This window comes from Armigeres subalbatus, chromosome 3, assembly GCF_024139115.2.
Source record: "Armigeres subalbatus isolate Guangzhou_Male chromosome 3, GZ_Asu_2, whole genome shotgun sequence".
Taxonomy (NCBI): Eukaryota; Metazoa; Arthropoda; class Insecta; order Diptera; family Culicidae; genus Armigeres; species Armigeres subalbatus.
The window spans coordinates 327,398,493-327,463,478 of NC_085141.1; the positions used below are offsets into that span (position 1 = coordinate 327,398,493).

Here is a 64,986-nt window from a genome sequence, read left to right on the forward strand (position 1 = left end):
CGAGTAGAGGGATATTTTGAAATCAATCCCATAAGCAAAACTATTTTGCAGTTTCTTGGCTGTCAAACATTTCCCGCTCTTCGAATTTCTCTTTCCATGCTGCATGAAGGCGCATAAATGCGCGAGACTCTACATGACTTTACGATGGTTTACATACATTCCTGTTCCAATCAGCTGTTGAATTTCGGAAAATTTCGTAACAAGTGCTATTTAATTGCATTCCTACTAATATTCAACTTGAAATATAATGTGAAAATATTTGTTACAAAGAATACAAAACTCAACCTAATTTATTTTTTATTTTTTCACAAATAATAACAATACTTCTCAATATAGGATCTGAAACGAACATAACCACAATCTTCAATGTTTGGCTCCGGCACAAATAGAAAAGTTTGGCTTCAGTTTGACAACCAAATCGATTCTATTCGCACCACCCAGACTATAACAGTTATAGTTTATATAGTTTATTTAAAATCAAGCTCTATCTGGTAAAAGGGCGAATGTCGCAGGAGAGAATTCTCTTCGTCGACTTCCCCTCTTTTAAATAAAAGTGACAAGCAGAGACTTTCTTCGCAGTTTATCACCTCAGAATGCAAGTTTGCATTGTTTTCTATCGTTCTGAGGGGATAAACCAAAAAGAAATCTGCTGCTTGTCACTTTTATTTAAAAGAAGGGAACTCGACGAAAAGAATCCTCTCTTGCAACTTTCGCCCTTATTCCAGATAGAGCTTGAAATAATCACGAAAACCTTTTACATCATATGGTGAATCATTAAAAATAATTAATAAATCCTATGTTTTTTCTTATTCATTTGAATTTTGTGAACATTTTGGGGAAGTTTCCGATAGCTCAGTGACAATTCGTGTCAACCAAGGTGTCAACGGTCCGGTCTAGGGGACATTTTTCGGGCAATATTCTCAACCTTCCAGAGTTGTTGTTGAGAATGTTGTCCTTACCAGTTGAATGATATGCGTATCAGACCAGGTAGCGGGTCACTTTTCTTTTAGTGACTTGGTCACTTTTTTCGGGTAGGAAATTTCTTTCACTAGAAAGTCAGTCAGCAAGGTTACTTGCTGGTTCTTACAAAAACTTCTTTCAATAAACATTGATGTGCAAAACTCTAACAAATATGATATTTTTAATCATATTTAAAACCAAAAACCGATCAATGTTTCAATGGTCACTCTACTTCTTAGTGACTTGGTCACTTTTTTCGGGTAGGTCACTAAAAAGTCTCTTTTTTCGAGCTCAAGTCACTAGTCATTTTTTCTCGTAAAAAGTCACTATTTTCAACTATTTTGATCAAAATTAAAAGTCGCTCTCTTCTTGCCTTCAAATTCCTACGGCGGAGCGTGGATTCGATTCCCGCCAGCTAAGGAGGAAATTTTTCGTGATCGTAAAATTCTCCATCGGTCCACTGTGTGTTATGTGTCCTACCCGTTGTCTAGGTGTTAAGTGTTCAGTCTGTACGACCACTGTTTGAAGACGTTGCTCCTATCACCCACGATATGCGATGGGTGGGCTTAGCATTGAGATGAAAACCAAAGACATATCCTATCACGGTGGTATCACATGTTGATTATTTTTGTTTAGTTCCTCGGTGACATATCTGGCATTGGCGCACCGATTTTACGCATGTGCATGTGATCCAACGGACATCGTGTCTTGGAGTCTTCAATGGTATGGTGCAGTCAGGCAGAGGCCTTCTTCATCAGTGATAATGATGCGAGTTCTCTTCTTTTTGGCAATAATTTTCTGATGCATTCCCTGATTGTGATGAGTCGTAGTTACGCTAAATCTATCTAGTTAGACCAGTCAAAAATATGATCAAGTTTACCGACATTAATAGGGAATTGACTGTTGGATTCACTGGGTAGAAGTTTTATCAAAACTAGGAACGAGGCATCTTTTTATTTTGTTATGTTTCACCTTTAAAGAGCCATATTTTAAAATACCGCAAATTAGAAATATAAAAATATAAAAATTAAAACGGGTCTTCCATCGATTTTCCATAGTCTTTACGCTTATTTAACATTGAATGATTTCCTACCGTGGAAATCTTCCACATCATGTTAAGACTTGTTTCATTGGCACGTCAAAAAGTTGGTTTGGATTATGCAAAAGGCGAAAAATAAACAATGGCAAGTATTGCTTTTAGTATCTGCAATCTTCCGGGAATGGCAGTCAAAAGGTGCGTTTAGGGCAAGTAGTTTGTTGAAAAAAATAATCAAGGCATTCGATCATTTCCTATCTAAATTAAAGCTTCAGTTTTAACTTACCCCGCATTTCAACTTGCCCCGGTGTATCTTAGCTGGTTTTCGGCAATTTTTTTTGCTGATTTCATTAACTTTGACAGAAATTTCGGCAAAAAACATGTTTGTGGGGCACGGTCATGCGAATCTCGGTAAAAGATCCCTGTAAAACAGTTAAGTGTGTTCTCTTCTACGTTTATACTGCCGTGCTAACAAGAAGGATAGGAACAGCTTACGACGCCGCAATGCCGTGAATATTGGGTCCAAGGCACTGTTATCGTTCCGTTTTATGACGGAAATTGAGGCTCAGAGTACTATGAGCTGCTTGTCTCAGAGCTCAGAAGAAGAGTGCAAGTCATAGCCAGAGAAAGATTAGCCGAAAGCGGCGTTCCTGGGTGGTAAAACCGCATTAGAACCGGCATTCACAACTTAGCGGCTAACGAATGAGCCCGTGATGCCCAAATCGGCCAACGAAGGTCCTTCGTAGCTTAGTTGGTTTAAAGCACCAGTCTACCGTACTGAGGGTCATGGATTCGAGTCCCATTGAAGAAAAGTGCTTACCTCCTACACATTTTTCAAATCAAATTCTTCCACATAATGTTCATATTCACATCGGAATTGTTGTTTTTGGCATGCATGCTTACTGAAAAGGCACATTTTAGTTGGAAATCGTTATAAAGCCAACACTTTTATATGAAGCTCCATACAAAACAATCCTTAAATAAAAATTTAGATCATTTTAGGCTGGGGTACCTACCAAAAAAGTCATCAATTTAATCGCTCAAATCCAGATTTATATCTCAAACCTCAAACATGTCCATTTTGTATGAAAATCAGCGAATGCTTTATACATAATTATTTCCGGGGGTTTCAGGGGCAATGTAGCTTAGGAACGTCTGTTATCGTATTACATATTGTCTAAAATAGAGGCTCATATAAGCAAATTTAGTGATCGTGGAAACCAACAGGGAATAGTCCCATAGTATTGAGTTGGAGTGATGATATCAAAGTGGACTATTTAATAAAACTATTTGGATCAGGCCTAAAAATGTGACAATTTGAGAAACGTGGCTTAGGAAAGTATGTTATTGATCTAAAATAGCGGCTCAAAGAAGCAAATTTAATTACCATGGTGAATAACAAGGATGTACCCGGAGTAGAGTTTTAGTCGAGAGACTGCCAACGGTTAAGTCGGTTAAGGATAAGTGCCCTTATTTCAGTTCGTCGAGCTGAGTCAATACAACACCATGGGAACGTATATCCTTTACGTATACTCAGTAATACGAGAAAGACAAAAATATGTAATTCGTGGTAAGCTTTGTGGTATGAATAGCCCATTAGTCTGAATAACCATAAGGCTATTAAAAAATCCCAGTTATCAATCATATCAGAAGTTCAGAGTATGCCACAAATATCTGAGAAATTGTTATATCAGAGCGCATTGCTATTTGAATCAAATTTAAATTCAAAATTAAAATGTTTTTCAATCTAATTCCATTTAGAAGTTAATTCTAATGCGGTCTGTATACGGGTGTGTCACGCAGCTACCAAGAAACCATTGTTTTATTTTTTCTCAAATTCCGTAGGCATAGAATTTAAACAAAGAACAAATTGAAATTCAACACCTAAGCTAGGAAAATCCATTATTATAGACATCGATAAGTTGCAGCTGTTCTAGTCGCAAACGGCTTGGTCTAAGCCGAAAACAACATGTTTCTGAAAAGCATCTGTTGAGACTGAATAAACGTTTGCCTTCCTAGCTAGCAAGGTCTCAGGCAAACACAACACGAACCGCATGACCGTAAACATCCGTCATCAAAAAGGCCAGAAACGAGAAGGACGATGCCGAACGGTTAGCGCAATTCTCACATTACAACCGCTAAACTAAACCCGATGGCGACGACGACGACGTCCGCGCGCTGCTCCGTTTATGGTGACCGTGGTGAGTTACACACTTACACACATGACCGAAGTTCAAAGCACGCCAACAACGTTTCATGCCAACCAGCTTTCCATTCCTCCATGATGATGAAGATGGAGCTAGATAGAATATCACACCCAAGCAAAACCGACAGTGTCGAGAAATAAAAACACACATCGGATCCACATCAAAACATAACTCAAACAACGGTTCAGGAGAAGGCGAATAAAGACCTGGAACCCGCTTTCCGAACTCCACCATCACCATCAGCGTCGTCATGAACACCAACATCATATTTATGCATGCTCTTGGATCCGTGTCGTTCAGGAGATATAATACCTACGTGTCAATCTGCAATGTACAGAATCGTTTCGTCGGTTTGCAATAATTATCTCGGCGATGGAAGGTCAGAGAGGGGTTGGATAACCATTGGTGGCAGGAGGATGGATTATTAATTTTCTGCTCGAGGCTAAATTCCATCATCACTGAGCTCGGCAGCATCGGGTTGATATCTTGGGAATCAACCAACCGACGACAGAGCAGCGTCATAATCGGAGCACAACAACAACAACAAGAACAAACCGGAGCAACGCGAGCGGTGGGGACACACGGAGCGGAGGACAGGTGGAAGAGAACCTGAAAATACTGTGGAAGCAGGCTCTTATGTGTGAGTGTCGGGTAGGCAGGAGCTCCCGGAGTTTGTTGCGGGAACGAATGATATGCGGCGAAGGGAGCGAGCGGAAGCCGTATGCGACAAGTGGCAAGTAGGTAGCACGGGAGAGTAGGGCCTTGTGAAGTAGGTTGCGGCGATGATCTCGAAGAAAACCAAGAAGCACTCGATAACGGACGGGAATAGAGAAGCACGCAGCGGGCGAAATGTGTTTATTATGCAATTTTATGCTGAGTTCTTGGGTCGTTTTTTTTTTGTTGTAGCTTCGACTTATATTAAACCCACTTGAGTTTCATTCTCATGCACAACATCTACGTGCCGAATCAAGAGTGGAGATATGCTGTCGGGTTGTGGTGTCTTGAGTCAGCATACGCAGTGGGTCAAAAATCGGTTCAGTTTCAATCAACGGCGACGTAAATGGAGTTTGTTGATGGCGTCTTGCTGTGTGGAGGATTATCTTATGGTTTGTTTGTTCTCCAGCAGCAGAGAACACAAGAATATGAATGTTGATGAAATTTTCAGCTTAGGCGTTGATCGAACATAGAGAGAACGCTCCAGCACCCGGATGGGAGCGATTGAAACTATTTCAGCCAGAATAAACAATACTTAATTGGCGAGCTTGAAATTTTTTATAACTTGCTGCTAATTTTGATTGAGAATAGAACGTCATTAAGATGATGATTTAATAGTATGCCATTTGGGTCCGGTATAATAGTGAAATATTTTAATAATTTATTTCGGTATTGTTACACAATGCCGCTAAAAATATAGGTTGCATATTCAACAATAAGTTATTTATTTGACATTATATTCGTATTTCTGAAGAAATAGATATGCATAGAATTCCAGGTAATAACAAAGAACGAATTATTTATGCCAAGTTTGCTGCACAGAGAAACAGACGTTTACTTAACACATGCTCCATCATTCACTTTTGTATTGGTGGTTTCATTTTTGCCTTTCGCGTATACAAAGTATACGTAAAGGCTATAGTACGTTTTTTTTTTTTTTTTTTTTTTAAAGGGGAGAATGCATTTACACACTTACCCAGTACACGTGCATTGTAGTTGCCAAACTACCACACGGAAGTGTACTGGAGTGTCGGACTCGACCATAGGTACCGGTAATACCGACTAAACTCCCTTGGGCTCCACCATCGTTTCCCCCAGGTACTACCTCCCAGTACTACCGTGCACGCACCCAACTTTGCGCAGCTCCTAACTTTGCGCATTTTGCGGTTATTTTTGTAATAGAATGCGTTTAAATTGAATTTCGAAATATAATTATAACTTGTCAGCACAATATACATGTTATCATAACAGTGCATGCGTTTTTTCGCTGTTAAATGACACATTTTTCATTTTAGTAGTCGAAACTTGTACTGAAAACATTGAAAATGACCAAAATGGCGTGTTCTTAGCACAAATGACAAGTGACGGTCTACCCGAAAAACTGTATTTTTTGTAAATTTTTACAATCGCTGACAACTGATTACACATGGACCCAATAATTATAATATTGTTGAAGCGATCTCATGAGAATTTGGTTTGTTATTTACATTTTTTGTTAAAATATATGATGCGCAATGTTAGGAACATTTTTTCAATACAGTGTACCTAATTTTGCGCTCAACTAGTATTTCTTCGATATTTTCAACATTTATGATATACCTCGTCGGAATAGGGTTTACGTAAAAAAGAACTTTTGTTAGCTGTAGCCAATGTACATAAATAAGGCTGTATACACCAACAGACGTGAAAACATACTAAGTATGTCGAATCATAAGAAAATAATGCTGGGCATCCTCATATTCTCAAATATGCACAAATATGCCTACAAATGGAATGAACATGAATTGTAATAGTAGTATTAGCTGAAAAATAAAATTTTGATGAAAATTGTATGATAGACGCTTGCATCGTGTTGGAAATTTTCCAAGTTATGTGCGCAAAGTTAGGCATATAATAAGGGTCTGCTTTGAAGTTCAATTTACTTTTTTTTCAAATTTTTGTACCAAATTTAGTTCTCAAACAATAATATGATAATAATACTACAGTATGGAACCTATTTCAGGCAAATAACTGCTTTCTGTAAGTTTTACGAGTTGATTCAATTTTGCATTTCCTTAACTGCGCAAAGTATGGTGCGTGCACGGTACTTCTGGGGGATGCCAGTACTAAACGTACTCGCTCATTATCGCTCAAACAGGCACCCGTCCCATGCGAGACTGACTTGGGTGCTCGCACACCATTCACTCCATTTGAGTCTTTACTTGGATGCTCCCCTGGCGCTCCGCTGCCATGCCTCGAGGTGTCAATAGCGGTAACTGCCTGGGCCTACAGATATTACGCTACGACACTCCTGCCTCAGCACGAGCAGATCAATCACACCACTGCCGAAGCAGACCACACGCTACCCTGCCGAAGCAGGGACACTCCCCATTAGACTGGCCCAGGAAACAGCCCCAGGATTGTGTCTTTGGGTGAGAAAATCAATATCTCAAAATTTCAGCTCAATCGTTTGTTGCATAAGCTGGCGCATTTGATTTGAGTTTGTATGGGGATTTCAGCCAAAATGTATAGGAAAATACACCTCCGTCACTCATTCGAACTTGAAATTGGTTCTAATTGCCCGATTGAGCTCAGAATTGCAAAAAGGGCAATTTCACAGAACATTTTACGATGATTAAATGAACTTTTATATAGGTTTCGGCTGATGCGATTCGATCAAAAAACCCAAAAATACACAAATCAGCTCCTAATAAATCAGCTAAAAATTATATAGTGCCAGCGCATTGCCGGCTTTCCAGGAGGCCTTACCACGCCCTATGTCCTCGGAAGGTGGAAGGGTCGACTTCGCGCCTGCTTCCTCTGCACGACTGGTATAAAGAATGATGATGCCGCGTGCACCCCAAATTGACCTTTCTGCGATAGGGCCTATTCGCCAACACACAGAGGGACTTGCCGACGCGATGCCTACGCCTGACCCAGCCTTGACGAGGACCCCTTTCCGTCCTCGGGCTAGGAACCCGCCCGGTTGACCGACGCCGCAAAAGCGACGATACCATGTTGTTCTTCGCGCGGCCACTTGTTCGATAAAAGGATCGAGTTCGACCACAGGGCACCGGCATGTCCCATGAATCCGACTCCGAATCCTTGGACCACCTCTTATTTGCGCCTGAACTAGCCATTCCTCGAGTCCACGTGTCACCTTATATGTAGCTCCGAGACGATCTGGACGATAGCCGATAAAACGGCGTTCCAGCCAACTTCATCTTTATACATTCTCCGGACTAGGTTGTCCGGGCTAGTGTCCAGACCACATGTGGCAAGCATGTGGTCACGCATTGTGCGAAAACGTGGTCACACGAACAATACGTGTTCCGCCGTTCCCTCTAAACCTGCACACACCAGACACTCGGGCGAAGCCGAGTGCCCGAACCGGTGTAGGTACTGTCTGACGCAACCATGGCCTGTAAGGACCTGGGTCCAGGGCTGACAATAGTCATTCTCGTCGTATGAAGAAAGCGGAAAAAAATTAGTCTTCGTCATAACATTGCACGACGCAACACCTATTCGTTTTCTTCGCGCCGCATGCGTACCACGACGATAGTCGCGCAGCCAAAAGTTATGACGATTTTCGTCGTCACTTCTTCACACAATTGATTGCACGTCATTATAGACGGACTGGTTAAAAACACAATAGCGTCTCAAATAAACAAATAGTAGGAACTTTGGTAACATAAATGCATTGATAACATTTATAACGCCTTCATACGATGCTTCAAATTCATTATTACAAAGAATTAGTAAAAATCTTCGCATGGCAGCTGCTGCTTGAAGAATAACGGTATGAAGTCTTCGTTCTTCGATGTCGTCATGACGATTTGGTTACACGACGAAAGCTAACGTCGTGCGCGTCATTGACGATGTGTAGAGTAGCAATGAAGACACTGCAACTCGTCGCTACTGTGGCATTTCGTGCTATGACGATGACTATTGTCAGCCCTGCTCTGGGTCAGGTGGAAAGTGATTTCCCCATGGCGCCTCTTGAACCACGTACCTATCTCCGGTATCAACCTATGTGTCCATCTACCCTTAGTGGAACTGTCCCACGCACGCTGCCATTTGACCATTGAGGCCAACCTGACAGTCCTACGGATGACATCATCCGGGACAATGCCAATGCTGTGGAGGCACGCAGGCGTAATTGACGTGGCTACCAAAGGTGAGCTTATCGTCGATCATTACCCGCAAGAGATTGCCCGGGTAGAAGAAAACAGCTAAATAATATCAAATTTTACTATTAATATATGAATAACTGAATAGCAAAATCTGATATTAGTTTGTTTGATATAGTTGCTAAAATAGCAAAAATAATAACAGACATTGCACTAGCAAATAACTCATAAATAACTCATTTTGCTATTATAATAACAAACCAATAGCAAAATATTTGAAGAAAAGAAAATATCAAAATCAGTTATTATTGATATGTTGAAGATGCAAATGATAAATGAATAACAAACTTTGCTATGATTGCAAAATGTGTTCTTCATTTGTTGTTGTGCTTTTTCTTACAATAACATATAAATAACTAATTTTACTATTATAACAAAACTTGTTGTTAGGATGTTATTTTATGTTATTTATGAATAACATAAGAATAACTAAATCTGATATCATAGCATTTTTTTTATTATTATGTTATTTGTTTGTTATTCACCTCTAACCGGGTGATGGAGCGTTCAGAGGTGACCGCGCAGTTGCTCGCCCTTATCACCGCTTGTTGCTCCGACTTCGGTTGTTAACAACACCCACCTTCTAACTTCCTGGAACTCATCCACTCCTCCACAATTGCGATCGAGTGGGCTGCAGTCAACTCCACCTCTTCGATCGATTCGCCGTAGACCTCCAGCGTAATATCATCAGCGAAGCCGACGATTACCACGCCCACCGGGAACTTCAACCTCAAGACACCGTCGTACATGACGTTCCATAACACCGGACCCAGTATGGAACCTTGCGGAACCCATGAGGTTATGTCAAGGCACTTCCGACCCGCCTACGTGTCGTACACCATTACTCGATTCTGGAAGTAGCTTGAGAATCTTGTACAGGTACTGGAATTCCAAGACGCAGGAGCGCATCTGCAATAGCTGCCCAACTGGCACTATTGAAAGCATTCCTCACGTCGAGAGTCACTACTGCACAATAGCGAACTCCCCTCCTCTTACGCTGGATAGCTATCTTCACAGATTTGGTAACCGACAAGATAGCGTCTACGGTCGACTTACCCTTTCGGAAGCCAAACTGGTTACTCGATAGACCATCCGCACCCTCCGTGCGTATCAACAACCTATTGAGGATGATCTTCTCGAGCACCTTCCCCGCCGTATCAAGCAGGCATATTGGTCTATATGCCGACGGATCCCCCGGTGGTTTTCCCACCTTTGGCAATAGGACCAAGCTCTGCCTTTTCCATGCTTCAGGGAAAACTTCGTCGTCCAGGCATCTCTGCATGACAAATCTGAACATCTCGGGAGCCTCAGCAATGACCGCTTTAATGGCCAGGTTCGGAATACCATCCGGTCCTGGCGCCTTACCTACACTAAGGGACTGTGCAATCCCCGCAAGCTCCGCCACAGTTACTCTTCCCTCGTCGGCCATCCTGGCCCCTGGCAGCTCCACAAAGGGAGGCCAGGGACTTATATCGTGACGTGGGAAGTGCCCCGCGATGATCCTCCCCAGCATCTCTGGAGACCGCTCTGTAGGGGCCATCGCCCCACGTGTCTTGGCTATTACGACCCTATAGGCGTCACCCCATGGATTCGCGTTGGCACTTTGACACAGGCCCTCGAGGCAGGCTTTTTTGCTTGATCTAATCTCAGTTTTCAGAGCGGCTCTAGCAGTCACGAACGCCACCCGTCGTTCAACACGCTCCTCTTCTGTGCGTGCTCGCTGCATCCGCCTCCTTGCCCGTAGGCAGGCGCGGCGCAGGTTCGCAATTGCTTGAGTCCACCAGTAAGCCGGTGGCCTCCCATTCCTAGTGTGGACTTTCCTAGGCATGGTGGCATCGCATGCACGCGAGAGTACTGTTACCAGCTGCTCGCCGCTCAGACCGAGAGTATTGTGCTCGCGGCGGAGCGCTTCCTTAAACACCTCGTCGTCGAAGTATGATGTCTTCCACATACGAGGGCTAGGCCTCGCCCCTTCTTCCGTCCGCTGAATGCTGGTCGTATAGTCGATACTGTAGTGAACCGCCAGGTGGTCGCTGTGAGTGTAGCCATCATCTACCCTCCAGTTCGAACTACTCGTTTGGCCAGGGCTCCAGAACGTAACGTCGATAATCGACTCGGCCCCGTTCCAGCTGTAGGTACTTTTGGTACCGACATTAACCAAGTCCACATCCAACATGGCCAGTGATCCCAGCAAGATGTGCCCCCGTTGATTCGTGGATCGGCTTCCCCATTCCACGGCCCAAGCGTTGAAGTCCCCCGCTATCACCACCGGCCTACGCCCCATCAAGTTAGCCGTCAAACAATCTAGCATTCGACCGAACTGCTCGATCGACCATCGAGGAGGCACATAGCAGCTGCAGAAGAAGACCCTGTTGATTTTGGCAATGACGAAGCCCTCGTGTGTCGAAGACACCAACTCTTGGACTGGGTATTTCCCCGTTGTCCATATCGCCGCCATTTTAGACTTGCTGTTCGCAGCTTTGCTGGAACAGATCAAACAGTTGGGAGTGTTCGTGCAAACTGGTGTGCCTTATGTCCCTCCAATCCGCAGCGTCGACAGAGCTTGCTTCTGTCAGGGCCTTTGCAGTCCCATTGCTTGTGCCCCGGTTCCAGGCACTTGAAGCAAATATATGCCCACAGGGCATACCGACCACCCCATGTGTGTGTGTGTGTGTTTGTGTACAAAAAAATGTGAGACACACTTTTTTGTACTTAGCCTTATCCGATTTGCTTGCAACAGGTTGCATTCGACGCGGAATCCTTCCTAATTTTTCGCTATTGAAAATTAGCCCAATCGGCCATTGCGTTCCGGAGTTATTGAAAAACCCAGATCAATCCACCTAGCGGCGATGATGCCTTTCTCGTGCATCGTAAAATGTACTAAAAAAATCACATAAGAAAGGTCAAAAAATACTTTAGGGAATAGATCGCATATTTTCTATCATTTTGCATGTTTTTGCATTAATTACTATGCATTGCCACCATACCTGGATTTTTTTTCGATTTGCCTTGGGAAAAACAATAATTTTTCAATAATTCCGAAATGCAATATCCGATTGGGCCAATTTTCAATAGCAAACAATGAGATCGCATTCCCCGTCGAATGCAACTTGTTGCGAGTAAATCGGGTAATGCTAGGTTCCGAAAAATATGTCTACAACATTTGTACACATCCACACACACACATACATACGCACATACAGACATCACCTCGATTCGTCGAACTGAGTCGATCGGTATATTACACTATGGGTCTCCGGGCCTTCTATCGAAAGTTGTTTTTTGGACTAGTCCTATACTGCCGTTATACGCATATTTGTCCCATATTTGTTGGGATTTCCTATGTACATGGGGCAGTTATGCGTATAACGGCAGTATAGCCTTTCGGTACAACTTTGTTGTACGAGAAAGGCAAAACATTGTTTTTCCCCATTTTTCCCAAGGGTCCCCCTTGGATTTTTTTTCCAAATAGAAATTTTTTTTTTTTTTTTCAAAAACTGTTGTAGTGTATTCAAATGAACGCAAATAAATGTGAATTGATGGAAATAACTAAATCTATCTCCCTAAAGTCCAATTTTGAACTTCCTTATATGCTTTTTATGTTACTCTTATGTGTTTTCTTGTTTTATAATACACGTGAAAGGCATTATCACCGCTAGGTGGATTATTCTGGGTTTTTTATAGGTTGATTGACCATACCACACTACTGCCATCTGGTTGCCGCTTGTCCACTTGACACACTGAATTTACCATTGTGCGATAATGTTCCCTTGACGATGATTTTGATTGCATTTTGATCAAACTGGGTTCCAATCTACCGATTGTTTGCAGATTTCTTTTCCACCCCGACGTAAGGTGTGGCCATCTCAGCCCCACTTCCACTTCTAAATTTTTGCTATCGGCTTCTGCTGCCACCGGAATCGCAAATTTTCACTTTCCGAAAATAACTCTCTCAAAGCTGAACTCATATCAACTGGTCGATAGGTCGCGATCTGCCGAATTACTCTGTAACGGTAATTCATTATTAATAATATGGGCTAGATGTATTTAGAACTACAAATTGTCATTTTGTGATTAATTTTAGGTGTTCAAAAATATTAGATTTTTGCATCGTAATTTTACTGGGGTAAGACTGCCATCCCCCAGGGGCAAGATGAGCATGTTTTGATAATAGTATATAATACTCTACCTTGTGTTTTTTTTACTAAATCATTATGCACATTTAATTGAGATTAAAATATCTATAACTTATATGAGCATATGAAGATTGACTTCTTTCGGCGATAGCAGTCTTAATAAGTAGCACATACTTATACAAAATAATAATTTATTTAACCTTCTTCAAAGGGTTAGGAAGGAGTTTGTATTTTTGTTGGTGTGTGTAGTGCCCTACATTTGGTTGTCGTAGCTTTGTAATGGTGTCCACTTTTGTTTATGTGTAGCGATTTTTGCGTACGGCACTGTATTTAATTTTATAGCAACTTTTGAAATAAAAGCCTTTTCTTATACTTGGTTAAAGTTCAATTTTCTACGCTTAATCGCGACACCTCGACTTTCGATTTGCAAACTAATATGATATGGAAATGCTAATATCATCTTCCAAACTTGGACGTACATGTTCATGATAGCATTAGAGGCGAAAGTATAGAATTGATAGTTCCGTTAGGATACGGCAGGCATGAAGAATGTTTTTATAGAAGTCGACTTGAAAGCGAGCGGAGGGCAATATTTGTGATGGCACATATCACACGACCTTCCTTCTGCCAAGGGCCTGTTCAAATATTACGTAACGCGAAAAATGTTGTTTTTAAGAACCACCCACCCCCTCGTAACAATCCGTAACAATTGTCAGAACCACCCCCACCCCTATGCGTAACGCGTAACAAATGCGATTTTTTTAAAAAGATCCTTATTTTAGTAGAAATTGAAGGACGGTGTCATAAATTATTATCAATCTCGCGTAACATATGATTACGGCTTATAAACCAAAACCATGCTTTTTGATTTTCTAGCATAAACGATTGCTTTGTAAATGATTCTTCATCCTAGGTAAAACTCCGTACTTGATATCTCTTAAGAATCACATTTATTGCTATTTTGAGTGAACGGCTCATGAACCATTTGCACCGTAGTGGTTTTTAAGTCCTTTGTTGGCGCCCTTAACTACCATGCAGAATGTTTGCTTTGGTTTTTAGGCCGTTCACTTTATATTGTTTATTTAGAAAAACTAGCTTCAAGTTATTTTAAAACGTATATTCGTGCTAGGTTTTCAATATATCACATAGCAGAACTGCTCTGGCTAACAAATCTATACAAATCCGATGGTGTTACTAGCTTTGAGCAAACGGCTTAAAAACCAGACGTGTTGCCGGTAATGCGAGTAAACGGCGCGATTTTTGTTTTAGCTGAAATTTTGTAGATTTCAAATGGTTTTTCAATGAATCTTAATCTGCTGTTATAATATAACCATTTACGTATAGCATTGATGTGGTTTTGGCAATGAAATGAATTTCTACTTCAATAAATGAATAAAATTAGTCCCCTAAAACTTGAACCTCATTTTTCTCAGTTCAGCATTGTTGGTTTTTCGGCCCTAATCATATGTTGCTCGAGATATGTATATTTCATGCTTTTCAAAGATAAAGAATATGTTTTGAATTTTTAAAAATATTTTTCCTTTGGAAATAACTTGTTACGCGTAACAATATTTCGAAGGACCCCCACCCCCTATATTTTGCGTAACAAAGCGTAATAAAAATCAAACAACCCCCTTCCCCCCTATTGCGTTACGTGATGTTTGAACAGACCCCAAGCTCCTGTATGAAGGGGAGGAAGAATATCAGTGTGGAAGCTGATATATCTCCACTGGCAAAAGGAAGGTGGTTTGACTTGCTCATATGCCATCGCGTGCGGAAGGATTTGCTATCGACGAGTACTGTTCCAAATTTCTAATATGACATCAGCATTTAGTCGAATAGGATTTTTATTGTACAGTTCTGTTTTCTCATTGCGTCCTAATATGAATGAAAACTAATATGAATGCTACCGAGCATATGTATATAAGAATGAATTACAGTTTTTGTAAAGGAAGATCCATTAAGTATGTTGCGTCGAGGATAGACCCTTTACACAATAAGCATAAACAGAGATGACAAAATGTCAAACATCCAAATAATGATGAAACGTCAGTTACTGTGCACACGTTGAAATCTGTTTTGTATTTTTAGTAGGTTAAAACAACGAGCTTTACCGAGTTTAGTTCGAATAAATGGATCATAAACCGCGAATGAAATCGATAATTTTATAGAACTGTAAGTTTGCTTATTGTATGAAAATTTTCTTAAAATAATACCCTAATTCTAGACATTGTATAAAATCAACACAAATGTCCAAACCATTCAGGGCGCTGCTTTCGGGCCAAAAGAAGATCAATTTGTAAGGTTATATAAATTTGTAAATTTACTATTAAGTCTTATATTGAAATACATTTCAGTCGAGTTGTTTGCCATACCCAATTGCGAGAAGTTTTCACAAAGTACGTCACGCAAAAAATGCAATTTTGAAAACCCTCCCCTATTCGTCACGCTTTTTGTTTTAATTTTGTACGGATTGTCACGAAACATCCTTCCCATCTAAAAGTGTGACGTATTTTGTAGATGACCCCATAAGGCATATCATATAGAAAAGATATAAAATTGTGAGATTCGAATTCAGATTAGTTTAAATTCAAGGGAATATAAATTTCAATCAAATTATTATAATTTCATTGTTAGGCTGAGTTCGACCAAATTTCATTATTGCTTGAAATTTGACATGGTAGTCCGAAGCACCTTCTTTCCCCGCAAAAATATCCACAAGGCCACATGGAGATCACCTAACCAAGAAACGGAAAACCAAATCGACCACGTTCTAATCGACGGTAAATTCTTCTCCGACATCACGAACGTCCGCACTTACCGCAGTGCGAATATTGAATCCGACCACTACCTCGTTGCAGTATGCCTGCGCTCAAAACTCTCGACGGTGTACAACACGCGTCGAAGTCGGACGCCGCGGCTTAACATTGGGTGGCTACAAGACGGTAGACTAGCCCAAGAATACGCGCAGCAGCTGGAAGTGGCACTCCCAACGGAAAAGCAGCTAGGCGCAGCGTCTTTTGAAGATGGCTGGAGAGATATTCGTTTCGCCATTGGTAGCACCGCAACCGCTGCACTTGGCACGGTGCCCCCGGATCAGAGAAACGACTGGTATGACGGCGAATGTGAGCAGTTAGTGGAAGAGAAGAATGCAGCATGGGCGAGATTGGTGCAACACCGCACGAGGGCGAACGAGGCACGATATAAACAGGCGCGGAACAGACAAAACTCGATTTTCCGGAGGAAAAGCGCCAGCAGGAAGATCGAGACCGTGAAGAAACGGAGCAACTGTACCGCGCTAATAACACACGAAAGTTCTATGAGAAGTTAAACCGTTCACGTAAGGGCCACGTGCCACAGCCCGATATGTGTAAGGACATAAACGGGAACCTTCTTACGAACGAGCGTGAGGTGATCCAAAGGTGGCGGCAGCACTACGAAGAACACCTGAATGGCGATGTGGCAGACGAAGATGGCGGTATGGTGATGGACCTGGGAGAACGCGCGCAGGATATAATTCTACCGGCTCCGGATCTCCAGGAAATCCAGGAGGAGATCGGCCGGCTCAAGAACAACAAAGCCCCTGGGGTTGACCAACTACCAGGAGAGCTATTTAAACACGGTGGTGAGGCACTGGCTAGAGCGCTGCACTGGGTCATTACCAAGGTTTGGGAGGAGGAAGTTTCGCAGCAGGAGTGGATGGAAGGTGTCGTGTGTCCCATCTGCGAAAAGGGCAGCAGCTTTTGCACAATCACATTGCTGAACCCCGTCTACAAGGTACTCTCCCAAATGTTATGCCGTCGACTAGCACCAACTGCAAGGGAGTTCGTGGGGCAGTACCAGGCGGGTTTTATGGGCGAACGCTCCACCACGGACCAGGTGTTTGCCATTCGCCAAGTACTGCAGAAATGCCGCGAATACAACGTGCCCACACATCATCTATTCATCAACTTCAAAGCCGCATATGATACAATCGATCGGGACCAGCTATGGCAGCTAATGCACGAACACGGTTTTCCGGATAAACTGACACGGTTGATCAAAGCGACGATGGATCGGGTGATGCGCGTAGTTCGAGTTTCAGGGGCATTCTCGAGTCCCTTCGAAACCCGCAGAGGGTTACGGCAAGGTGATGGTCTTTCGTGTTTGCTATTCAACATCGCTTTGGAAGGTGTAATACGAAGAGCAGGGATTAACACGAGTGGTACAATTTCAATAAGTCCGTCCAGCTATTTGGCTTTGCTGACGACATAGATATTATGGCACGTAACTTTGAGAAGATGGAGGAAGCCTACATCAGACTGAAGAGGGAAGCTAAGCGGATCGGACTAGTCATCAACACGTCGAAGACGAAGTACATGATAGGAAGAGGTTCAAGAGAAGACAATGTGAGCCACCCACCGCGAGTTTGCATCGGTGGTGACGAAATCGAGGTGGTAGAAGAATTTGTGTACTTGGGCTCACTGGTGACTGCCGAAAATGACACCAGCAGAGAAATTCGGAGACGCATAGTGGCTGGAAATCGTACGTACTTTGACTCCGCAAGACGCTCCGATCGAATAGAGTTCGCCGCCGTACCAAACTGACAATCTACAAAACGCTAATTAGACCGGTAGTCCTCTACGGACACGAGACCTGGACGATGCTCGTGGAGGACCAACGCGCACTTGGAGTTTTCGAAAGGAAAGTGCTGCGTACCATCTATGGTGGGGTGCAGATGGCGGACGGTACGTGGAGGAGGCGAATGAACCACGAATTGCATCAGCTGTTGGGAGAACCATCCATCGTTCACACCGCGAAAATCGGACGACTGCGATGGGCCGGGCACGTAGCCAGAATGTCGGACAGTAACCTGGTGAAAATGGTTCTCGACAACGATCCGACGGGCACAAGAAGGCGAGTTACGCAGCGAGCAAGGTAGATCGATCAGGTGGAGGATGATTTGCGAACCTCCGTAGACTGCGTGGTTGGCGACGTGTAGCCATGGACCGAGCCAAATGGAGAAGACTCTTATATACCGCACAGGCCACTTCGGCCTTAGTCTGAATAAATAATAATAATTGAAATTTGACAAAACAGTTCAATTGAATATCCATTAGCACAATGGACAATCTGTGACATTCATGGAACCATGTGGCCAACATAAGGCATTTACTCCATCCATGTCCTTGATCAGATTTAGAGAAACATTCACCACAAGCATCGCATAGCGAATCATTAAGATTTTCCTTGTTTTCCTTTGACTCAGCTCGCTTTTTCTTTGGTACTTCTTTGGAGTTCTTCAAGCATATTTTTTTGAATCGCTCAACCAGTTCGTCTATTTTCGGATTCGTTGAAGCCATGGAATCCTGTATCAGTGTTACCGTCCAAGGAAGAGCGTGATACTGCTTGGGAATAAGCTAATGCAATATCTGTATCATCCGCCGGCACAAAATCTTCATCGACAAGAACGAATTTGTTGAACGGAGATATTCCCGTTTTCTTGAACCCATTTGTTGCAATGGCAATCGATGCCGTTTGACCAGCAATGAGCTCACCTCGTTAATTGTAACAACTTTACCGGGGTTTGCTTTTAAATACTTTTCAATTAGCTTAGATAGATTGGTTTTTAGTAGCAACCCTATTCACCCACCTCAGTATTACGAGTGGGCCTGGTAGTCATATGGCTACTGCTGCTGCCTCATACGCAGGAGGTCGTGGGTTCAATCCCAGGTCCGTTCCAGTATCCTACTTTGTATCTTTCTCTTTATTTCTCATGTTCTAGCAATCGCTAGAACTGGAAATGGACTTCCATACTGTTTCCATTACTATTCCTATGCCTTAAACTTGAGTATTCTAACAGTAATCTGCTAGAATTGGAAATGAACTACAGTGACCTGCATAATAAAAAGCCCACTTGCCGTTTTTCATACAAAATGGTCAACTTTGGAGATCTAGATCTCGATTGCGTGTGAACCAATTTTGCTGAAAATTTGACCAGAGCTCAGATATAACTTGAATTTTACCCAGTGGCGTCGCGTAACCTCACTTTTTAACTGTGCACTGACCCAAAAAGAGAAAATTTTGATATTTTGACGACCCAAATGGAAAAGAAAACTATCAGAGTCGTTTATACTAATCAAAATCTAGTTATTCTAGGCATTTCCGCAAACCAATTCCTTAAATTTAAACTCAGTGCACAGGTAGATTGAGGTTAGGGAAACGCCACTGATTTTACCACACCTGAGTTTCGGCCATATTGATTCATAGGGTAAAAAAATATCGCGGTAATACCAAAACGATTTCTTTGGCAAAAATTAATTTTATAATATCTTAAAAACTACAACTCTTAGTGTACAAGTATATTCCGCGAACTTTTTTGTATTGCCAAAATACGCGTTTTTGCTGAATAAGTCATCAGTTTACAACCTATAGAATTCAAGATATTTAAAAAATGAATTTTTGCCAAAAAATTCATTTTGGTATTACCGCAATATTTTTTTATCCTATGAATCAATATGGCCGAAACTCAAGTATGGTAAAATTCAAGTTATATATGAGCTCTGGTCAAATTTTCAGCAAAATTGGTTCACACGCAATCGAGATCTAGATCTCCAAAGTTGACCATTTTGTATGAAAAACGGCGATTGGGCTTTTTATTATGCCGGTCACTGTATAGAGCTCGTTTCCTTCATCCAATTAGAAATTCCATAAATTGCCTTCTCCTATCTATCACATTGGCAGCTCGTTAACCAAGACGGACCTCTGCCTCTCGAACCTAATCCAAAAATTCCAACAAATTCCGCATGAACTCGTGGCAAGTGCAGAGGTATATTCGGCTTGCAGTGGGCGAGTGATTGCATCATCATTCATCCCCTTCCTACATTGACTCTGCATTCTGACGTGGCAGCCGCCAGTATGACCTAACAAATGAGATCACCAGTACTTGTACATTGAAGATGTGTGCTAGTCCCAAGCAAACATCTGTTGGTTCCCTGTGCAAGAACAGTTGATCTGGTCATAATGGAGTAGCAACTACGAGCAGTCAATCAAGCTCAAGCTCAAGCAACCCTATTCACCCACCTCAGTGCCCTTTGACTTTCTTGAAGTATCAAAGAGCATCACAACAGAACACAATTATGCTATATTCAGTATAATTATCGTTTGCATGAAATATAAGAACAGAAAATGTGTTCTTATATCGAAAAATCCTCTTTTAAAATTATTTTTCACTTACCCCACAAGTGGGGCAAGGGAAAAATTCAAATTGGATTTCTAAATAATTTGTATCTCAAAAGTATTTTTCAAAAACCTTGTTCGCAGGCATACAAAGATTGGATAGATGATTTTTTATAAGATAAATATGATCAATATCAATATTATATTCAACTTTTATGACTTGATGAACATTAACTATTTCCTTTACCCGCTTGCCCCACTGTACCTTATCTTGTGTGACAAGTACAAGGGATACACTATGCCCAGGGAGTAAAGAATGTTTCCCACCCGATAACATCCGAGACCGGACCGAAAATCGAATTCGTTATCTCCTGGCTAACTGGAGACCCTATAGACTGATCTTCGGATAATTTTCCAAAGTTCAGAAAATTTCTTGGATTGTTGGAAAAAAAATTACCCATTTTTATAGATGGTATACATGGGCGTAGCCAGAGGGGGGCAGGGGGGCCGTCGCCCCCCCCTAAATGGTGGAAAGATTGAACGGGTACTGAAATGAATTCGCTTAAACATGTGCACTTTACGATCCAATCATATTCAGAAATAGGTTTTTGAAATTCAAAAGATTCCCAAAAAACTTATAAGGGTATCCAGGATCCATACTATATAAAATTTAAAACAATTCGAAACATTTCGGCTCAAGAATTCTCCTAGAAATCCTTCTAGAAGCTCCCCTGGGAATTCCGGAATTCTCCTGTAATTGTAATTTCTCCTTATCTAATTTTTTTCTAGGAAAATCATGTGGAAGTTTCTTGAAGATTTCTTTTCTTCTCTTCAAGTTTTACTTCTAGACATTTCTTCGGCTATTCTTCCAGGAAAATCTGCGACATTTCCTTCAGGAATGCATTCTAGAGTTCCTCCAAGAATACATACGGAATTTCCTCCCAAAATTCCACTAGAAGTTTCTTCAGTAATTTATGACGGAAATTCTCCGATTTCGCTCCATAATTTCATCTGCTAATCTATAAGAACTGCTTCGGGCATTCCTCCAGGAACTATTCCTTAAATTCCTCCGGGATAAAGGTAGCCTCACACTTCGAATTTGATCCGCGGATTTTTCCGCGATGTTTTCTGAATTTGGGCACGGAAAATCAAAATCCAGGCCCAATTTAAAAATGCACGGGGACCAAAACCTGACGGAAAATTTTCCAGAGGTGTAAGGTAGCCTTAACTTCCAGGACTTTTTCCGGGAATACCTCTATAAATTCAATAGCGAAATCCTCTAGAATTACATTTTGGAATTCTTTCTGCAATTATTTCAGAATATCCTTCAAAAATTCCTCTAGAAATTTCTTTAGGAATTTCTCCAAGAGTTCGTCCAAGTATTTCCCCGGAAATTTTTCTCTTCCTTCAGGAATTTCTCCAGATTTTTTTCCGCGGAATTGTTCTAGAATTCTTTCCGGACTTCACTCGGAATTTACTCCAGAATTTCATTCGGAAATTAATGTTAGAGTTCCTCCAAGATATCTTCCAAGAGTTCTTCCAGGAATTTCTTCAGAACAATCAAAGAACAGCAATTCATCTGGGAATACTTTCTGGATTTCATCTGGTAATTCCTCCTGGTATTTTTTCTGATATTTCTCCAGGAATTCCTTCATGAACTTCTCCAATAATTATTTCAGTACTACCTTGTGAGAATTCCTCTGGAAGTGCTTGTGGAAGTTCCTCCGGGAACTCCCCCAGGAGTTTTTCCAAAAGTTCCTCTAGTAATCTCTCCAGGAACTTTACAGGGGATTCTTTGAGGATATTTGGCAGGAATTTCAAGGGAAATGGGATTTCGGAAGTTCCTCTAGAAACTCAACTCCGGGTATTCCATCGGCTGTTCCTCTGAAAATTTCTTCGGGAGTTCCACTAGTAGTTCCTCCGGAAATTCATTCAGACTTTCTTTGGGAATTAGGTTTTCTTTGGGAATTTATCTATAAATTCCTTCAGAAGTTTCTCGGAAAATTTCTCTGGGAGCTCCTCCGGGAGGTCCTTTAAGAATTCTTCCAGGAGTTTGTCCTGGAATTCATCAAGAATTTCTTACGAGAGTTCCTCCAGGATTGCCTCCGAAAATTCTTCCTGTAGTTCTTCAATAAATTCATCTAGAAATTCCTCTGGGAGTTCCTCCGAAATTACTCCGGAAGTTCCTTCTCAAAGGAACTGCCGGTGAAACTCCCTGAGAAATGCTCATAAAAATTGCTGGTGGATCTCCCGGAGGAATTCACGTAGGAACTGCAGGAGGAGCTCCCGTAAAAACTCCCGGAGGAACTGCCAGAAAAACTATCGGAAGAACTTCGGAGGAATTTCCAGCTAATTTTCTGAAGAAAGCCTAAATGATTTCTGAAAAAGCCTGAATGATCTCCTGGAAGAGCTACTGGTGGAATACCTGGAGGAATTTCTAAAGAAATTCCTGGAGATTTTTTAAATGAACCTCCGGAGGAACTGCCAGTGAATCTACCAAAAGACTTCTCGGAAAAATCTTGGAGAATTCATCTTATAGACAAATCTCATCTAGCTGAAACCTTTGTAGGGGTATGTAGCATCATCATAGGGGGTATGTAGGGACCATCATCATCATCAGAGGACCTCCCGGAGAATTCCTTGAAGAGCTCCCAGAGAAATTCTCGGAGGAGCTTCTGTAGGGATTTCTGTATAATTCCCGGAGGAAATTCTGGAGAAATTCCCAGAAGAATTTTCATAGAGCCCCCGTAGGAACTGCCGATAGAACTACCGGAATAATTCTCGGAGGAATTCTTGGAGGATCTGCAAGTTGAACTCCTGGAAGAATTCCCGGAGGAATTTTCGAATGAACTCCTGCAGGATGTCCAGTGGAAATCTTGAAGTTTCCACCGGAATTCTTTCTGGATATCTTTGGGAATTAATCTAGGAACTCCTCCAAAAATTCCATTGTTGATTTTATTTTCGGTATAATTTCTGTATAAATTTTCGGTGGAATTCCTGGAGAAATTCTTTGAAATTTTCACAAGAAATTTTTCGAAACTTTCACGGAAAAAAATATGGAATTTACACAGGAAGTTCGAAGATTTTTCGAGGAATTCTCAGGAATGTTTACTGGCAATTCTGCGGAATTTTCACGGAATATTCTTAGGAATTCCATGGTACTATTTTTCAGATTTTTTTTTATGAGAAACAGAACGAAAGAGTTATCTGAAGAATTCCCTGCAGAACTTATGAAAGAATTCGTGGAGGATTTCTTGGAGTAAATAATGGTGGAATTTTCGGTCAATTCCCGGCGAAATTGATGGTGGAATTCCTGAAGACATTGCCGAAGAAATTGCTGGAGGCATTCCTGAAGAATCCGGGCGTGAATGCGTCACGTTTATTGGCATTACGTTTTAGTACAAAACGCTGACGCGCAACGCGCTGTTGAGATTCAGCCTTTACTGTTGGTTGTGGATTTGGTTTCAAAGTGTTTGGAGCTTAGAAGGGAAAAGTATCAAGCACTAATATTCAGGTGTTTTTATAAAACTACTATAAAACAACGATTCAGAAGATCTAAAAATATAGCCCCCCTAAATCGAAATCCTGGCTACGCCCATGATGGTATATACTGCCCATAAATGCATTACAGTACCATATAGATAGGAAATCAAGCAAACGTGAGACTGATGTGAATGTATAGGCATATACGACACCGTTCATGCTCCTCAGCCACTTCGGTATTCACCTTCCGGAACTGGCATGGTCATGGATCACTTACGCAGTCCCGCTCCTGTTAAGATCATCAAGAGTGATTTTTACAACGTTGTGAGTCCCCCAAGGGAAAGGTGCTGTAATGTAGGTATCTGTATCTGGATCAAATCAAACTCTAGATCTGGATCGCAAAGGGAAGAATGGTCAAGTCAGATATTTTGGCAAATCTATTATTCGATCACTATTCACTATTATTCGATCGGTTTTTTTCATGCGTGCTCACTGGCACACACAAAATAAGAAACAGATCAAAAGCCTTTGTATTCCTCTGTTTTTGATCGGATGCATATGGAAGTTTCATACCTAAATATAATAAAATATAATAATAAATATAATAATTATGATTTCTTGAGTACATTGATGTGCAAGAAACTAGTTGATTCCATTGCCACAAAATCCAAGACGCTCTAGTTTGTATTACGAGAACCTTCGTTACACTGTACCGTCTTTTTACCTTTCATTTTTCCATGTATCTCTCAGACTCTTAAGGAGATATCTCGAGTGTAGCGTGTAAGATACATACCTCAACTCAACAACATGCACTATTCTTCTTGTTGCACCATCCACTTCTGTGCCAACAACCGCAACCGTATTTTCCTTAGCTTAACCTGAAGTAAACTTGAGCTCAGCTAAATTATGCATTCAACGAACGATGACAAACGCTACAACAATTCCCATGCATCCGCCGCGCCGACGGGCCTAAGACAAGACCAAGAGATTCCGCACCACGTCACCTTTATCGATACCGTGAATAAACTTTATTTCGATCTGTTACTACCCGCTAAATACAATAATAAGTGTAATATGATGGAGTGCGTCATGGAAGATGTCCCAAAAGTAGATACTTGAATTTTAAATTGACGAAACATCCAGATGAGTTTTGTGCTTTCAACAGGATACAAGGTTGAAATAAGAGAACCGTTACCTATTCGAAAATTTTAAAGTCGATTCAAGTGCAAGATCCACTTTACAGTAATTGTAAATTTACAAAGTGGTGGAATTAACTCGAATAGAACCAACTCGTTTGAAGCTGGCAATTATGTAAAAAAAATGTGACTTTACGGTAGCTAGTTGGCACTGATAGTAAAACATAATGGGATGAATGTATGCGGATAGGGTAAGTTAGCAGAAGCACTTAGGGCTTATGAATGAAAGGAAAGTTCAATGGGAACCCTTTCTTGCCTTTACAATAACAACAAGACCAACAACAATGGACAACTGTAGCCCTACAAAGACCCATACGCTTAAGTTTAGTACATTTCCGTCCATATGCTTGCCTCTGCAACAACTATGTGATATAACCAGGGCTGTTAAGGTAAGTTCGTGTGTGGCGTCATATAGGCAATTAGATGCACTGGAAGTTCAATTAGTTCAATTATTTGCAATGAGTACACAGAGAAAGAAAGTTTGACAAGAGATACCGTTGGGTTGATGTCTTCCGCAAAGCCCAGGGGAATCTTCGACGATGTATATTTATTTTATATATATTTATTTATATTTCTCTGAAATGAACTATTGGCAGATAAGAAACTCTGACTGAACGATTGGAAAACCTGGCCTGAAACGATTTCAATAATTTGGATTCGTTTCAATTGATTTATCACTTGAAAAATGAACGATTGTTTGATGATATAAATAATGTTTCTAATAGGGAAACTTCCGTGGATCGCAAGTCAGTCACATCTTGATATGTCATTCATATACAGATGCAACTCATTTGTGATTCACGGCAGGAAAGTGCTTAAGTAATATAATTGTAATTGCTGATTGTGCCCTTTATAAGACTTGAAAGAAACTATAACCCACCAAAATTAGTTTTTGCTTAAATGAAGCATATAGAACGTCTGAAAGCATTCCTCAAGTTCAGCCAATGACTAGCCATAATTCTCTTCAAACGAAACAGCCCTGTATCAAGCTTTTCCAGCCCAGTCTCGCAGAGTGAAGTTTCCTTGCCTCACACGCTTCGACGTTGTGTGTGACCAACCCGTTTCCAGTTGTTGCTGTTGTATATCGGACTCTATAGTTAGCAGCAGTCTCACTCAGTCGTCGCGTCGGTCGGTTGGTTTCGACTTCGCAGGCAGTTTTAGTGCAGACGTTTCGTCGTTTTACTTTGGCGTCAGCTTATCTCAGCTTTGAATTGAAGTAAGTTGGTATACCCACTTGGCAATAAATTCGCAACTGCGACGACGACGATTACGGTGGTTGGGAGCTATTTTCCGAAAATTGTTTATCCAATTGAGTTGCATAGAGTAATAACCGCGCCATATACCACGCACGCACGAACAGAGGTGTATGTTTAGACGGTTGAACGAAAATTTGAAGAGATATCTAATTATTGTGTATTTTTCATCTCCTCGTTTTAGGTTCAGAGACGAACACTCAATCTGTTACGATCACATGAACGGTGATTTTGGATTTTGCTTGGCGTTTCATAGGTGGAATAATAAAAGTTTGCAACAAAAACTGCTGCCTTGTTCAGTCATCGTATATGTTATTAGTTAGGTAACGGCGAACGTACCTACTAAACGTATATCTTCAAGAAATTAGCAGTGAGAATCGTGTAAAGAGTTGTGTGGAAAAAAGTTTGGCTCAGCGTGGAATGTCGAAATGATTCATACCTTGGCTAACGACAGCTGCATACCTGTCTGCAGTTCAACCGGAGAGCGTGAAACAGTGTGGAATTTGTGTGGAGTGAATCATCTTCCTTTCGGATATATCGATTCAGAAGATCTCGCATGCCTATAGAGAGGGAGTCAATGAATACGATGAACGCAGATTGATAAAATCTGTTTAGTGTACGTAACCAACGCAACGCGCGAATCTAGAAGTGCCCTGAATTGTGAAAGCTCGTGAAGAAGGTTGTGTAAAGGCGTTGAGAAAAAAGGTAACAGTCAACATAAAACGTGGGAATGTGCCCGCAAGTGTGTATGTGTATGATGGTATATGTTCTGCTAGCTAGCGACAGGTGATTCGCAACAAATAAGGGCACAAACGTGAAGGGAAAAATGCCACAGAAATAAGCGGTGGTCGAAGAACCTGCTCCAGTCCCCGACTGACGGCGTGTGAAGAGCATCAAGTGCCACGACAAATAAGCCGCCAAGAAGAAATTGTACTGTGTTTTGCATGATGATGATGATGATTATAGTCAGAAGAAAATAACACGGTTTTGCGCGGGTTTTGGATTTAAAAGTGACGTATTGTTGGGTATTAGCAAATAGGCAAGTATCATTCCTAAAATATATATTATTATAAGTTTCTTTTGTTTTTTTTGTTCTTATTGATACTAGATATTATTCCTAATTTAGTAAGTATCTTTTAAATACGAAGAACAGAATGATGGTTTACAAAATGGTCTAAACCACGTTTTGAAAAAAAAAGTCCTCCGCGAATTCTTACTGGAAGAGGGATTTCTCGGAATAGTTTCTGGAGAATAGCTTGAAGAATTTTGAAACGAATTTCCGGAGGGCTTGTTGGAAGAATTTTCGATGTAATTTCTGGGAAATTCCTGAAGGATTTTTTGGGAAAATTCTTAGAGGAATTTCTGGAGAAGTTCATGGAAGCAAAAGTGTTGGTTTACGATTCCTAATTGTATGTACCGATGATAGATTTCTTCAATAGTCGGTAGGCTGGTTTTGCAAATTAGTGAGAGGTTTTCGGAAAGGCTTCGGACAAGATACTTGCTCGGTCTTTTAAGAAGTATGATGTAATTCATTCTAAAATAATGATTACAATAAAATTAAGATGCTTATATTGGAAAAGTTAAAAACTACAGAATTATTACAAAATAACAAAAACTTTTTAATGACTAGAAGGAAGAATAAAGCTCATACTTGCTTAACCGCTAACATAAACCGCAGCTAATCATTTTATTTTTCCTTTTTTATTTTCTCATTTGCAGCACAGTGTAATGAGAGGAAAATAACATGCGAAGATGATCGAAAAAGGAAGTGCGCGTAGAAGAAGCTAAATGTGTAGCTAAAAATACATCCTATCCAGCAACCAACGGTCGTTGGGTCGGTCGGGCCTGAAAGTGCATTTAAATATTGTGTTGTTTTGTTTTGATGTTTATAACTTGAAAATTCCATCTCTCTGTCCCACTCTCCATCACTGGTGATCCGAAGCGATCGGAAAGAGAATGGGAGTGTATGAGCGAGGATAGCATCAGCGTGTCATTGATACGAGAAACTACTACGGGGAACCAACACAAGAACAACGGATGATGGCGATGGTGGTCGTGTCCGAGCCTGAGAAGAACTGACCAAACAAGTTGCGATCGAGTGAGTGGAAACTGTCGTTGAAGGTAGCGACGTTTCAATGACAGAGAAAAGTGAAATTAAAAGCCCGAAGATGAATGATTCAATGATGCCGAATGGTGGTGCTGGTGGAAATGGAAGTGGATCCACTGGAGTAGCTGTTGCAGGTGGTGCCACAGTTGCAGTCTCCAGTGCGATCAGTGCGAAATCTGAAACCGGTAACGATTTGTCGAAAGTGGGCGTCAATAATATGAATGGCAGTGGAAGTGGTGCGGGGTCCGGTACCGGAAGGGCAAGTGATAACGGTTCCGATACGATGGGATCCGAGGCGTCAACGGCGTTGATGATGATGGGTCCACCTCCTGGCGCTAGCGTCGGTGGTGCGGGGTCCGGTACCGGAAGGGCAAGTGATAACGGTTCCGATACAATGGGATCCGAGGCGTCAACGGCGTTGATGATGATGGGTCCACCTCCTGGCGCTAGCGTCGGCCCTCCACACAGTGGACCCCATCATCACCATCTTCATCACATGCATCATCACCATGGACATGGCCATGGCCATCAGAACAACCATCACCAGCAACAACAAGTGGCAGCGGTTCCAATTGGAATGAATAATGGTGGTGGTGTTGGCGGCGGGTTCTACGATCAAAAGTCGGATATTTCCTCGACGGTGCAGATTGAGGAAGACGACGGGTTAGGACCATTGCCACCCAAGTGGGAGAAGGCGTACACCGATAGCGGAGAAGTGTATTTTATCGAGTGAGTACTGGTTATGATTTCTTGTTTTACTATTAGATGATTCGATTGGGTTTTATATCCTTCTTTTCTGGCCTACATGGGAAAGCTTAATTGGTTGACATGAACTTATTTCGTGACGTTGTCGCATCGGCAATCCCCTGTAGTTAAAAAACTGTAACGCCGCTGATTTCGCGCTCGCTGGTTTAAATTTATACGTGTCTACATTTTTCAATACCGCGCTATTACAACTGTATAATTTTAAATTTTCTAAATTCGTTACATTTGCGTGGATTTCAAATTTATAATAGATCTCTCAGAAACAAAATTTGATCAGCGGAGATTAAAATTGAACTGTTAGATTGAATATCAATTGTATAAACATACATTTCCCAAGTAGGAGGTTGAGATTTATGGTATCAGGCCGAAGGTCATTGGGCCGAATTGTCTTCCGGCCAAACGGTCAGAGTAAAAAGAGAAAAGTAAAATAGGTATCAAAAGTGAAATGAGAAATTAGAAGTGGGAAGTCGGTTCTTTAGAATTCCATTTATTCCTTCTTCCTTTTATTTCCTTCCATTTAAGTCTTTTTTCTTTCTTTCTTTTTCCTTATTTATTTTTCCTTTTTTCGTTTTTCTTTTTATGTCTCTTCTTCCATCTTCTTTCATTTTTTCCCCTCTCTTTCTTTTGTCTTCTCTCTTCCTTTTTCTCCTTTCTTCCTTCTTCCATCTCACTTTCTTACTTATCGCTGCTCGCATCTCCCTTCTCATTTCTCACTTTCTCCTTTTTTCACATCTCAAAAATTTTCATTTTCCATTTTCTCACTTCTCACCATTTGCTTCTCACTTTCACTTCCTACTTCACACTACTCACTTTTTAATCCTCACTTCTGACTTCTCACTTTTCATTTCTTATTTCACACTTCTCACATCTCACTTCTATGGTAAAATGTAAAATGGAATTCTTAAGAACCGAGCTCGCACACTTCTCGTCTCAAATTGCTCGTTTCTACCTTCTCGTTCCTCAATGCTAACTTCTCATTTCTCACTTCTCTCTTTTCATTTGTCACTTCTCGTTTCTAAAGTCTAGTGACCGTTTGGCCTATTGACCAAATGTTTTATTTTAATTCATACAAATGAATAGATAATGGAAACAGGAAGCCCGGATGTTGCAAAAAATCAATCATTGCTTGATAATTGCAATTCGAGGTGTGGGCAATAAAATGTTACATTACATATGCAGTTTCTCAAACAATCGGACCAATTCCACGTGCAAAAGCATTCACATCGGAAAGAATGTCACGCTGATTTGAATGTAAATTTGCAGAAGAACTCCCATTTCTCGTAAAACATCGGGAGAATCGTCCTTCGAAAAAAAAATTCTGTTGAAATTTGGGGAATTTTCCCATGGAAAGAAATAGCACGAGGAAATCAAACTTAAGACATTTTTAGTGGAAATTCAAGGGACTTTTCCGTGGTAAATCGAAAACATTTTCCGTGGAAACTCTAGGGTATTTTCCATCTATTGTCATCGCTAGATACAATACAACAAAGTTGCAGAGATGCCAGATATATAGACATTTGGTCTTGCATACAGACATCATACAGAATACAGACATTATACAGACTTTTGACTGAAGTTACAGATTTTTACAGACATTCCGTTATCTAAGACTTTGGGCTGGGAATTCTATAAATTTTCCAAACGATATCATTTTGGAATTCCGATCGGAGCGTTTTAGACTTCTGAACGGGATTCCTTTTGGGTTCCAAACAGAATCCTTTTAGAATTGCAAACGGAAAGATTGTTTGATTCCTCTTCTGAACGAAATTCTTTTGGGCTTTCGAAAGGAATCACTCTGGGCCTCTCTAGAAATCCTTTTGGACCGGAATACTTACTTTTGGTCTTCCGAACGGAATCCTTTTGGACTTTCTAAAGAAATACTTTTGACTTTCGATTGGAGCGTTCTGGGCTTCTGAACGGCAAGGATGTAAACGATCATTCAGTAATTTGCGTTCGATCATTTAGTAGTTTGTCAATAACACATTCCAGAAGCTGAATTTCAAAATATGTTGTATGGTGGACTTCTAGTGCGAAGGTTTTTCTACAACTTTGCCTAATGGTTCGTTATGAGAATTCAAGTAATAAAGGAGTTAAAGCGCTAGTTGCAGTAACTTAAACTAAATGATTGGAATTTTGTTATCATTTAGTCTAAGTTACTGAAACTTTAGCTATAACTCCATTACTAGTGGAATTCAAACAACTAACCATTAGGCAGAGTTGTATAAAAACCTTCGCACTAGAAGTCCACCATACAAATATATTTTGAAATTCAGCTTCTGGAATGTGTTATTGACAAACTACTAAATGATCGAACGCAAATTACTGAATGATCGTTTACATCCTTGCTGAACGGAATGTTTTTCTGCTTTTGCACAAGGGGTTCCCATTGGAAGGGATTTCCTACCGAAGCCCTAAAAGGATTTTGTTCGGAACTGCAAAAGGAATCGATTCGAAAACCCAGAAGAGTTCCTTCTGAAAGCCAAAAAGAGCCATGTTCAGAAAATAAAAAAAAAAAATCGGTTCGTAAATCCAAAAGAAGTCTTTTCTCTGGGTTTCTGACCAAAATTATTGGGGATTAGGGATGGAATTCTTTTATATTTCTGAACGAGATTCTTTTGGGCTTCCAAACAGAATTCTTTTGGGCTGCTAAACGAAATTATTTTGGACTTTACTTTCAAACGGATTACACTTTCGAAAGGAATACTTTGGGAATTCCGAGTGGAGTCGAGGTTTTTTTCTCTTTCTGTACAAGGGATATCCTTTTGGGATTCCGAAGTCTAAAAAGATTCCGTTCGGAAGCCAAAAGTATTTTGTTCGAAAGCGCAAAAAGATTTCCGCTCCCAAAACAAGTTTGAAAGGTTCTCCGTTTGTAAACCCGTTTGTTTGTATTTAGATGATTTATTCCTTCTGTGCCTCTCCTTCGAACCAAAATCTTTTGAACTTCCCTACGGATTTTCAGTTAGAAAATTGCGATTGCGTAAATATTATCAATTTATGCTAATGTAACAACATTAGATAAGAACATTATTCAAAGCCTTTTAGTGGAATATATTCACTTGTCAGTATTGTCCATTTAATTCCACAACTTGATAGTAACTGTACAGTGACTTCAAGAATACGTATTTCGATCTCAACAGCAAATTCTCATCGACTTTTTGATTATTGAAACCTCGATATTCTACGTTTTTAAAAGTGCATGGTTTTGAATAATTTTCTAATTCCTGTACCTTCTAAGCTCCATACAGACAAATACAGACGTTTTGCTGAGATTGATACAGACTTATAAAAATTGAATCTGGCGTCCCTTTAATATCTTCTTCTGTCACCACCCCCTCAAAATTTCGTTGCATAATTTATTTATTTGTAATTGTAATTTAATAATTTTGAACATTCATAAAAAATTCTTTAAGAAAACTGATGAGTTTTTGGATTTGATCTATTTATGCCTTTATTTATTTTTTCCTACCCTCTTCATTATTGAAAGGTCAGTACACCCGATTCTTTTTTACACGGGTGGGTTTTAGTTGATTACGACCGTTAGCGTTGATGAAACTATGAGTTAACCCCATGAAAAAAATCACAAAAAATCAAAGAAAATTCAAGTGGTATTTGAAAAGCTGTGAAAAATCAGGTTGACTGGGAAATTAAAGAATACCAACCGTGTAAAAAAATATTGGGTGTACACACTTAAAATAAATCGCAGATTTCTGTGAAATTTCACCGAAATCTCAACAGCTGAACTGTTCGGTGAATAATTTTACAGATTTTCGGTAATTTTGACAGTTGAACAAAGGAAAAATCGCCGAAAATTTGGTGAAATAATTACCGAACAGTTCTGCTGTTGAGATTTCGGTGAATTGAAACAAAATTCACAGAAATCTGTGAAATGATTTAAGTGTGTAGTACAAAAAAAGAAATAATTATTTGTTCCGGCCTAATTGCTTCGGAAATTTCTTTGCAAATAAATTCAGTCCTTCGAAAATTTCTTTGGAAATTCCTTCAAAAATTTCTTTAGGAACTCCTTAAAAAAAATCTTTTTCTCAATAAATTCGATTTTTTTTTTGGGAGATCCTTTGAGTATTTTTGAATTCCTTCGGAAATTCCCTTGAAATTTCTTTCAGATATTCCTTCAGGCATACCTTTGGAAATTATTTCAGGAAACCCTAATGGGAATTCCTCCAGGAATTCCAGAAAAAAAATCCTTTACGACGTTTATAGATTTTTTTTCGGATAAAAAATTAGTTCGTAAATACCTTTTGGAACTCCTTCGGGAATTATAAATTTCTGTGCAACTTATTGTACAGTTGACTCTCTACATCTCGATGTTCTATATCTCAATATCTCTCCCTATGTCGACGGTTTCCTCAGTCCCTTCAATCTACATACATTTGGGCTTTCTACATCACGATAACCTCTCAATCTCGATGTGTTCTGATTATATTTTGTTCTGGATTCACTCTCCTTATGTCGATATGTTCAAATTTTTAGGCTACTAGACCATCTTGGGACAATAAGAAAAACATCAACAACAGGAAACGACATTTGTTTTGTTGTCGTTTTTCATAGCAACGAGCTTTTTTTGGATCTAGTACCCATTTTAATATTCCTTCTATTCCTCGATCTCTCCCTATCTCGATGGTCCCTTCAATATCGAAATGTGGCGAGGCGACTGTATTATCATTTCTTTAAAAATGTATTTGAAAATGCTTTGGAAACTTCATCAGTAGTTCTTTGGAAATACTTTCACGAGTTCCTTCGGAAATTCCTTCAGGAATTCCATTGGAAATGTTTTCATGATTTCGGGAGAATTTCTGTAGCAATTTTAGAAAGAATTCCTTATGAAATGGCGTATGGTTTAAATAAGGAAACTTTAGAAGTAACTTTGGCGTAATTTTGGCGTATTTATTCAAATTTTAAGAAAATATTCAATTTGGTTAGTCAGCATCTTGCGGCGTGGCTCAGTTTAATTCCGCTAGGCAACAATACTTATCCAAACACGTTATATGCAAATAACGTTTCAATTATCGTAAGCTAAGTCTTTGTTTCCGATGCTTTTGACAGTGGTTCCCTTAATTATTGTTGCGAAAATTGCAGTTTATTATTAAATTTTGGTTCAAATGTCTCGTTTCTTCGTTTGCTTATGCCTACCAAGTCATTACATCAGTTGAGACTCCATGAGAAACCAATGTTGGAAACTACTCGCAACTCTCGCATACTCGCATACCGCCCCAATATTGTCCAATTTATCTTGTCCGTTGCCCCAGACCGCATCGTGCTTTCGTGCTGTGCGGTTCTTTCTCTCTTTGCGGAAGGAAGTTTTTAATACTACCCGAAGCTATTTTAATTTCAACGGTGCTTCTTAGCGCTATTTGTACCCACTGATCCCGTTACGATCTTTGCAAGGACCCGTGCCTTCGTTTTACGTTGGACCCGTTTGCGGAAGTAAAATTCCGACAAGCGGTGGTAATCCTGCAGGGACACCGTTCTGGGAAAAAACCTCTTAGAAGGTCACGTCTCCACGCTCAGCAATGAGTATTAATAAAAACAAGAGGAAGGGGGAGTCTTTGAATTCTCCACTTCCTTCTAAGAAACAAGGTTTCAAGACCGTCCTGCCAAAGCGCGGGAAAAATAGAAGGAAGCTGGAGAATTCAGATATTCCTTCGAACTCTATTATCGGAAATAATTCTTCTCCCATCGAACTGAGCAATCAGTTCGATTTGATTAATGATGATATTGAGCAAATCGAATCTACCTCTAGCCCAGGTGATTCGATTCATGCGAAAAAGCAAAGGATTCCGCCAATTGTGGTATCTGTTGCCGAGTTTTCTGGCTTTCGGAATTAAATCTTGAGTAACCTTCAGGGGATCAAGGTTTCATTTCAGATTGCTAGGAAGGGTGACTGCCGCGTTCTGCCGGTATCCTTTGACGATCGCAAACGTCTTCTTCAGTATTTAACTGAGAAGCGCCATAAATTCTTCACATACGACGACAAAACTGAGCGATTGTTCAAATTCGTCTTGAAAGGTCTCCCCAGTGATGATAAATCACTGGATGAGATAAAAAATGAAATTTCTCAATTACTTGGATTTTCACCAGTCCAAGTAATTAAGATGAAAAAGAAATCCCACCCTGGTACTTCCCAGAGAGGCATTTCTCAAGAATTTTATTTAGTTCATTTTAACAAAAGTGAACTAAATAATATGAAAACTTTGGAAAAGGCCTGTATTATGTCCCATGTCCGTGTTACATGGGAACATTTCCGCAGGCCTGGGGGAAATTTCCAAAACCCCACCCAGTGCCGTAAGTGCCAAAAGTGGGGTCATGGAACCAAACATTGTCACATGGATGCTAAATGCATGATTTGTGGTGGAACCTCTCACGCCAAGGACGCATGTCCTGTGAGAGAAGATTCCAATAAATTTAAGTGCGCAAATTGTGGGGGCAATCATAAATCCAATTTCTGGGAATACCCTTCACGCAAAAAAGTTTTGAATTCCCGTGCAAAATTGATGACGGGAAATTCCAATCGGATCCCAGATTCGACGGGTAGAAATTTTTCAAACGCTCAAATTTCGAAACCGGTTACCGGTCGAGCAATTCATACCCACCACAATTCACAAACAAATTTTGCCGCTCGTCAACGGGTAGCACTTCAGTAAATTCCAATTTTTCCAATGTACCTACGTATGCAAACATCGCTGCTGGTAGACAAAATTTCTCTTCTCAAAATGAGGTTTATACCCATGTCCCAACGGAAAATAACGGTCATGTTGCCGATTCAGGTAGCATGACTGCTTCCGATTTTGATTTTTTAACTGAACAATTGCATCACATGATTGATGCAATGTTCAAAGCAAATACCATTCCTGAAGCTGTTCAGGTTGGTATAAAGTACACACAAAAAAATTTGTTATCGGACTTCGTTTCAATGGATTCAAATAATTGTGTGAAAGTCCTAAATTGGAATGCCCGCTCTCTAAAGGGTAAGGAAGATGAATTGTTCAACTTCCTAACAGTTCATAATGTGCATATTGCCATTATAACAGAAACTTATTTAAAACCAGGACTCCCCATTAAAAGAGATCCAAATTATTTTATCTACAGAAATGATCGTCTTGACAGCGCCTGTGGTGGGGTCGCCATTGTCATCAATAGACGTATCAAACATAAATTAATTTAATTTTAACGGATTCAAGTCAGCTGTGTGGCCAATTGGTAACTCATGCTGACTTTGACTCTGATCACCTTCCTGTGACGTTTGAAATCTCACAAGAAGCCATTTATAATCCAATCAGCTCTACTTTTAATTATCTTAGAGCTGATTGGGATTTATATAAAACGTATATCGATAGGAATTTTGATGTTGATATTCCTCTCGATACCAAAAGTGATATTGATAATGCTCTCGTATCTTTGACAAATTTAATTGTCGAAGCCAGAGGCATTGCAATTCCGAAATGTGAAGTTAAATTCAACTCCATCATTATTGACGACGATCTACAGCTACTGATCCGTCTTAAAAATGTGAGAAGAAGGCAATACCAAAGAACTCGCGATCCCGCGTTGAAAGTTATTTGGCGAGATTTGCAAAATTAAATTAAAAAACGTTTCGCTATTCTGAGAAATACCACTTTTGAGAATAATGTCTCGAAGTTGGATCCCAGTTTGAAACCCTTTTGGAAATTAACAAAAATTCTTAAAAAACCTCAAAAGCCAATTCCAGCGCTTAAAGAGGGAAATAAAATTTTATTAACAAATGGCGAAAAGGCTCAAAAACTTGCTCAGCAGTTCGAGAGTGCCCATAATTTTAGTCTAGGTCTCACTAGTCCAATTGAGGATCAGGTTACACGGAGATTCGAAGACATTCTCAATCAAGAGAATGTTTTTGACCCTTCGTTGGGAACTAATTTGGATGAAGTGAGATCTATTACTAGAAAATTTAAAAATATGAAAGCCCCGGGTGATGATGGTATTTTCTACATACTTATCAAAAACTTCCTCAGAGCTCTTTATCCTTTTTGGTTAATTTATTTAACAAATGTTTTCAATTGGCATACTTCCCAGATAAATGGAAAACGCCAAAGTTGTTCCTATTTTGAAGCCGGACAAAAATCCAGCTGAGGCTTCTAGTTATCGCCCAATCAGTTTGCTTTCTTCAATAAGCAAACTGTTTGAAAAGATTATTTTAAATAGAATGATGGTTCATATTAATGACAATTCTATTTTTGCTGATGAGCAATTTGGTTTTCGCCATGGGCATTCAACCACCCATCAGTTATTAAGAGTAACGAATTTAATTCGGCTCAACAAATCTGAAGGATATTCGACTGGAGTTGCTCTTCTTGATATAGAGAAAGCATTTGACAGTGTTTGGCATGAAGGTTTGATTGTAAAATTAATGAATTTTAATTTTCCTCTGTACATCATTAAACTGATCCAAAATTATTTATCAGATCGCTCACTGCAGGTAAACTATCAGAATTCTAAATCTGATAGATTACCTGTAAGAGCTGGTGTCCCCCAAGGCAGCATACTGGGGCCCATTTTGCATAACATTTTTACTTCTGACTTACCTGATTTACCACCAGGGTGTCAAAAATCTTTGTTTGCAGATGACACGGGCCTTTCAGCCAAAGGGCGAAGCCTTCGTGTCATTTGTAGTAGATTGCAAAAAAGTTTGGATATTTTCTCCACTTACTTGCAAAAATGGAAAATTTCCTCGCATGCTTCCAAAACTCAGCTTATAATTTTTCCACATAAGCCGAGAGCTTCTTATTTGAAACCTTCTAGCAGACATATTGTCACTATGAATGGTGTTCCAATTAATTGGTCTAGCGAAGCTAAATATTTAGGACTTCTGCTAGATCAAAAATTAACTTTTAAAAATCACATTGAAGGCCTTCAAGCCAAATGTAACAAATATATTAAGTGTCTATATCCACTTATAAACAGAAAATCAAAACTTTGTCTTAAGAACAAACTTTTGATTTACAAACAAATTTTTAGACCAGCCATGTTGTATGCTGTGCCAATATGGACTAGTTGCTGCAATACCAGAAAGAAGGCACTCCAGAGGATTCAAAATAAAATTTTGAAAATGATTCTGAAGTTGCCTCCGTGGTACAGTACCAATGAACTTCATAGAATTTCTAATATTGAGACATTGCAACCAAATGTCCAACAAAATAATTTCCAATTTTAGATAAAAATCGTTGCAATCTTCTATTGCAACGATTAACTCCTTGTACCCTTAGTATAAAATAGGTTAAGTTTAGTTTAAGTTGAAAACATTGTAATTCCTACATGGTTCAATTCAACCAGAGGAAAAATTCTAACTGCCAGAGGCAATTGAAATGTATTAATAATAACTAAAAATATGGCATAGCAAATAAGGATGATAGTGTTAAGAAAACACGGAACACCTAGTCTAAGAGATGAATGCATGTATTAGATAATTAGCAAATAAAATTAGCTAAAAAAAAAAAAAAAAATCTTGTCCGTTGTGCGTTGATACATTCGTTTCTGTTCGTACCTGCATCCATTTGTCAGTGAGTTCTTCAAGCTTTGCTGGGTAGGATTTTTGAATCTCTCTGGAGAATCGCACAAGGCTTAGAAGTACTTTAAAGAATCTGCAGCTTGCACCTTTTAAAGCAAAATTCAAATTTTAGCTATTCTTTCCCGGAGTAATGCAATGACCAATCAAATTATGTTCGTTCTGACCAATCATGATTAAATTCAATAGTGATCAACTAGGGTTTGTTCCAAGTCGAATGCATACACGTAATGCTGGGTAGACATCTTTACGTGGTGGATTACGGAGTAAGATCTGCCACACTGTGCTCTAGTGCTCACTATTCTTGTTGATACTTATGAGTGATGGTCGGAAAAGTATGGAACGACTATAATTTGCTTTTGTCAATGGAGTCAATGAAGTAAATTATAAAAAACGAAACTCTATCTTAGGCTGGTTTTGAAGCCGACGACATGAATCTACAAGCTGCAGAGCGCTCATTAATTAGGAAAGAAGCGGATACGAATTTGGTGGATCTGCTAAACCCTCTGACTGATTAGAACTCTGTGTAAACGTGATATTCTGAAATGCCAAATGCAATGAAATCAGATCTCAAAAGCAGCCATGTTCAGACAACACCTGTGTTAGGTGGAAGTTGACCTTCTTCTTCTTCTTATTGGTATTACATCCCCACACTGGGACAGAGCCGCCTCGCAGCTTAGTGTTCATTAAGCACTTCCACAGTTATTAACTGCGAGGTTTCTAAGCCAGGTTACCATTTTTGCATTCGTATATCATGAGGCTAGCACGATGATACTTTTATGCCCAAGGAAGTCGAGACAATTTCCAATCCGAAAATTGCCTAGACCGGCACCGGGAATCGAACCCAGCCACCCTCAGCATGGTCTTGCTTTGTAGCCGCGCGTCTTACCGCACGGCAAAGGAGGGCCCTGTCCATGCTTTCTACTAACCCAATTTGACACAGCCGAAATTAGTCTGTGGCTTGCGACCTTTGACTGCGGTGTCCCATGCTTTTTGCCATTTGAGTCACTTTCGTTCTAACACTCCGCATCTTCTTCTAGGAGTATGTCTATCGACATCATCCCAGGTAGAACGACTCGTAGGCAGTTCAGCCGATGTACTGTGATGAGTTTCTTCACATTGTGCTTGGCCATTAGTGCTGCGGCCCATGCTTGTACAACAATTTTGACGTAGGACTTACGTCTTTCTTTACTATACTGGATGTCATTTAGATTTTTGGAAATCGAGAGCGTTACGCTGGAAGGGAAGATTTTGAGCGTTACTAGCACCTTTATCTTTCGATTGAATTTTAAGGTTTATATATCAATCGAATCGGACACTCTCCACCATTTTGCCTATTTCATTGAAACTTAAGATTATTAACGATAAGCTATTGAAAATTTCAATTTTTGTCAAAGCCAGTAAAAATTTCATATGTAACCAATCTTGTGCGTTCCTAACACGGACATCAGAATGCGATATGTCACGGGCCTTCGGGTCTATCGGAAGATTTTCTTTGTGTATAAAAGAAGCAGTATCTGCCGTGTGCGAGTCATTACAATTTGTGACAGCAGCGCGTACTGACGTGCTTTTTGCTCGCGCATTTTTTCGTTCGTTCGCTGTGTTGACATACACAGCGACATCATGCAGTCACCAGCGGTAGAACTGCCGGTGGGTCTGCGAATATGCATGAAAGAAGTGGGCGCATTTTTTTATCATTCTGTGCTTGATGATGGTCGGATGCAGTGGTGTCGATGCAGTGATGAAAATAAAAATTTGATTAAAATAATTACTTTCATTTGTTTGCAGAAGGCATTTGCAATTAAAGGTGCACAATCAGCAATAGTGTTAATATCCATTTTAGATTAGAAAATTTCGGTGTATTACTTGTAAATGTTTTGAAAAAGTTCACAAAAAATAATTTCCAATAGAAAATTTAAATAAAATTCATCTTATTCTTTGTTTTGCATTTTCTGAGAAATTGTATAAACTTGACGTAGACTTATTAAACTTGACGTAGAGTTTAGAATCAAAACATTGAATAATTTTTCGTTGACGTATTAGCAGTACCTCCTCTATTTTAGTGGGGTTACTGTTCCTTGACTTGTTTCTTATTGTTGTGAATTTTTCAGCAGTAAGCACGCATGTTAGCAAAAAGAAGCAACGAAATTGGTGCTGTATTTCTTTGTTTGGAAAACGGGACAGTTCCCCAAGTCTGATAATTTTATAAATAGAATTTTTAAACTTCAAATACTATCATTAATTATATATATATATATATATATATATATATATATATATCCCTGGGCTTTAGATTATAATTCTCCTCAAATATTGATATATTTTAGGGGAATTGTAATCTGTGCTGGTAGGAGTCTACGAACTGGGGGTTGGAATCTATTTGAATACACACGAAGAAAGTGGTATAGATTTTGGGAATTGAATTGTAAGTTCGTATACTACTATTCGGTTTCCTCAATGACCGACAGGGTGCGTGCTACATGTCGCGGATAGAAGCTAAGGGAGGTGTGGTACAATTCGACTGAATTTATTGAATAAAGAGCCTTTTAATAGTCAGTCAATTGTGCTTAGCCTCCTATTGTGTTGTAACTGAATAATGTCAAAATAGGTAATCGATACAGAAAACCTCCTTTCACAATAATCTATAATTCATTTGAATGTATTCAACATTGGCTACGTAGTTTAATGTCCTATGCAACATAGTTTTGAAGATACTATTTAGCTTATCCAAGTCTAGCATCCTGTACTAGAGAGTTACTTTAGAAGAGACTTCTCATAATTTTATCGTAGTCAACGTTTATTTAAAAATAAGTTATAAAATGGAGTGCGCCTTATTTCCTGCTAGATCAGTTACAATACAACGTGGACCACATTGAGGAAAAATTATTCTATAAATCGATATTATCGTCGAATGGCCCAGCTATGCTGTAACCAAATTAATCACTTATTATATAAATCTCTAACTGAAATTAGAAATAAAAAACAAGCTACTTACTTAAATCCGACAGATATTAAATATACACTAAACTGAGAATCCCATTTAAAAGAACCTCATAAATAATAAAATGACATTTACTAATATCCATTCTTTTCATTATTTTCCTCACTATCTAACACGATCTCAACTATAATAAATTATGATGGAGCTTCGAAATTAACAAGATTCCGAACCAACACCAAATGCAGCATGATCCTACTAATATCGTCAGGAATCGGAAGAATCTGGAACGGTAAACACTTATTAAAGCTAATAAGTGGTAAGTAAATAAAAAGAATACATACATGGTAAGTGCAAATAACTTTATCATATTTTTATAACATTGCCCAAATGTATATATCATAATTGTTTACTTTGTAAATGATAACCATACTTTGTTTACATACACGCACATTTGTGAAAAAATGTATATATGTTTCTGTGAGTGTGTGTATATTATATCAAAACAATAACGTAAAAATTGATTTAGGATATAGGTGGAAAATTATACTAAAGTGTTGGTTAGGATGGTTACTGAGAAGTGCAAAATATAGTTGATGTAACAATTGATGTAGCGGTGTTAGATGGTGTTGGCAGTCATGGGTCTAATCAAGTGAATCGACTCATCATTAAACACACGACTGCAATATATGTTCAACAAAATCGTGAGCAGTGACTTATATACTTATTAATACTATATTTGCACTACGGCCTGAATAACATGTTATTCAAATTATCGACAAAAGAAAGTTCATCAAGATAGCCGAATAATATGTTACAAGGCCCTGGTGTAAACATAGTATAAATAGTGACGTGAATTTGGAAAGGTTGAACGGAATTATGGAGTTGTGAATGTGAAGAAAGAACGATACCGTGATAGTGACCGCAATAATTTTAAATGATCATGATGACTATGTTAAAATTAACGTAATGATAGTAGGTAAATATGATGCGTGATTTCATTGCTTATACTGAGTGAAATGATTCGTAGAGGCCGAACAACTTAAAAAGTTGTGTAAAGGTAAAGAAGAAGAAAAGAGTGATGTTGATGTTAGTGATGGTAGTTTGACAATTCCAAGTGCTTATAATGATGGGGGTGGGCTGTTATACAAATCCTTGTTTTCATCAACACGGCCCATAACAGTGACCACATGAGCAACATCGCTTAGGAACGTCTGTGTGATGATGAAAAACGGGAGGCTCATAGAAGCCAATATGGGCGGGGTACAGTGTAGATTAATAGCAAGGGACAGCTGCCATTGTAACCACCACAAAAAAAAAAAAAAAATTACCTACATTTGCTTGAGTAATTAAGGGCTTAATAGTTAGAAACAAAGCAATTCTAATTATGTATTTAATTATTTAATTAATAGGTTTTGAATAAACAAATTGCTAATAAAATGCATGGAAGCTGTCGTTTCCAATATCAATACCTATAATCAAACTCCATAGATACAAAAGTAAGAAGTTAAATGTAAATACGTTACGTTTATACAAGTCCTACGTCTACTCGCGGTTATGTTGAAAACATTACCCATTGCTCGTTTTTTTTCAAAAAACTGCTGCAATGCATTGAAATGAATGCAAATAAATGTGAATTCATAGAAACAACTGAGATAGATTCATAAAGCGCAATTTTGACCTCTCTTATGTGCTTTCCTCGTTACATTTTATAACACACGAGAAGGACACCATCATTGCTAGGTGGATTATTTAGGGTTTTTAAGTAAAGTAAGTAAAAACTTAATCAGGGTGTCTACTACCTGGAAAAACCGAAGAAAACGTGGAATTATCAGGGAATTACTCCCCACCTGGAAAAACCTGGAATTATCAGGGAATTCCTGACATAATCAGGAAAATTTCAATACCCGGTGATCATGAGTGAAATTCTCGCAAAAGATGGAAAAAATCCTTAAACATATTTGAATAAATATACCAATCAAATCTATTGAAAATGTAGTGAACGTTAATAAATCGTTGTTCCGCCAAAAACGTTTTGCCATTTTCTAAAGAATTCCTGGAGAATTTCCGAAGCTATTCTTGGTGAAATCTAGGAGTTTATTCGGAAAATCAATTAGGGATTGCTTTGTAAATTCTTTTGAGTATCCCCTCGGACATTTTTTAGGAATATTTAAAAATACTAAATTAGTTAGGATTTTTTAAATTCCTGGAGGAAATTCCGAAGGAATTTCAGGATCAGTTTTCCAAGGAATTATTCAAAGAAATCACTAAAAGAGTTTTCATAAGAATGATTAGCAATTTTCCAAATTATTTCTGGAGGATAAAAGTGGAGATAAAAATCGAAAAGAATTCCCGGAGCAATCTCAAAACGAATTTCCGGACGATTTTTCGTATGGTTTCTTTAAGAAATTCCTGAAAGGAAAACTGAAGAAATTTTCAAAAAAAGTGTGTAGTCATTTGTGAAGGATTTTTGCTAAAGGAATTCTTGAAAAAATAGACGAAGGATTCCCGAATGGATTTTCCAAAGGTGTTTCTAAAGGTATTCTCGAAGTATTTCCAAAGATTTCTTAAAAGCAAAATATCCGGAAAAAACTCCTCCAAGTGTTTTCTAAAGTTTTCCTTAAGATACTTCTGAATGAGTTCCTAAAAATCCCAAGGAATTAAAAAAAAATATCCGAAGCATTTTTCGAAGGTTTTTACAGTAATAGAACGCTAGTGGCGCTGTAACCATTTAAATTATTCTGCCAAAATTTGCTTCAATAAGCTTAATAGCCTATTCAGATTATGACTAGATTATTTATCGTAATATCGAATGTATGGAGATGGCATCAGGTTGTTGTTTATCATGATATTTATGATCGTAAATGCCGTAATCTGAATAGGCTATAACTTGGCCGTTTAACACTTATAGCACAAGTACCTTGGCTGCTAAGTCCAAGCAAACTAGATGTTGGTCACGCGAACAGGTATAAGGACGTTAGGCATGAGTACGTTAGGCATATAGGATGTTAAGCATAATATACCCCGAAAACAGCCCACGACATAAGGAAAGTATTATGCCTAACGTCATGGACCCAGCAATCTCATATTTTTGCATCAACACATTTCCTGAAGGAGTTTTCGTAAGGAGTTCTGAAGGATTTCCTGAAGAAATTCCCAAACATATTTCCGGAACATTTGCTTCAAAACTTCTCTTAAGTTTCTTTAAAAGAAAAACAGCTGAAATAAAATTCAAAGAGATTTCCGATAGAAAGGAAGGAGGAATCTCCTATGTGATTCCTGAAGGAATTTTGATTGAATGGCTTAAGCAATTTCTGGGTGAACTTGCGAAGGAATTCCTGGAGGAATTTCTTAAGTAATTTTCAACATTGTTTTGTGAAGCCACCAAAATATTCTTTAAAATAATATTTTTCGCAACATTCACTTTTTTGAATTGATCTTTTGCTGCTAAAATCTATATATGCCACGTTTGTTTTTGCCTGGAAATTAATGTAAAACACCTGGAAAAATCAGGGAATTTTGTTTTTACAGATGAGTAGACACCCTGTTAATATTAAACTCTATTCTTGCCCGAAAAAACCATTAATCCCACTAGCGGTGATGATGGCTTTCTCGTGCTTTATAAAATCTATGAAGAAAAGTTCATAAGATAGGTCGAAATAGTAGGGTTAGGCGGGGCAAGATAGGTCACGGGGTAAGATGGGTCAGGGCCTTTTTTTGAGTATCGTGCACATTTTAATGTGGATATTATGATTTTGCAGGAGGAATAATTTGGTTCTACTTTATTATCACTCGATTTTATGATAAAATTTTATTTTGGTAGAGTATGGCAAGGTAAAATATTTTTCAGCATTGTTTCTTGTGCGAAACACACTTTCTATAAAAGGTGTAATCTCGTCGAGCAATGTAAAATTTAAACATTTTTAGTGACATAGTTAACGTATTATAAGTAATGTAGGTGAGTTTATACCAATTGCGTTGAAATAAATTTGATCGAAAATTAGACATTCTAACATGAACTTACAAATGGGACAAGATTGGTCAGCACATACTGAAGGGCATAGTTCGTATTCAAAACATATTTTCCTTTGCTGGTTTAATCATTTTAAGGTTACTTTTGACATAATGATGTTAATTTGTTTATTGAAAATTTCTATTTTTTGTTTTTAAGAAAGCTATACTTGGACGGCTTGTTTTCATAAAAATGTTGGGTTTTTTTTTAATGTAGAGCCATTTCAAGCATAATTTTTCATAACGACGTATGTAACAAATATGAGGATTCGAGAAATCCTTTGCTGAAAGTTGGCAAAACTTTTTCTAAAACTGTTTTAAAACTAAATCTTTTTTCAATACTTTTTTCCGCTGGCATGCATCATTACAAGACACGTAATAAGCGTGCTTCACAGTAAAGCTCAGTTCATTCAAATTAATTGGAAAAATGATAAAATTATACATACACCAGTATGCTGCACATCCTGCGACGTACGCTGTACATTGGTCGGTTTTCCATAGTGCACGATTGACGCAACTGCAATTTTGTTTTCTTTTGATTTTTTGTTACATAGGTCGCTCCTAGTTCCCATATGTTAAAGCGACGTATGTAACAGTGAGTTTTCAAAAATAAAAATTTCTACATTTGTCGTTTCGTAATATGATTGAATTAAAGAATTTTAAGATCCTAAATCAGTAAAATCGATGCGTATTATATAAAGTCGCGTGTGATTGTCATGTTGTATTAAAAACCTCGTTTTGTTTACTTTTGTTACATACGTCGTTATGAAAAATTATGCTTGATTTCTTCATCCAAGGCTTTAAAATTAATTTTTATTTAATATAATTATTGGCAATAAAGCTATACATATATATATATATATATATATATATATATATATATATATATATATGTGTAATTCAATATTGAGAATAAAAACAATATTAATTGCAGTATTTAAAGGTGACCCATCTTGCCCCGCTGTTTGACCCATTTTACCCCGCCATTTTTTGATTGACAGAGAAATAGACTTCTACTTTAATGACCCGAAATGGAATAAAAAGTAGAGTTTTTTTGTTATTTTATACCCCTGGCTTACAGATTATGAGCTATTTTTATAGATCCATGTTGAAAAGTTGAATTAAAATGTTTCTGTTTTGAGATATTCAGGATTCGCCTTAGGCGACCCATCTTGCCCCATCATACCCTATTTTAAGAAGATAAATTTCATTATTTACATCAATTCCCTATTTGGTTGTATTCTTTGCTATACATTTTTGAACCGAAGGATTTTTATTTATTTATAAAAATAAGAGAAGGGAACACCTTAGGCATTGGTCATTTCATCCCGTTGGTGCAATGACCCCCTTCTCCCCTAACTGTCCTTCCAAATGAATGGCAAACACATCAGCTTGACTTAGTTTGAACATCGAACTTCAAATTCCTGTGTCGAAGAATGCAATTGATTGTCGCACCGTTCCATATTTGGGTAAGGCGGAGGAAAAGTCTCGTCAGTGCTGTCGATGTTGTGCGTTTCAAGAGAGTCTACTATCTTATTTTGATAACTTCTACTCTACAGGTGGAGCATGTTTCGTAGTTCAACGGTGCTTCATATGCGGATCGTTTTTTCACCTTTTTTTAGCTCCTTGCCAAATGCAATCCGCAGCGATTTCCATTTTTTCTTGGTTTGTTCCGCTAGAAGAAAAAGACACTATCGAACCGAAAGTTGTCAATTTGCTTTAAACATAGGTACTTGTGTTTTCCTAATTCTGTTGAAACCTGTCTCCCGAGCTGTTTCACGATGTTAATGTTCCGTTACAGCTTCGTCGTTTGGTCCCACAGCGGCTTTTTCGCAAAAAAAGCGAAATCAATGTTTCCGCGTAAATCAAAAGCGTGAAAGCACTTTACGGAATGGTTTGACGCTGCTGTCGGCGCGTTCACTCTGGCAGGTATAATAGGCGTCTCTCTCAGGCCGAAGTGGCGTGTGCGGTATATAAGAGTCTTCTCCATTCGGCTCGGTCCATGGCTACACGTCACCAACCACGCAGTCTACGGAGGGTCCGCAAGTCATCTTCCACCTTATCGATCCAACTTTCCCGCTGCGCACCTCGCCTTCTTGTGCCCGTCGGATCGTTGTCGAGAACCATTTTCACCGGGTTACTGTCCGACATTCTGGCTACGTGCCCGGCCCATCCGATTTTCGCGGTGTGAACGATGGATGGTTCTCCCAGCAGCTCATACAACTCGTAGTTCATTCGCCTCCTCCATGTACCGTTCGCCATCTGCACCCCACCATAGATGGTACGCAGCACTTTCCTTTCGAAAACTCCAAGTGCGCGTTGGTCCTCCACGAGCATCGTACAGGTTTCGTGTCCGTAGAGGACTACCGGTCTAATGAGCGTTTTGTAGATTGTCAGATTGGTACGGCGGCGAACTCTATTCGATCGGAGCGTCTTGCGGAGTCCAAAGTACGTACGATTTCCAGCCACTATGTGTCTCCGAATTTCTCTGCTGGTATCATTTACGGCAGTCACCAGTGAGCTCAAGTACACAAATTCTTCTACCACCTCGATTTCGTCACAATCGATGCAAACTCGCGGTGGGTGGCTCATATTGTCTTCTCTTGAACCTCTTCCTATCATGTACTTCGTCTTCGACGTGTTGATGACTAGTCCGATCCGCTTGGCTTCCCTTTTCAGTCTGATGTAGGCTTCCTTCATCTTCTCAAAGTTACGTGCCATAATATCTATGTCGCCGACGAAGCCAAAAAGCTGGACGGACTTACTGAAAATTGTACCACTCGTGTTAATCCCTGCTCTTCGTATTACTCCTTCCGAAGCGATGTTGAATAACAGACACGAAAGACCATCACCTTGCCGTAACCCTCTGCGTGTTTCGATGTCCCTGAAATTCGAACTACGCACATCACTCGATCCATCGTCGCTTTGATCAACCGTGTCAGTTTATCCGGAAATCCGTGTTCGTGCATTAGCTGCCATAGCTAGTCCCGATCGATTATATCATATGCGGCTTTGAATGAATAGATGATGTGTGGGCACGTTATATTCGCGGCATTTCTGCAGTACTTGGCGAATGGCGAACACCTGGTCCGTGGTGGACCGTTCGCCCATAAAACCCGCCTGGTACTGCTCCACGAACTCCCTTGCAATTGGTGCTAGTCGACGGCATAAAATTTGGGAGAGTACCTTGTAGGCAGCGTTCAGCCATGTGATTGCGCGCTAGTTGCTACAATCCAGATTATCGCCCTTTTTGTAGATGGGACACACGACACCTTCCATCCACTCCTGCGGCAGAACCTCATCCTCCCAAACCTTAGTAATCACCCAGTGCAGCGCTCTAGCCTAGTGCCTCACCACCGTGTTCTCCTGGTAGTTGGTCAACCCCAGGGCTTTGTTGTTCTTCAGCCGACCAATCGCCTCCTGGATTTCTTGGAGATCCGGAGCCGGTAAAATTATGTTCTGCGCGCGTTCTCCCAGGTCCATCACCATACCGCCATCTTCGTCTGCCACATCGCCATTCAGGTGTTCTTCGTAGTGCTGCTGCCACCTTTGGATCACCTCACGCTCGTTCGTAAGAAGGTCCCCGTTTATGTCTCTACACATATCAGGCACGTGGCCCTAACGTGAACGGTTTAACTTCTCATAGAACTTTCGTGTGTTATTAGCGCGGTACAGTTGCTCCGTCTCTTCACGGTCGATCTTCCTGCTGGCGCTTTTTCCTCCGGAAAATCGAGTTTTGTTTGTTCCGCGCTTGTTTATATCGTGCCTCGTTTGCCCTCGTGCGGTGTTGCAGCAATCTCGCCCATGCTGCATTCTTCTCTTCCACTAACTGCTCACATTCGCCGTCATACCAGTCGTTTCTCTGATCCGGGGGCACCGTGCCAATTGCAGCGGTTGCGGTGCTACCAATGGTGGATCGAATATCTCTCCAGCCATCCTCAAGAGACGCTGCGCCTAGCTGCTCTTCCGTTGGGAGTGCCACTTCCAGCTGCTGCGCGTATTTTTAGGCTAGTCTACCGTCTTGTAGCCGCCCAATGTTAAGCCGCGGCGTCCGACTTCGACGCGTGTTGTACACCGTCGAGAGTTTTGAGCGCAGGCATATTGCAACGAGGTAGTGTTCGGATTCAATGTTCGAACTGCGGTAAGTGCGGATGTTCGTGATGTCGGAGAAGAATTTACCGTCGATTAGAACGTGGTCGATTTGGTTTTCCGTTTCTTGGTTAGGTGATCTCCATGTGGCCTTGTGGATATTTTTGCTGGGAAAAAAGGTGCTTCGGATTACCATTCCGCGGGAGGCTGCAAAGTTTGGCCGTTGTCATTCGATACGGTGTGCAGACTATCCGTTCCGATGACCGGTCTATACATTTCCTCCCTTCAAACAAGTTCCATTCGACTGAGAATCCTGTCCCATTGTTTGCTATTGAAAATTGGCCAGATTGGACTATGGGATTAGAAGTTATTACCAAAATACTATTTTCTTTACGCAAAACACGCTAAAAAGCACTCATTCATATTTTTTTAGTATTTTTTTTTGCACGAGAAAGGCACCGACACCGCTAGGTGGATTGATCAGGGTTTTTCTTCTTGGAAAGACACTATCGCACCGAAAGTTGTCAATTTGCTTTAAACTCACTTGTATTTTCTTAATTCTGTTGAAACCTGTCTCCAGAGCTGTTCCACGATGTTAATGTTCCGGTACAGCTTCGTCGTTTGGTCCCACAGCGGCTATTTCGCAAAAAAGCGAAATCAATGTTTCCGAGTAAATATAAAGCGTGAAAGCACTTGACGGAATGGTTTGACGCTGCTGTCAGCGCGTTCGCTCTGGCAGTTATACTGCCGTTCTACACATAATTGTCCCATGTACATAGGAAATCCCAGCAAACATGGGACAAATATGCGTATGACGTATAGGCGTCTCATCATGCGTCGGCGTGTCGTTGGCCTAAGCAAGGAACGTCAATAATGTATTAATATATATAATAAGAATAATTACACAATAAGTCAAATCTCGTTTAACTTTTCAAAAGGACCTAAGTAACATTTTTTTCATGAATTAATTTGAGCACTGCAATCAAAAGCTTTCATACTGGTCTGTTGATTGCGCTATTCAAATTAATTCATGAAAAAAATGTTACTTAGGACCTTTTGAAAAGTTAAGCGAGAAATGGCTGATTGGAATCATAAATAAATGTTTGATCGATGTGTCCTGCGGGATTCAACTTCCGATTAATACGAATCGACCATGAGTGTTGATACCGTTATCGGGGGTGAGAATGGTCATCGCTCTCACTGACAGTATGGGATCAGAAAATACAATTCTTCAAAGGGGTTATCTTTCCCTCAGATACATTTTATCTTCTATTCTACAAGCATTCTATCTAAGTACTTGAAACAGTGGCCCTTTCTCACCATGACCCATGATCACCTCCGGTATTTCGTGTTTTTCCCCACACTAATTTACTCATTTTGTGGGAAATCCCATTTGATTTGTGAACGAACATACCTTGAATTATAGGTCAACACTTGAAAAGGGCGTAACAGCTAAAATTTATTCCTTCTGATTCTGTCTACATATATAACTCTTTATGTGGACGAAGAATCAGAAGGAATGAATTTTGGCGGTTACGCTCTTTTCAAATGTTGGTCTAGAATTTAAATAAAGACAAATCAATGTATTATTGTTTTCTTACTTTTGCTAGTTGCTTTAAAGATTTGTACTCTATTCCCGCCTGTTGAATTGAACGCCACTTACACAAATCATCAATTTCTTTTTAAGTTTTATAAAACGTTTTCGTTGCTAACCTATTTATCTTATTCATTTTCCTGTATGTTAAAGCTTATCCCGCACAGTGGCGCTTGCTGATCCGCATTATGTCACTTTAGACTGGCCGTAAGTTTTCCGTTAATTTATAAAATATTATTGACAATCAGCCAAAAAATATCCTTTCAAGACAAGAATTTGGCTGGGTTTCTTTTGGATTTATCATAAAAAAATTAGATTCTATATCGATCGGTGCAGGTTTCAAAACGAACGTTTTCAAATAACTATTTTTGTAGTTGTCATACTGTAACGAGTGCCAAAGACGGGGAAAAATGTCTTGACTTGGCATGATCATATCTCACGTAGGATTCATCTAGTTTAATCCATGGTAAATTTTACTTCTGGTTTTATGTTTTGGTCAGGAACATTAATTTCTCATCGAGCACTATTATGGGTGTTGATTTGCACAACATTTTAGTTACTGTTGAATTCAATTAGTTTCAACTAATGATGTATTATTCTCTTTCTAATTTTAGTCACAATACCGGCACGTCACACTGGTTGGATCCGCGGTTATCCAAATTTCAGAAGAAATCTCTCGAAGACTGCCAGGACGACGAGCTACCCTATGGGTGGGAGAAGATTTGCGATCCGCATTACGGGACCTACTACATCGATCACGTGAACCGGAAAACGCAATACGAAAATCCGGTTCTGCAGGCGAAGCGTATGACCGAACGGAGCTCGACCATGTCCATTGGAGGGCACAGCTCGAACGGAATGAACGGCAGTATTGGAGGTGGTGGTGGTAGCGGCAGTGTAGGTGGTGGCCATGACGAAGTGGGGAATGGAGTTGTGGGAGGACGTGTGAATCACTTCACGAAAAATCCCGCCAATTTGAGAGGTGATCGATTGATGACGACGCTGGTCAAGTCGACGCGAGGGCTCGGATTCACGATTGTGGGTGGGGATGATAACGTAGAGGAGTTTCTGCAGATCAAATCGATAGTGCCGAATGGACCAGCGTGGATGGACGGCAAGTTGAAAACTGGTGATGTGTTGGTGTACGTGAATGATATTTGTGTACTCGGATTTACTCATCACGAGATGGTGAACATTTTCCAGTCCATCATGCCTGGGGAGGAGGTTCATTTGGACATTTGCCGTGGGTATCCATTGCCGTTCGATCCAAACGATCCGAACACGGAAGTGGTGACTACGATCGCCGTTGATGGTTTGAATAATGGAGCCATGACAGAATCAGATTTAAAGTTTTTGGAAACCGGAGGATTCATGGACTCGGGTGACGTGCAGCATAAGAATCCACTGGCGAAGATCCAGTCCGGGGGTGCCACTGCTAATGGGGGCGATGTGTACTTTAGTGATACGCATCCATATCAGCAACACTACAAAAGCAAAGAAAACGCATTTGAGATCCCAGAAATTTTGCATATAAACATAGTAAAAAGTGATAATGGGTTCGGGTTCACGATAACTGATAGTTCGTACGGACAAAAAGTGAAGAAAATACTCGACCGGCAATGTTGTAAAAACTTGCAGGAGGGTGATGTTTTATTGAGTATTAATTCCATACCGGTGAAAGATATGTCTCATAATGAAGTAGTGCAAGTGTTGAAAGATTGTCCGAAGAATATAGAAACGACGCTGAAAGTGCAGAGAGGACCATCGGCTTTGCTGGTTGGAAGCAGTAAAATGACCAACAAACTGAGGAAGAGCATTGAGATGGCCAAATTTGGCGGAGGTTTACTTAAAAAGGACGGTTACAGTATTGGGGGCAATAGTTTGTTCAGGAGTAAAACTCCAACGGCGGATCTCTACAGCACGCAGGCAAAGGAAATTCTTCCAACGAGACCAAAAACTCCATTGGTGGACACCCGAGCCAGAGCCAAAACACCTTCCTTGCCATTGTCCGACCTAAATACCGATGAAATTGAGTTGGACGTAAATAAGAACACTGGGGATCATAAGATGGATCTCAACCTGAATCTCAAATCTAATAGCAGTTCCCATGACAACGATTCCATAGCGAACGATATAGGTTCGTTCCATAATGACGATCAGTTTAACCCTGGGAAACACTCGAATCTTGCTGATAGGCTTGGTGAACTAACGATAAGCAGTTCCAACAACAGTACCACTGATACTATCTACCACAATCACCAGCCGCAATACGGCTCTGGGGGTCATCTCCAACATCAACCAAATTACAATGGCCATGGGTACAACCACATGTACTCGCCTCCTGTTGTGCCTCCTCCCCCAGTGCCTCCACTATCCGCAAATCATGCAGGTTATGCGCCAAACCCTTTGCCATTGCAACCCACGTATCATCATGAGAGTTGTTTCTGCTACGATTGCCAGGACTACCAGCGACAGCAGCAGCTTCTTCTCCAACAGCAGCAACAACAACATCAACAGATGTACCAGCAGCAAACGCTGAACCGTTCCTACGGGAATAACCCCAGCCATCTTCAACAGCAGCAGCAGCATCCTTATCAATTGCCGCCTCAAATGAGTGACAACATTGGTAAGCGATTGAATGAGTATTTGATGGATCGGAAGCGATCCATGCACCAACAGCAACAACAGCCACAATACGACAACTTGTACCATCATCACAAGGCACCGGTGCCTCTCCCACCCCAGCATCAGCAGCCTCAGCAGGGTCAAGCGCAATTCGATCAGCATTTCTATCCTACCCAACAACCGGTTGGAAGCTGGCGATCGGCTGCCGGTCAGCACTCGCCCCAACTGTACGGAGGCGGTGGAGGAGGTGTCCCCTTTATGGCACCGGTTCCGATGGAAGATTACTCCCTGACGGAAGTGACCCTGGAACGGCAGGCGCTCGGATTTGGGTTTCGGATCGTAGGCGGCACGGAAGAAGGCTCGCAGGTGACGGTAGGGCATATAGTGCCGGGAGGAGCGGCGGATAAGGATTCGCGGATCGCTTCTGGAGACGAGATCCTCAACATCAATGGAGTCAATGTGGTGAGTGTTGGTTGGTGAGAAAGCGAAAAGACTAAAGAAATATAAATATTTTTCCTAAGAATGAAAGCAATTGGGAGCTTTTTAAATAATTTAATGCTGCTCAGATTTATGCTTTTTTGATTATTATAAAATAGAATTATCATGAATCATGATTTCAATCATTTCATACAACTGATTTCCACTGGGAAATATGTTTGGTTCGTTTTTATCGTATACTTCAATCTTTGAATTCGTACTTTACCGACTGTAACGGGTAGGAAATGTAGTCATCAGTAAATTGCTGATTAGAGATTCTATTTTACCAAATATGTTAACGTTTATGCGCTTATTTCGTTGAATTGATTTAATTAAGGTAATATTTAACGAATTTTCAGCTAATATATTTTTTCGGGCTCCAATAAACAAAGTTCCCATATCAATTAGTAATACTTATCTCAACAACAAAGTACTAATTAACACTGCTCTACCATCCCTAACAGGAGAACGCCTCACACCACCGGGTGGTTCAACTGATGGGCGAAGCTGGCCTTCGCGGTCAGGTGACGATGATCCTCCGGAGGCGAAAGCTATCTAAACCACCACCACCTCCGCCCAATCCACGGTACCCGTATAATGTGCTGGTATCCCGTAACGAGAACGAAGGCTTCGGGTTCGTGATAATTTCCTCCTCCGGCCAGTACCACGGATCCTCGATAGGGGATCTAATCCCCGGCAGTCCGGCCGAACGGTGTGGAGAACTGAAAATCGGTGACCGCATTGTAGCGGTCAATGGCATCGACATCACCGGCATGAGCCACGGCGATGTGGTGAATCTGATCAAGGAATCCGGACTCCAAGTGCAACTCACGATCGGTTGCCCTCGACCGGACGGGGCGGGGCCACCGCTGATTCAGACGGCAGCAGCGGCCGTATCCATAGCGGCGTCCAACGCATCCAACAACAGTGGGAACGAAATGTATGTTAGCAGTAGCAATGGGAGTAATCAGGGCGGCGTTGGTGGTCCCATGGCCAACCGATATCCGACGATTATGTCCTGATTGAGAACGAAGCAAGTTCTCCTCAGACGGTCATCCCAATCGATCGAGGAGGAACTGGAGGAAGAATGAAACCAAAGTATTTGTTATAAGTTATTTTTCTAATTCTAAGGAAAGTTTGGGTAAGTACCGAATTATATTTTATAAACGGATGTGGGGGAACGTATGAAAGAATGGTAGCCGGTGGTCTACTGCGCAAGAGAAGGTGTTTAATAAGCAGTTGCAGGTTATACAAGTATTTACATAAATCAAACTATGTATGTGCATTGAGAGAACGGTGTTTACACGTGGTAGTAGCTATATTTTATTTGATTTAGTACTAGGAAACTCGATATGAGGGAACATAGTTTACAAAACGATACTGCCGAGTGGAAGCGTGTGAATGAAGAAACGCAGCAGAACTGAAACAAAGTGGCAATAGAGAGAATCGTACTAAGCGTGAAGTTTGTTAGGGAGGGTGCCTTGCCTATACACATGTGGTTTGCAGTTTGTTTGGTGGTCCAGCTATCAACTTGTATTCCCCGCTCGTCGTGCGCTTGCTATTAATAGAGTCGTTGCACCATGCTGTTTACATTATACCTTCAACCGCGACTATATGGCCAACATCATTGTTATCCAACAGATAAAATCAGTTGCATTCGAGACATCCATGATCCATCTGCGACTGAATACAAGTTTAGTATTTGTTGACTATGTTATAGAGTAAGTGCAAGGTTTTGTGTTACGTAAAAAAATATTTGTGTCGTCGCTTTTTCACTTTTTAGGCGTTCGCTGTAAACACGTGTTGCTAATTGGGAAGTTGCACGATGGGTTTATGCAGCATGTTGTTGATCGAGAAAGCTGGTTTTTTTTTACTTTTCTGTATTACAAATTTGTACTAAAAGGCTAAACATTTGCTAAAAAAATCAAAAATTTAAAGAGGGTTCAATTTGTTAAAATTTTACCAATCGACTTAGGTCTGTGTAAATTTTTTTTTTCCTTTTTTTATTAAGTTACGTTGCAAACAACAAAACCGTTCTTTTTGATTTAGCTCATTTTTCTTAATTGATTTGCAATTGATTATAATGATATTTGAAACGAAATGGTCTTACAATAGAAATAAATTGGTTTTCTTATTATGATAGACACAGTAAAGATGTTATACCAAAAACCATTGAAATTGTTTTTATTGGAATGTTGATAATCGAATGTAACATGAGTAAGGTTACTGTTCCGGTTACATATCCCATAGCTTCCATATTCATTCTATCCGAAACAGAGGAATGGATACTTACTTGATACTTGATGGGCTACAGCTCTTCGATGAACCTACGCCGAATGGAGTATCCTTCTCCACTGGACTCGATCCTGGGCCAATCGCTTCCAGTCGCCCTGAACATTGAGCGCCCTCAGGTCCTCTTCAACTGCAAAAAGCCATCGTGTACGCGGCCTTCCACGAAGCCTGCGGCCTCTTCCAAGTTCTCTACTAAATATTATCACCGTAGTCTGCCGTGTTGAATAAGCTTAATAATATCCAGCCCTTTATACACCGGGTACAATTCGTGATTCATGTGGCGCCGCCAGATACCGTTCTCCTGTTTACTGCCGAGTATTGCCCGCAGCACATTACGCTCAAACACTCCGAAAGCTCTCCGATCAGCCTCCTTTAACGTCCACGTTTCATGGCCGTATAAAGTCACCGGAAGCATCAGAGTAGTATACAGCGCGAGTTCGTTTGCAGACAAAGGGACTTAAGCTGGTTACGAAGTCCGTAATAAGTCCTATTTGCAGCTGCAATACGCCTTTTCACCTCGCGGGTAACATCATTATCGCACGTCACTAATGTTCCAAGATACACAAATTCTTCTACCACTTCAAACTTTTCACCATCCAGCACCATTTCGCTACCACCACCACTAATGAACCCACGTTGATTGTCAGCGACCATATACTTCGTTTTGCTGGAATTGATCGTGAGTCCAATCCTCGCTGTCTCCCTCTTAAAAGGCACAAAAGCCTCTTCCACGGCACGGCGATCAATCCCTATAATATCGATATCGTCCGCAAATCCCAGGAGCTTATGCAATTTTGTGATAATGGTACCGCTTCTTTGCACACCAGCTCTCCTAATCGCTCCCTCGATCGCTATATTGAACAGTAGATTCAATAGTGCATCACCCTGCTTTAGTCCATCTAAGGTAACAAATGACGTCGATATTTCATCCGCAACCCTTACACTTGATTTCGATCCGTCCAGCGTTATACGGATCAGCCGTATCAGTTTCGCCTGAAAACCATGTTCAAGCATAATTTGCCATGATTTATTCCGTTTCACTGAATCGTACGCCGCCTTGAAATCAATAAACAGATGATGTGTCTGCAAGTCGTACTCCCGGAATTTATCAAAGATTTATCTCAGGGTAAACATTTGATCCGTCGTTGATCGGCCCTCACGAAAACCTGCTTGGTATTCGCCGACGAAGGACGAAAGGGAGGAATGGATAAGCCTTTGTAAATTTCCGACGAATCGTCGGAATGGATTAAAATCAAAACCTGGTGCAACTTTGTTAAATGCCCGTCAATTCATTCTTAGAGCGTATTAGCAACGACCGTGACTCGTACTATTTTCCTCCGTTATTGAAGACTTTCAAGATTTATAAAATGAAACGGAAGTCGTCTTGGTATTCCGTCTGCCTTCCTCAAAATACAAATGTTTGGTTTGTTTGTTCATCTTCATCGTATTCTGGTACTATGCTGCCGTGAATCTCATATTTGTCCCATATGAATAAAAAAAACAGCAAAGATGGGACAGATATTTTCACTCCTCTTTTAATTAAACATGTTCCATATTGATCGAAAACCTATCCAACTTTATTTAATTGTTTCATTTTATTCGCATTTGCGAGCAACAAAATTAATGCTGCCATTACGATAAATTGGGATATAAACCCTACTCCTGGTCTTATACAAAATTTACGTTTCTCGTTCCTTGAATCTGTGACGAATGTGTTTCACTTTTTCTCTCTCATTTCACCATGATGATTGATCCTTTTTTGCCGGAAGATTCTTGAATATCCAGTACTGCAATTGACTGCTGGTTATGTCATAAAGCCCTGTGCGGTTCAAATTTCTGCAGAACGTACTTGTCCATCTTCCTTCTAGAATACCTTGGTGATTATGCCTTTTATCCATTTTCCACTCATCATATCATCTTCGGCGATAGCTACGACATCGTTCATTGTTTGTCTTTTTGTTTCGTTTTCTTAGACTTGTCAGATAACGCTTTTTTCATAATTCTTTGAAGGTTTATGCTCGCTTTAAGACAACAGGTTCATGATAAATATCACGAGCAACGCGAGCAACAATATTCGTAAGTAACCATATTAGCAGACACGACTAATTTAGATCGGAAAATATGAGTGGTTGGGTAACCATCAAACGCACAATAATTCCTTGATATGAATAATTAGAAAACGCAAGCCATACGAGAGACATTAGATAAGAGTTAACCCAAATTGTGAACTGCCTTTAGACCCGAAACCTATGTAGTATGTAATGAAACCACCACAATTAGAGACTGCGAGTATGCAAAAGCGCCTTTACAATATCCGATATTATTGGCAAACATACTGAAAGACACATAGCAAAATTAAATCAGGAAAAAGTGTCTTCCCCTGAACCCGTGCAACAGAACGAACAAATCAAAATGATTACAAATGAAAACACTGTGAAAAATCTTGCCTTACCTGTTGTAGTGACCTTGTAATTTATGCTTGAGTAGGACTCTTTATTCATCTCTTATTCAAATGTATGTAAAAAAACTGTTTATATTTAGTGTTAATTATACACATGTAAACTTTCTCACATTTTAAAATCTGGAATCCTTATTTTTAAATTATTAGTTGTAGTAGAAAATGTAGAACCACTTAAGAAATAACTATTTGTTATTTGCAAGAACGAATCTTGTTTAGTCATCAGTGCGATTTTTTTAGCAAAAAAAATCCAAAAGTAAATCCACTATGAAAGCTCATCAGTTAAGTGCCTCCGATTGTATGATAGACATATCCTTTGCAATGTATCGAACAAAATGTATTGCCCAATTAGGTAAAGTATGGAAAGGATGTGGACAAGAAGAATGACTGATTTTTTGAAACCGACGTACTTACAGCTGAACTTGCACCCGATATACCTGCTACTTAATGAACAGAAAATCTACAACAATGTATCGTTGTTAAGTGAAAGACGGAAGCCGGACATATGTACGTAGTTAAAAACTGTGTATTTAATATGCTTAATATAAACATTTATACACTGTAGACTTGTTGTTTTTTCGAAATAATATAAATTTGTAAAGGAAACAAATAGTATACAAAGCATGCATTCATTACCTAGTGGTTATAGGTACTAAAAGTGGTACACAAAACACTGTAGGCAGCAGAAAGAGCAGCAGCAGCAAAAGCAATTATAGAATCAAAATAAATTATGATATTGAATGTTGTGTGAATTTAGTTTTAGTTGGGAAATGTCTAGAGAAATCATCTTATTTATAACATGGATCGCAGAGGTCCAAATGTTCGATTTTGCTCCGCACTGTTCTTCTTGAGCTTGATGACGCTTGCTTGTCCCAACACTCCTCGGGCAGATGTGGACGCAAGCCTATCCTCGGTCGCTCCACGTCTAAGCGATTTCGTTGTAGATGTATCGTTAGTAAATCGGCTGGCATATATTTCTTGCATAACTCAAACGAAAAAAATACTTCGTCTCAATATGCCTGCTACGACGCTCGTTCTTATCGCTTTTCACTAGCTTGATACAGGTCTGGTTGTCTTCCAAAACTGTTGTTGTTGTTTCCTCCAGTAATCTTCTGGCCCAGCAAATCTCTTGGAACCCTTCGGCAAGGTCGACGAATTCCGCTTCAGTGCCACACAAGTCTGCTTCCAAATAGCACTAGATGATCAATGCTTGATTTCTGCTATCTCCTTAATTTGCAATTCGTGGTCACTTGTTATTTACTTCGTATGAAACTCGACTCGATTTGTGCGTTGGAGCAAGTGAAAGATTTAGAAATTCATTGGAGGTAATCACTTCTTTTTGTAGGGTTTTATCCCACGATACGCTGGACATGTACATGTGCTTTTGCTACTAAGCTACGAAGCATCTCCTTCGTCTCCTGCAACTTAACGGGCACTGATGAGACCAAATTCTTAACATTAGGCGCATGGGTCCGTTAAAAAAAAGAAAAAAAATCAGTTTGCATATCTGGAGGACAAAGCTTCAGTAATAGTTCTTATCAAGTATAGTAACAAAATTGCAAGATCTTATGCAGCCAAAGAAATTGACTTACACTGAAGGAGCATTTGATAATTCAATGAGGAATACTATGTTGACACGACGATTGGCCAAATGTTATCGAAAAGATAAATAGGCAAAAGTGGGGCAAGTCCACCACCCTAGGCTCTTACTCTTATGGAACACTAAATAATCTCCGCATACTGCAGATTTGTTTCTCAGCCATCTATTTTGGGTCTTTTCTATAATATTAGTATGTAATATTTATTGATTTATGGTGTACATCAACAGATTGTTCGTAATCCTAATGATGATTTAAAACTAGTATGGTCACTACAATAATAACTAATTAACAAAACAGTAAAGTCACAACGAAAAATAAAATTTTCATGGGACTTTAAATAAATTATTAAAGTTTAACCCCCTACAACCCAATTTTTTGTTTTCGCTCAAAATCACCAATTTGCTTTCTAAAATCGATCTAAACATGGCCTGGGCATTAACCATTTTTAATTCGCGATTTTATCAATTTCACACTTTGATCTTTTAGAATGTTGTTTTTAAAGTTTTTTATCTAATCAAAAAAATTCTTGAATCTATTAATCTGATTTTTTAACATATTTAGAGTTGGAAAATTCCTATTCAATGCGGACCTATACTGCCGTGTCAAGCATATCTGTCCCATGTCGAAAAATATGCAACTGAGAAAAATGCGATTGAAGCTGGAAACATATTTTTCAGTTTGTAGCAAAATTGCCCCCATGAAATTTTGATTAATAAACGTATATCGATGAAAATAGTGTATTTCTAATGGCTTAGTATGTTTCAAAGGATAAACACTGCTTTTTAGTGGAATTTATTCAGTGGGACATTTATGCTGCGAAATTCTTGTAATCTTGTAATCTTGTAATATCAACGCACCCTCTGACCATAGCCTATCTGCGTTGTATTTAAATACCGCTGAGCGATACGTCTACTGGGCAACACGTCCGGGTTGCACTGCACTAAGATCTCCTTAGATGCAACCGGACCGAGATCTTACTTAAGGCTCCGAAGGGTCCGTTTCGTTGTGATATGTTGCCATAAAATAGAAATATATGCACTTGCTTTTCTAATCTACGGAAATATTTAAATTTATTAATGATATTGATTAGTGACAAGTAAATTCATTCATCGATCAGATTAGAACGAGCTCAGTGCAATTAAAATATAAACGCAATACTTATCTGCAATTCACAGAAGATGTTGGGATTGTCCTTGAAGTAATCACGTTGTGAACACAGACTTCCTGTATTGACGGTGGTTGTTATGAATATGAATACCACTGCTGATACCGGAACTATAAGATTTTCTTCATCACTGGTGGTCTGGAAAGAGGTAGATAAAAGAATTGGGCCGCTTTCACTCGCCGGCCCGCAAAACATTAGTAAGTAATTAATCTTACTACAAAGACAAAAATACAGTTCTAATAATTCTGTCTTATTAATGGATATCACACATGCCCATCTGATACTCAACTTAATCAAAAACATATCCTCAATACTTAATAAAACGATAACTGTATATAGTTTCTATTATTGTCCATATATACCTACTATTCAATCTAGGATTCCAAATCGGATAAATTAATTCAGTTCCTAACTAAAAGCTTATCCTCAACGCTTTGGCTGTCAATAGTCTCCACAATATGAACCTTGAAGGTTATAACATTGTTCAATCCTACATCTGTTTATATTAAAACTCAATCCTAACTGCCCCGAAACCGCTTTCAACACATAACTGCCCCGAGCACAGCCACTACATGCGACCCACAGGACCCCAATCGAGGACGGCCTACACTATACCATTGTGAGCTTACAGCCTCTCCTGGGCTGTGCGACGCTGAAAAACATGCTCCTAACGTTTGATGCCTAAAAAACAATAATAATTAGACTAATTACACTAAATCTTACACTTTTGATCGAACCCGGCTGACATTCGCGTTAAACAATGTGTTCCATGAGTGCTGATCACTCATGATAACGCCCCGAATCGGGGAATAAAATGCAGTTTAACGCAGAGTTTAAACCCTCTCTTGCGCTAAGTAATGCTGAAAACCTAACTTCTAGGAATTTGATTCGTAGAAACAAATTATACTGAAATTGGTGCGTGGCAAAATAAGTTATACTATTAGCTAATTTAGTTAAACCCTGACTACCCCACATTATACTGGCCCGTTTGGAGTCATCCAGTGGCACTTGGTCTTAGCATTCGTTTTCTTTTTAAATTCTATAACAATTGACCACGCTTACCCCCATATTGGTATTATGTAGAACGAATGCTTGACTATTACTATACTAAGTATAGTAAAAGACCGGAAGTAATAATTGGACCAGCCACCACCTGGGACATTTATGCTGCGAAATTGAAGACAAAATTAATAATTCCAAACATATTTGTCCCAGTGCTAGAGTATCATCAGATTACTTTGCGCTTAGTAAAAGTTTAGTTAGGTCTGGATAATAACCTGATTCAAATTAGATGCATTAGGTCTTTTCAAAGCATATTGTAGTAAGGGGCCGTACACTAAAAACGTAAGCTTTTGGGGTAGGGGGCTCTCACGCTCCATAGAAAAAAATGTGTTTGAAAAAATCTGACATGGGGACGAGTGTGTCTGACAACCCCAGGAATATTATACTTTACATAAGGGTAAGGACAGTGAGAATTGGTTCCTATATATAATTTGATCCTGAAATATGTTCAGCGCAGATGGATTTTCGGAAGAAGCATCAAAATCAGGTTCCGTGGTAACTCAATACCGCAATACTGCGAAGGTGTTTGATGATACCTATGAAATTTATTTCATAAAGAGGAAAGAAAATAAATGTAAATAAATACATAGAATGCGAATAAAAGTGAGAGACTATTCTCACTTAAGTTTTAATATAAATCATCTTAATATGCTTCAATGATTACTTTTCAATTTTCATAATGCACAAGAAAGGCATCAACGATGTTAGGTGGATTGACCTTTTTTACCCATTGAAACTATACCACAACCCATATTCTTTCTCTGAATGATTTGATAATGAAAATTAGCCTTGTCGAAGTAATTTAATACAGGTTGTAGGGTAAAGTGCCCAATAGTGGACCCTCTAGCCATTTTTGCATTATTACAGCACAATGTAAACATTTTGCTATGAAATTCTATCGGTAGAACCTACCTTACAGTCCTATGATTTGATTACATGCATTGGAAATGCTATGGAAAGTAAAATTAAATGATTTTTTACATAAACACGAGAGTGTCCATTATAGGAATATTTTGTGGGGTCCATAATAGAGAAGAAGAACGTCCCGAAACGGAACATAAAAATCAAATGAAGTGTCGACTATAGGGAAGCAAATTCCTATTATGGACCCCCAGGGGGTCTACTATAAGGCGTATTCAGTCAGACTTTAAAATGTTAATTTCAACGAATAACGTCGTGTATTTGAGTGTTTTATGTATGTATCGTGAAGAGGAGATGCAGAACTTGGTATTAGATGTCAATCAGAATTAATATGTTGAAAATTTCTACTCCTTATGACAAAAAGAGCAAAATTTCGCTACTAGGGGTCCACTATTGGGCATTTTACCCTATGAAATTTGTTTCAATGGGACAGTTATGCTTGGAAATTCTACGATGGGACAAAATGACCCGATATTCTTTTGCCAAGTTTTCGGACAAACTATATCTATTTATACTAAATTAATGATTTTGTGTGTTACTTCTAAGAGAAGTTAAACGATTTACAATGATATGGAAATGCTAATATCATCTTCCAAACTTAGACGTACATGATAGAAATGTGCCATTACAAATATTGTCCTCCGCTCGCTATCAAATCGACTTCTATAAAAACATTCTTCATGCCTGCCGTATCCTAACGGAACCATCAATTCTATACTTTCGCCTCTAATTCTATCATGAACATGTACGTCTAAGTTTGGAAGATGATATTAGCATTTCCATATCATTATATCTGTTATTTGTTCGCAATTAAATATACATTAATTTAGAACGTTTGGTGCATAAAACTCAAAAATGATAAAAATCGACATGGGACAGATATGCTTGGGACGGCAGTACGGTAATTTTAAAAAATTCAGAGCAATTTTTTTATTTTCCGTGTACTGCCGTTCTACGCATAATTGTCCCATGTACATAGGGAATCCCAGCAAACATGGGACAAATATGCGTATGAC

The 64,986-nt window shown here is 39.7% G+C and overlaps 1 protein-coding gene across 1 annotated transcript; it reads left to right on the forward strand.

Moving 5' to 3' along the window:
* Positions 1-28,035: 28,035 nt before the first annotated feature.
* Positions 28,036-58,117, forward strand: LOC134225581 (membrane-associated guanylate kinase, WW and PDZ domain-containing protein 1). The gene is made up of 3 exons (XM_062705766.1): positions 28,036-29,148; positions 51,984-54,456; positions 54,936-58,117. Exons 1-3 carry the CDS (start codon positions 28,448-28,450, stop codon positions 55,491-55,493), a joined length of 3,732 nt encoding a protein of 1,243 aa, XP_062561750.1. The 5' UTR covers positions 28,036-28,447; the 3' UTR covers positions 55,494-58,117.
* The last annotated feature ends 6,869 nt before the right edge of the window (positions 58,118-64,986 follow it).

What these genes read in the sequence shown, in the direction of transcription:
- LOC134225581 (XM_062705766.1), top strand. Translation starts at nt 28,448, where the DNA reads ATGACAGAGAAAAGTGAAATTAAAAGCCCGAAGATGAATGATTCAATG. An exon ending in GGAGAAGTGTATTTTATCGA is followed by an intron (nt 29,149 to 51,983) that starts GTGAGTACTGGT and finishes TTCTAATTTTAG; the next exon opens with TCACAATACCGGCACGTCAC. An exon ending in ACATCAATGGAGTCAATGTG is followed by an intron (nt 54,457 to 54,935) that starts GTGAGTGTTGGT and finishes CATCCCTAACAG; the next exon opens with GAGAACGCCTCACACCACCG.